Here is a 55,899-nt window from a genome sequence, read left to right on the forward strand (position 1 = left end):
GCCTCTCTTCGCCCTGCTCGGAGTCGGAACCCTTCCCAGGGTCCTCCACATCCTCCAGAGCTGACTCATAGGGCCCCTCGCTGTCGGAGTCTGGTGGCAGCTCCAACGGCTCCTGCTGGGCCACAACACTTCGCCATCTTGCGTTATTTAAGAAATCTAATAAAGATGGGATAATAAACGTTCCTAGTTCTTTTCTTCATTGGAGTGAGCATGCAATTTCCTTACCACACAACGAAATATTCATTATATTATTTTCAGTTCCTCAGCAGCCCTGAATCTTGGAACTATATTTATTTTCCTTTTCCGTGGTCATTCTGCCGGTTGCTGCACCACTACTTCAGCAAAGAATCTGTGGAGATTCTCAGTCAAGTCACGGTCCCTGAAAAAGGGCTGAAGAAGCTTCTTGGATGAGAAGCGAAACATCTTCAAAGAAAAACTAGAGAGTCCAGTCGCCTCTTTTAAAAAAGCACCTTTGGTTCAGCAAAGAATGTGCCTTAAAGGCTTGAATTGCAAAATTCAATAGAGCCACTAGATGGCAGCACAGGTTCTGAAGAAGACACCTACTCTTAGATGCCATCTAGTGGTTTTGCTCAGATCTGGTAGCTGTCAGCAAGTCAGCTGGAGACCTGATTAAATTGTTGTTTTTCCGGTTTGATAATCAAGGGATGCAGCCTTCTTAGAATAGTTATCTCATCAAGAATAACAGAGCCAGTGTTTTTTTGGGTTTGAGCTTTTAAAAATGCTAATAATTTTGCTAAGCCTCTTTAAGTTACGAGGAATAAGCTAAAAATCAATGGAAAATCACCCTTGTTGTGGCATCATGTGGATGCCATTTGCAACCTCCCCAGTGGCTTCGAACACAGTCAATGGGGGAATCCGGATTTACTTAATGACTGCGTGTTCACTTAACAGTGGTGGCAAAACAGGTCCTAAAATCGAGCACGGCTCATATAACAGCCTTGCTTAGTAACAGGAATTCTGGTCTTAATTGTAGTCATAAGCCAAGGACTACCTGTAAGGCCTGTTTGAGACCTTTAACGTCGCCCACTTCTAAAAAAAATTAAAAATTGACTTTGAAGAGGAGTTTATTTTCTTGGAATAAATTTGAGACTGTGCGAAGAGAAATCTATGCCGACTTATAAGAATTCAAAGGGCTTTATAGCTCTCTGGGATAAGCGTTTGTTAATGAACTGATGTTTATCAGCTTGTAGCGTGGCTCACTTGATACGTTTTAATCAGAACTTTAATTCCGTTAAACTTCAGGGTGACATCCTGCTAAATCTTAATGATGCACTGAAATTAGATTGCGTTCCCAGGCATGTGACTGGATGTTTTGCATAGCAGATAAAGTGATGGCTTGGGTAACCAGAGTTTGTGGAATAAGCCACACGGGGCTGATTTTCACCCTGCATTAAGATAGAAACCGTCCTTTGCAAACCAGATGGCCCCCATGTGAGAAGCCAATAAAATGATTGTTTTGTTTTGGCTTCACCAGTTGTGCAAACCAGCTCTGGTGGGGACAAACTCTTAATACAGAGGTCTTCAAACTTGGCAACTTTAAGACTTGTGGACTTCAACCCAGTGGTGAAATGCAATTTTTTTTTAAACTACCGGATCTGTGGGTGTGGCCTGGAGGGCGTGGCAGGGGAAGGAAACTGCAAAATCTCCATTCCCTCCCCACTCTGGGGCCAGCCAGAGGTGGCATTTGCCCTTTCTCCGAACTACTCAAAATTTCTGCTACCGGTTCTCCAGAACCTGTCAGAACCTGCTGGATTTCACCCCTGCTTCAACCTCCCCCCCCACAATTGAAGTTGGGAGTTGAAGTCCACAAGTCTTAAAGTTGCCAAGCTTGGGGACTTCTGCTCTAACGTAACAGGCTCCTAGTCTACTAACCACAATTAAAACAAACTTATCAATTCACCTACAGAGGAGAACCAATTTTCTCTGCCGAGCAAGTGCCTTTTACACCACGGGTGTTGGGAGGGGGGGGGAGGCAGGAGGGCTCCCTGGAGCCGTCTTGTCCTCCTGCAGGCTGTGAATCTAAGGCAGGAGAATAAAATACATTTCTTTTATATTGTTTTCCTTGGGAACAGACTTGTAGTAGCTTCAACTGTCCCGTCTACTCCCAGTCTACGTCCGGCTTCTACTCCAGGCGCGGAGCCTGGGGACCGGGCTGGGGCTGGGGCGGGCGAGGGGGAGGCGCTGGGAGGCGGGGCGGGGAGTCTCGCCCGCCAAGGGACAGAGAGCGAGGGGTTGCCACAGGCTGTTGTGGGCGAAGTGGTTCGCGTGGTCAGCGAGGAGCCGAGATCCTTGGCCAGGCGCACCGGGGTTGCGTCCGAGGCGAGGCGTGGATTAACTGCGGGGAGAGATTCGCCCAAATCGCCCAGAGCTCCGGATCGCCTGGGCGAGGAAGTAAGTGGCGGGGCAGGGGGGACGGGACGGGACGGGACGGAGGGGAGTCAACGGCCAGAGGACTAGGGGTCACCCGAGCGTAAATGCCAGAGCCGGGGAGAAGGGCAGCAGCAACAGCCCCCTCGCCCCTCCCTCTTTCCAAGCGGATAGAGCGCCTGCATGGAAGGAAAAAGGAAGGGGGAGCAATTTAGTAAAAGTTGGGACCCCCTCCCCAAAAGGAGAGCAAATGAAGCGTAGACCCCTAAGTTGTGAAATGCAAGGTGGGGTTGGGGAAGGGGGGAGTTTTTCCCACCCCTGGGGGCCCGCGCCTGCCAGTATCCTTGGGGAAGGGGTGGCTGGGGGTAAGTCCCAGGGAGTTCTCGGTGCCCTCTTAAGGAGGGAAGGAGGGGGGGAAAGGAAGAGAGGAGTAGGGGAGAGGCAAGGGAAGAAGGAAAGGGAAAGGAGGAAGGAAGAAGGAAGGAAGTAGAGAAGGGAGGGAGGGCGAGAAGAAAGGGAAAACAGCACGGGGATAACATAAAATAAGGTCTATGGGATGGTAAGCAAAGCAACCCTGAATTTATACTTTAACCTTTATATGGGGGAAAAAAACAACTATGTAAAAGTGATAAAGATAAATAAGAATCATAACTATGGGAATGTATCCCTGTAACTGTGTGGAAGAGAATACAAATAAAAAGATTCTTTTAAAAATAAAAAGAAGGGAAGGAAGGGAAGCGCCCCGGGAGCCCCTCGGGGAGGCTTTTGGGGCGGAGGGTTTTTGAAGTTCAACCGGGTAAAGGAGGAGGAGGCGTGGAGCCTTTCCTCCCAGCCTGCAACTTCACCGCTTTGGAGGAGCCCAACTCCAAACTTTGCTCTACAAAAGCGGCTGCCTCTTTAACGAGCGTGGGCCGGGTACGAACCGAGAGAGAGAGAGAGAGAGAGCGGCCCCTTGCTAGGAAAGGCTCGCCCGGTCGAACTCCTGCCTTGCCTTGAATCACGCGGCCGGGCGAGGGTGGGAAAGTTTTGGGAGCCGCGTGGAGGTCGGTGGCGGGACGGGGAGGGTCGGTGGGAAGCAGTGGCCGCGCAAACGTCCCGTTGGACTTCCAAAACAAAACAACAAGAGAGGCTTCTTCTGGCGGCTGAGTTGGTCGCATCATTCCCCCGCGGCGATGCATTCCGTGCTTGGCCAGGGGTCATCCGAGGCGAGGCTGGCCTAGGACTTCTATGATGTTGCATTAACACCCCCCCCCCCAAAAAGGCAACAGAACAACTTTATGGAAGTTTGTCTTTCCCAGGGTGCAGATGTTTCCATAGCTTGGCCAGCTTTTCAAGGGAGTTTAGGGGAGGATTTCCTCTTTGAGGCTATAAATCCAAATGCCTGCTCTCTCCCTCTCCCCCCCCCCCCCCCGTCCAGGTTCCACCATATCCTAATTGTTTTGGATAGGGGCCATAGGTACAGGTAGTCCTCAACTTACAACAGTTCATTTAGTGACCGTCCAACGTTACAACAGCACTGAAAGAAGTGACTTAGGACTGTTTTTCACAGTTATTTCACGCTTCTCACTATTCCTATCACCTACCTCCTCCCACTTATGACTGTATGCCTCGAACTTTGTTGCTTGTATCCTTATGATTTATATTGATTGTTCCCTAGTATGATTTGATTGTTTGTTTGTCTCCTGTGACTATCATTAAGGGTTGTGCCTTATGATTCGTGACAAATATATCTTTTTTATGTACCCTGAGAGCTTATAGCAATAGCAATAGCAGTTAGACTTATATACCGCTTCATAGGGCTTTCAGCCCTCTCCAAGCGGTTTACAGAGTCAGCATATTGCCCCCAACAATCCGGGTCCTCATTTTACCCACCTCGGAAGGATGGAAGGCTGAGTCAACCTTGAGCCGGTGAGATTTGAACCGCCGAACTGCAGAACTGCAGTCAGCTGAAGTGGCCTGCAGTACTGCACTCTAACTACTGCACCACCTCGGCTCTTATGCACCAAAGACAAATTCCTTGTGTGTCCAATCACACTTGACTAATAAAGACTTCTGTTCTGTTCTGTCCTGTCCTGTCCTGTTCCAACCTTTACACCGTCCCCATGGTCACATGGTCGAAATTCAGCTGTTTGGCAGCCGGTTCGTATTTACGACGATGTCAGTGTGCCCAGAGGGGGGGGGGGAATCCATCTTCCCCATCAATGGGGAAGATGGATTCACTTAACAACTTAACAACTGTGTTACTAACTTATTGACTGCAGTGATCCACTTAACAACAGAAGCAAAAAAAGGTTGTAAAATGGTCCAAAACCCACTTAACAAATGTCTCACTTAACAAATGTCTCATTTAACAATGGGAGTTTGGAGCTCCCTTGTGGTCGTAAGTCGAGGACTGCCTGTATTTCTCTCTTGCCCTGCTTGGGAAACAGATATGGCTGGTCTGCTGATGGCGAGGGAGAGATAGGCCATCATTGGTGAATCTCTTTGCTTAATGGAGGGGTCTGAAGGAGGAAAGGGGTGAAGTTGGTCAGAGGGGCATAAAGCAGTGGTGGGTTTCAAAAATTGTTCGAACCTACTCTGTGGGTGTGGCCTCCTTTGTGGGAGTGGCTTGCCACCCATGTGACCAGATGGGAGTGGCTTGCCGCCCATGTGACCGGATATGAAGATGCCGACGACACTTGTCAGAACCACCTTAAATTACCTCACACACAGCACTGGCATGCATAAGAATAGGATGTAAACTTCTTTTTTAAAAGGCATCTTTGGTTTGCGTTAAAACAACTTCAACACACGCAATGTTCTGATTGCACCACAAGCGCAGTAGTCATCCTTACCTTTCACAGAGGCACTGAGTTTTATCAATATGAGCATGATAGTGTAGAATAATCATATCCAAGGACCAGTGGTGGGTTTCAAAAAATTTTGGAACCTCTTCTGTAGGTGTGGCCTGCTTTCCGGGTCCGCTGGTGGAACCTCTTCTAACCGGTTCGGTAGATTTGACGAACCGGTTCTACCGAATAGGTGCGAACTGGTAGGAACCCACCTCTGGCATAAAGGGTCCCGTTGGGAAAATGGGTGAGTTCCATAGCAAGTTGCTTCATTATTTCCAACTATCCGCAATAGTCCCTGAAGATCTGGAGCCTGGGACTGTGAAGATTCTCATTGGGGTCCTTCAGCAAAGGAACTGCCACGGGAAATAAATTCTCTGCAGACAGAAGGTGGATTCATACAGTGCATTAAGGTCTCATTCGCTTAAACCAGGATTTGTTGAATAAGCCACCATTGTCTGGATTAACAAAACCCTAGTAGGACCACACCGGGAATACTGCAACCGATTTTGGTCACCATACTACAAAAAAAAAAAGAGATGTGGAGACTTTGGAAAAAGTGCAGAGAAGAGCAACTAAGATGATCAAAGGCCTGGAGGCTAAAACATAGGAAGAACGGCTGCAGGATTTGGGGTTGGCTAGTCTAGTGAAAAGAAGGACTTGGGGGTGACATGATAGCAGTATTCCAGTATTTAAAGGGCTGCCACAAAGAAGATCCTTCCGAGGTGGGTAAAATGAGGACCCGGATTGTTGTTGGGAGCAATATGCTGACTCTGTAAACCGCTTAGAGAGGGCTGAAAGCCCTATGAAGCGGTATATAAGTCTAACTGCTATTGCTATAAGAGGCGGTCAAATTATTCTCCAAAGCACCAGATGGCAGGACAAGAAACAATGGTTGGAAACTAATCAAAGAGAGAAGCAACCTGGAATTAAGGAGAAACTTCCTAATAATGAGGACAATTAACCATCGGAACATTTTGCCTTCAGAAATCGTGGGCGCTCCATCAATGCAGATTTTTAAGATGAGACCAGACAGCCACTTGTCTGAAATGGTATAGGATCTCTTGTTTAAATGGGGCTAGACTAGAAGACCCCAAAGGTCCCTTCCAGCTCTATTCTATTCATTCATATTGAGCTAAACCATAAACCAAGGCTTTCAAACCCCTGTTACAGAAAACTCTGGCTAGCTTGTCTAAATAAAGCTGTTTCTTGAAATCATGCAGAATAAGAGACTGAAAAAAACTGAGTCTCACTGTGCAGCCCAGTGAAGCTTGAATAAAATGGTTTTCCAGTTCCTTTTTCCAAGTGGAGAAATTGAAACAGGGAGAGGAATTTTTGCTGGAAAGCACAAATGGGCTGAATTCACACAAATCTCTTAACCAGGTTCAGTGAAAACAGATGCCTGCAATGCAAATTTTGATCTTGATTGTGGTTGTTTACTACCTGTATAGTGAGAATCTTTTCCACGCTTCTCCTCATTTACCATATTAAAGTACCTTTCTGCTAATTTTCGGAATACCTTCCTGGAGAGGCACTCTTGATGCCAGCTTGATTTGATTCTAATTAATCAAAGAGCTCCTATTGGCTTCAATCTGTTGGCTTCATCAGATGCCAACATTTTAGCTTGCATTTTGATGGGAATAGTAGGGATATACATGTGTGTGTATGTGTATGTAAAGGTAAAGGTTCCCCTCGCACATATGTGCTAGTCGTTCCCAACTCTCGGGGGTGGTGCTCATCTCCATTTCAAAGCCAAAGAGCCAGCGCTGTCCGAAGACATCTCCATGGTCATGTGGTCGGCATGACTAAATGCCAATGGCACACAGAACGCTGTTACCTTCCCACCAAAGGTGGTCCCTATTTTTCTACTTGCATTTTTACATACTTTCAAACTGCTAGGTTGGCAGAAGCTGGGACAAGCAACGGGCGCTCACTCCGTTACGCAGCGCTGGGGATTCGGACCGCCGAACTACCGACCTTTCTGATCGACACACTCAGCAGCTTAGCCACTGAGCCACCACATTTTAAAGAACTTAATTCTCAGTATTTGCCCAGGACTGGAAAAATGAGGAAAGCTCACTCCGTTACGCGGCGCTAGGGATTCGAACCGCCGAACTGCCAACCATTCTGATCGACTGAGTCTTAGCCCCTGAGCCACCGCCTCCATATATTTGCAGAAGAATATATTTATTTATTCTTCTGTAAATAGGCCTTTGGCAAGCCACTCCTGTCAATCTACCAAGGAAGCCACCGTGCCCATGCCTGGCATTAAGGTATTTCAATGAAAAATAAATAAATAAATCCCCAAAATGTGGATCTGGAAATGGCGCGAGCTTCTGCAATGCTGTTGACACTCTGGATCCTGAATGTGGCTGTTTGTCCTAAACTTTCTACGTGCCTGGATTGGCCCCAGCTCCTGCTTCTCTCCTTGCCAAAAAGGTTTTTTCCCCCCTGTTAAAGGACCTCTGGTGAAAGTGTGGATAAGAAAGTGGTTAAAGTGTTGTCCTCTAACTGGGCCGTGTATCGCCTCTGTTGCTATGCGCCTCCTCTAGGAGGGCTTCTCCTGAACCCCAGCGTCGCCTGGGGGCTGCGTGTCACAGGGGCTGAGAAGGGGGAATATTTATAACTCCCAACATCTTGCCAGGTTTGATATATTTAGACCAGCATGCTGGCCAATTAGAAGATCAGATGCAGAGGGGGCTCTAACTAGCAGAGCAGGGTTCCTTCCTAGCTACTGTTTGCTTCCTTCCAAGCGTTTCTTTCCACGACTTTCCGTTCCAATAACCCATGAAGAAATAAACGGAGGACCAAGAAAGAGAGAAAATCCATGCGTTGTCCTCCAAGTTGTTTGCCTCTTTGGGTCAAGCCTTTAAGAAAACGCTCAGCTTGGAAGCTAAGCAGGGGTCGAACTTAGCTAGGGTTGGAATGAGAGGCTTTCAGGCAATTAAAAGAGTGGTTGGCTAGACTGGGACGTTGAAAGGAATCCTGGAAAAAGGCAACACTTTTTTTCAACTCATTGCCAAGGAAACTGCATGGATGCCTCCGTGAAATCGGCCCGGGACAAGCTTGGCTTGAAGGAGACTCTTTTTTTTTTTTTTGGGAGAATTTTTTTTATTGTTTTAATTAAACAAAAAGGAAAAAAAAATCATCTTTCGTTACATCTTGTTGAAAGCGTATCGATTGGTTACAAATATATTCTGTGCGTTTCTTCCACTGTCCTTACATATACTTCATTCAAATCATGTTGTACATTTTAAGTCAAGAAAGAAAAGTTACGTATTTTACCATCCCTGTACCACAATTCTCATTTTGGTTACCATTGTTTAAACATGTTTTTATCTAGAATCATTTATATTAGAAGACACAACCAGCTACTGGCGTTCATTTGCAATTTCAATAGAGTCTCCAATACCATTGCACCTTTATGACATGTTCTAAAATTAATTCGGTTAAGTAAAATATCTAAGCATTGAAGGAGACTCTTAACTAGCATTAGAAGCAATAAGTTAGCAGAGCTTTGGTTTTTGGGGAAGATCTTTGGGGCCCTGAACTGTTCTTGGAAGTTGTTCTGATCGAGAACGTGGAGCAAACTCCTTGTCCCAACAAAAAATCCCTTTTATTTATTTTATTTTATTTATTTTTATTTATTTTTTAAAAAACCAGGAGCCGAGGTGGCGCAGTGGTTAGGGTACAGTACTGCAGGCCACTTTAGCTGATTGTGATCTGCAGTTCAGCGGTTCAAATCTCACCGGCTCAAGGTCGACTCAGCCTTCCATCCTTCTGAGGTGGGTGAAATGAGGACCCGGACTGTGGGGGCAAGTTGCTGACTCAATTTGCTAAAAAATTTGTAAACCGCTTAGAGAGGACTGAAAGCCCTATGAAGCGGTATATAAGTCTAATAAATAAATAAAATAAATAAATATTAATTGACTGTGAATTCTGCTCATTCACATCCAGCAAAAGTCTTTCAAGGGAGGATTTACAGTCACAGACCTTATCTGGCTTGGAGAGCTGCCAGGCCGATCTCTGCAAAACTTGGCAAGGAGTCTCGGAGTGTCACGAACCAATTAAGCGAACAAATTGTCTCCTGCAAACTCCACTTCCCTTTCGTTCCTCTTTTATTTCCTTTGGGAAGGGCCATTTATCATCCACCTGTGGCCTTACTCCCAAGTCAACCTCTGTTCTTTAGCTGTTTCCTTCGTCTGGCAACTCTGTGCATGCGACATGCCTAAAAACATGTCTCTCCATTTCTGATCCAGGGAAATATAATATTCTGCCTTTTTGATATTTCCCAGGATATTTCATTTTTTCTAGCAGAGGGGTGGGTGCTAAGGTCCTACACTCCCAGGTTGCTGCCTTCCAGATGTGCTAGATTTCAGCTCCTGCAATCCCAATTCAAGGGATTGGGGGAAGGTGCTGTATAATATCAGAATAATAAGGCTGGTGATTCACGGTTAATAATGGCTAAATTTAACACCTTGGCTCTGTTCTCCCAGGATACGTAACCAGGTCATTTACAAACCTAGCAACTTGCGTCTCCACGGCGTCATAAACATGGTTAGGGTTGTTGTTTTTTGGTGGCTTAATGTGCGGGGCAGATTCAAGCTGGTGGAAACCTGGGAAACGTGTAACTTAATTAATGGGCCAAGCATGCTGTGTGTGTGCTTATAATCCTTGTGTTAAATTTCCTCACCCTTTTGTGCCATTCTAAGCGGTCAAATTTCTCAGCCACAAAACTTTGGTTTGTTCCTGCAAATATGTGTTTATTAACAAAAAAAGGAGCCTTGGCCAAGCACCAGGAGGGGGGGGGGTTATTTCCCTTCCCTTGGCTTGGACCATGGCTTGGCCACAACTTCCTCTCCTCCAAGCTTTGGTGGCATCACTTCAGAGGGGGCAGCCTTTATGACAACCGTAGGTAATCTTTGGCCCCTGTTATGTAAATGCAAAATGTGCACAAGAGGAATGGTAAATTGCCATTTGGTCCTTAGATCTTTTTGCAGCAAAAGAGAAAGATGGAAAATCCTTCCTTCCTTCTTTCCTTCCTTCCTTCCCACTCCTTCCTTCCTCCCCATTCTCTTTCTCTCCTTCCATCCTTCTCTCCTTCCTTCCTTCTCCTCTCTTTCTCTCTCTCCTTCCTTCCTTCCTTCTCTCTTTCTCTCCTTCCTTCCCACTATCTTTCTCTCCTTCCTTCTCCTCTCTTTCTCTCTCTCCTTCTTTCCTTCCCACTCTCTTTCTCTCCCTTCCTTCCTTCTCTCCTTCCTTCCTTCTCTCTTTCTCTCCTTCCTTCCTTCCTTCCCACTCTCTTTCTCTCCTTCCTTCCTTCTTCCCTTCTTCCCTTCCTTCCCACTCTCTTTCTCTCCTTCCTTCCTTCCTTCCTTCCTGCCTTCCTTCCTTCTCTCTCTCCTTCCCTCCCACTATCTTTCTCTCCTTCCTTCTCCTCTCTTTCTCTCTCTCCTTCTTTCCTTCCCACTCTCTTTCTCTCCCTTCCTTCCTTCTCTCCTTCCTTCCTTCTCTCTTTCTCTCCTTCCTTCCTTCCTTCCTTCCTTCCCACTCTCTTTCTCTCCTTCCTTCCTTCTTCCCTTCTTCCCTTCCTTTCCACTCTCTTTCTCTCCTTCCTTCCTCCCTCCCTCCTTCCCACTCTCCCTCCTTCCTTCCTTCCTACTCTCCTTCTTTCCTTCCTTCCTTCCTTCCTTCCTTCCTTCCTTCCTTCCTTCCTTCCTTCCTTCCCCAATGCTCCCTTGCCTTTCCTTTTCACTCTTATCAAGGGTGACCCCTCTAGATATGATCTCCAACTAGTTACAAACATGCCCTATCTCTCAGGGAGTAATTTCCAAGGCTGCATTATTGAGGTGGGTGGTGGTTGCATACATTAGCCCATCCCAATTCCTCCCCCCCCCCCCGCCCCATTGCTTTCTTCCCCTTATTCCCTGTGTTTGTTTGTTTTGTCCTTCACAGGTTCTGTTAGCAGGCCTTGCTCTGTCCCCCTCCCACATCTGTCCCAAAGCCAAGGCAGACAAATTTAGCTCTTCTGATCTCTCTCTGCCTCTGTCTCTCTCTCTCTCTGTGCCACAAGCTAGTGCCCTTCCTTTCCCCAGAATTCCTACAAGCTGTTGATTCCTTTCCTCCAAAATATCCAAGAGAGTCCTGGTGTGGGGCAGGCATCAAAGGGTAGGTATATAGGGCCCTGCCGGGTGGGGAGACAAATATTTTGGGGACCTGAATTTGGGGGCAAATGACACAATAACACCTTGTGTGTCAAAAAAAAAAAGCCCGATTGCACAGCTGTTGTAGCTGAGTTGGCAGCCTGGGAAAGGAACAAGGACAGAAATGGATTACTTGCTCATATTGTAGATCTCCTAGACATTATAAGAGAACCGAATTAATCTACAGCAGCCGAAAATCAGGAGGAGTCTGGTAGCAACTTTTCAGACGAACCAATTTTATTCACCAGTATAGGCATTGGTGAATCACAGCTGGCTTGATATTGATTTCATGAATAACTTTACTTGCAGTAGATCATTAAGAGATCCTGAAGTGCCTGTTGTTCTAACCTAGGGGTGTCCAAACTTGGGAACTTTAAGACTTGTGGACTTCAATATCCAGAATTCCCCAGCCAGCATGGCATGGCTGGCTGGGGAATTCTGGGTGTTGAAGTCCACATGTCTTAAAGTCCCCAAGTTTGGAAACCTCTGTTCTAACCTATTTAGGGTAGAGAGACAAATAGGTTTGATTCACATCTTGTGCCAAGTTCCCTTGGGTGCCGTTCCCTTGGTTTGGGTTTAGCTACTGTGTCCACCCAGCCAACAGCGATTTAATTAAGAAGCTATGATGAAGTACAATGAGAGAATGTAATCCTCATCCAGGTTGAAATAATGTAGCTTTCACCATTTCTGTAGAACCTGAGGCTGGTAGAACTTCTGTAGAACTTGATGCTTGAATCCAAGTGATGGATATATGGAGAAGAGGCTGGTTTAAGTCCCAATTTGGCCGAGAATTCATTGTCTCCTTGATCTGAGCCAAGAGTATCAAGTCCAGATACCTGTGAGATGTAAATGCTGAGATGTTGAAACTGCTTGTGACTGTACATTTTGTTGCTTTCCATGGGTTTTAAGTTTAGAGTTTGAGATTCATTGCCTTGGCCCTACCTCCTTTGTGGTACACCAAAGATCATTTTAATCGGTGATGTCCAATGGGTTGAGGGCAGACCACTGTTCACCACCCACTGGGACGTTTTGCAACCTCTTCAGCAACAAGGAGAAAAAAATTGAGCTTAAGTGGAGGGGAACCTGAAGACCTGATCAATATTGTCCTACGGTGGACCACCATGACAAGATAGAGAAGGTTTTGGTCTGGCTAATGGGAGAAGTTACCTGGCTGGACAGGATCTCCCTTTCTTTTGCAGCCAAGCAACCCAAGAAATGGGCTTCCTGTAAGGATTGAGGCAGAGGTGGTATTCAGCAGGTTCTGACCAGTTCTGGAGAAACGGTAGTGGAAATTTTGAACAGTTCAAAAAACCGATAAATACCACCTCTGGCTGGCCCTGCCCCCATCTATTCTCTGCCTCCAGAGTCCCAGCTGATAGGGAGGGAATGGGGATTTTGCAGTAAGCTTCCCCTGGAGCAGTGGTTCTCAACCTGTGGGTCGGGACCCCTTTGTGAGGGTCGAACGACTCTTTCACAGGGGTCGCCTAAGACCACTGGAAAACACATATTTTCAAAAAAATATGGAAAACATAAAATAATTTTATGGTTGGGGGTCACCACAACATGAGGAACCGAGGTGGCGCAGTGGTTAGAGTGCAGTACTGCAGGCCACTTCAGCTGACTGCTAGCTGCAGTTCGGCGGTTCAAATCTCATCGGCTCAAGGTTGACTCAGCCTTCCATCCTTCTGAGGTGGGTAAAATGAGGACCCAGACTGTGGGGGCAATATGCTGACTCTGTAAACCACTTAGAGAGGGCTGAAAGCCCTATGAAGTGGTATATAAGTCTAACTGCTATTGCTATTGCTAGGAACTGTATTAAAGGGTCGCGGCATTAGGAAGGTTGAGACCCACTGCCCTGGAGTGTGGGAGGAATGGAGATTTTACAGCACTCCTCCCCTGCCGCGCCCACCAATCCATGCCACGCCCACCAAGCCACACCCAGAGAACCGGTAGTAAAAATCGAATCCCACCACTGATGTTTTATAAAAGAGGACCTGATCTATATTGCAGCACTGGTCAAAAGGGCCCAGTAGAGATTATACAACTGCGACAACAACAACAGAATGAAAAACTGCTGGTGACCTTTTACCTCTGCATCATAGAGAGTATTTTAACTTACTGTACCTGTGTTTGGTTTGCCAATTGCACAGTGGCAGATAGGACAGCACTCCAGAGGGTTAACATCATTGCCCAGAGGATCATTGGTTGCCTTCTCCCCTCTTTGGAAGAGCTTTATAGCTTCCGCTGCCTTAAGAAACTTCAAAACATTCTTAAAGATCCATCTCATCCAGGGCACCCTTTTTTTTTAACTATTACCATCTGGCAGATGGTACAGGGCAATAAAAACAAGGACAAATAGGCTGAAAAACAGCTTCTATCCCAGAGCAGTTAACTATATTGAATTCTACTGTGTAGTGCAATATCAATGCAATATCAGGGGGGTTTCAATTCAATTGTATAGAATATGAATGATTTTTGTTTTATTTTTTTTATGTGTAACGTACACTGAAAATGGCATTTCATTTCCTTGTACGAGGTGCATCGACAATAAAGTAAACTAACTAACCGAAATTACATTTAAAAGGATTCTTAAACTCTTCAGGCGTGTTTTTTGGTCCAGCTGGAAGTTAGCAACTCCTACCGGATTTGTGTCCTGGTAAAACCTTCCCGTTTCTTCCCATTTCACGATGGGGGAAGAGAAGCGAATTCCAAGGAAAAGCAGAACGTTGCATTTCTTTTTCCATCCAGTTATGGAAGGAAAATATTATCTAACTCGTAGCAGGAGGCCCAAAGCTCCAAAGACGTAAAACGCCTGATATTTTTTTCTTTCTGCAGACGGAAATATTAAGCCTGTTTTCTATTTGTGGTGAAAAACCTTTCAGGCTAGAAGTGAGCCAAAGGACGGGAGTGTTTCCTCTCCCTTCCTGTTGATTAGCAATAGAAGCCAGGCCTGTTAGCCAAAAGGATGTTTACTGGGGGAAAAAATTGGCTTGCAGAGTGATACGGACTTGGGATAGGGAAAAAATGCGAAGGGAGGCTTTGCGTACCTGAACTCATCCACCCTCCTTGTTTTCCTCTGAAGTAGATATGTACAGGGGGTCCTCGATGTACAACGGTTCACTTAGTGACCGTTAAAGTTACAATGGCAGTGGAAAAAAAAGCAATGTGTGGCCATTTTATTTACATTGATGTTCCTTGCGGCATCCCCAGAGTCAAAGAATCAAAATTCAGACACGCTGCAGCTGAATGACAGTTGCAATTATTATTATTATTATTTATTTGTCTTGTATGCCGCCCACTCCCGGAGGACTCCGGGCGGCTCACAAAAGACAAGGGAAAGGGGGGAACAAGACAAAGACAACATATTAAAAACAAAACCAACATTCACAATTTCTGTGGAGGTAGATGCTTCTCAGCTCACCCCAGCCTGCTGGAACAGCCAGGACTTGGTGGCTTTGCGGAAGGCCGGGAGGGTAGTAAGGATCTGGATCTCAACAGGGAGCTCGTTTCAGAGGGCCGGAGCTGCAACAGAGAAGGCTCTCCCCTGGGGAGTCACCAGCCGACATTGGCTGGCAGATGGAATCCGGAGGAGACCCAACCTGTGCGATCTAATTGGTCTGAGAGAGGTAATCGGCAATGCCCTGGGATCCGGCGATCTCGGCAATGCCCTGGGATCCGGCGATCTCCTTTTGCGACCTCGCTTATAAAACAAAGTCGACAGGGGAAGCCAGATCCACTTAACAACCGTGGCAAGGGAGGTCATAAAACGGGACAAATCCCCATAACAAATGTTTTGCTTAGCAACGGAAACGTGGGGGCTCATTTATGGTTGTAAGTCAAGGACTACGCGTATATCTTCCAGTAAAATAGATTCCCCATCGCATTTTTAATAATAATTATGTTTTTTTATCCTGTGCCTTTTGATTGGGAACCTGCAGGGACAGCTAATGCTTTATTTTTCCGGTGCTTTTGAACATTGTAATGAAGCCACCTGAACAATTAAAGCAATGGATTTTTACACAGTGCAGATATTTATTTTTTATTTATTTTATTTAGTTTGTCAAACATGTACAAGACAGCAGGTATAAATATAAACATGGAGATGAATGGAAGAAAGAAATGCAAATAAAGGGGGACGGTAGGCACGATGGTGCGCTTATGTACACCCCCTTTATGGATGCCTTAGGAATGGGGTGAGGTCCACGGTAGACAGTTTGAGGTTGAAGCTGTGGGGGGTTTGAGGATGTTAACAACAGAGCCAGGTCAAGCATTCCAGGCGTTCACCGCTCTGTTGCTGAAGTCGTATTTTCTGCAATTGCTTTAAAGCAGTTTTCCTTGAGTTTGTATCGATTGTTTGTTCCAAGTATTATTGAGGTTGAAGCTGAAGTGGTCATTGACAGGTAGGATGTTGTAGCAGACAATTTTGTGTACTATGATTAGGTCTGACCACAGGTGGCGCAGTTCCAAATTGTCCAAGCCCAAAATTTCGATCCTGGTGGCGTAAGGAATTCTATTGTGAGCAGAGGAGTGGAGGACTCTTCTCGTGAAATATCTCTGGTCCCACTCAATCATATTAATGTCCGATATACAGTGTGGATTCTGGGCAGATAATGCTTAAGTTACAACAGAAAATCCTGGAGACTTGGAATAGCTTTCAGAGACTAATGCAGATAAAAAAATTCAGGGATTTTCAATGGCTGCGGTAATTGACAACTTTAATATGTACTCGTTCATTAAGCCTGTTAGAGCATAGAAAATTCACTGACGGGCCAAATAAGGATGTAAAGTTCATTAATCACCATTCAACGTTACGTCATTGAAAAAAAAAGGTGGCTTATGACCATTTTTCATATTTGCAACCGTTTCCGCATCCCTACGGTCACATGATCAAAAATTCAGAGGCTTGGCAATGGACTCAGAGTTATGACGGTTGCGGTGTCCCAGGGTCCATGTGATCCCCTTTTGCGACCTCCGATCAAGGACAGTCAATGGGGAAGCCAGTTTCACTTAACAAGCATTTTCCCAACCTAACAAGGGCAGTGATTCACTTAACAATCGTGGGCAGTAAAGTCATAAAATGGGGCAAAGGTCTCCCTTTGTTGGACTCCATTGAGGTCGTAAGCCGAGGACTACATTGTAACAAGTGAGAAATTCTGAGGTTTCAGTTTACTTTTTCAAGTCTGAGGTCTCAGCTTAAGGTTAAAAAGTGTGGATCTCAAGGGCAGCAGCAGCAGAAATGCTCTGTGGGAAAAGCTTATTCAGTTGCTTTATATTTTTGTTGTTGTTAGTTGTGAAGTCGTGTCCGACCCATCGCGACCCCATGGGCAACGTTCCTCCAGGCCTTCCTGTCCTCTACCATCCCCTAGAGTCCATTTAAGCTCATGCCTATTGCTTTGGTGACTCCATCCAGCCACCTCATTCTTCTTCTTCTTCTTCCTCCTCCTCCTCCTCCTCCTCCTCTTCTTCTTCTTCTTCTTCTTCTTCTTCTTCTTCTTCTTCTTCTTCTTCTCCTCCTCCTCCTCCTCCTCCTCCTCCTCCTCCTCCTCCTCCTCCTCCTCCTCCTTCTTCCAATACAATAATACAATAGCAGAATTGGAAGGGACCTTGGAGGTCTTTTAGTCCAACCTCCTGCCTAGGCAGGAAACCCTATACCGTTTCAGACAGATGGCTATCCAACATCTTCTTAAAGACTTCCAGTGTTGGGGCATTCACAACTTCTGGAGGCAAGCTGTTCCACTGATTAATTGTTCTAACTGTCAGGAAATTTCTTCTCAGTTCTACGTTGTTGTTGTTTCTTCTCAGTTGTTGTTGTTGTTGTTGTTGTTGTTCTTTTTCTTCTTCTTCTTCTTCTTCTTCTTCTTCTTCTTCTTCTTCTTCTTCTTCTTCTTCTTCTTCTTCTTCTTCTTCTTCTTCTTCTTCTTCTTCTTCTTCTCCCCCCCCTCCATCTTTCCCATCATGAGGCTCTTCTCCAGTGAGACCTTCCTTCTCATTAGGTGGCCAAAGAGTCTTTGAGTTTCCTAAGGGACTCGCAGGAGTCTTCTCCAGCACCAGAATTCAAAGGGCATTATATTTTTAGATGAATATAAAAATATACTGTATTTATGGGTACATGAACTTTTTTTTAAACAAAAGCCTGAGAAATAGTTGATTCTTTCCTTTTAAAATTTCTTTCTCTTTTTTCTTCGCCTGGGAACTCAGATTTGTTTAGCTGAAGTTTTAGTCCAGAGCCCAAACACAGTATCCCTGTTGATGAGGTTGTAAGTGGGCTGGATGGCCTCCCGCTGGAAATGCGACCATTGCAACTCCAGTTGTCCCCTGACCACCAGGGTTAGAAAACCATTTTGTGGTGGTTATGGTTCATGGAGAGAATATGTTGCGACATTTGTTTTCCCCCCCGCAAATCCCTTTTGTTTTTCCATAAAAGCACCCTAGACCATGCCTGGGTTACTTGCCAGCTCAGCTTGTGTGTGAAGTTGGGCTGCTTTTGATTTCAACAATGCTGATCACACACAGACACACACAGAAACACACACCCCTCCCCATATGTCCTGACTAAGCATGGCCTGTAGGCATTTGCAATCTGGAAATTGCCTGGTGGGCAACAGATGGCAGAAGGGAAGCTGGTTGCCACATCCTTGAACACCTTGGAGACAGGTTATCGTCCGCAAACATTGCAGAAAGTTTTTCTCCGCACTGCAAACATTTCACTGTCATAGTAACTGGCCTTTGTCCTCCCTTCCAGGGCCAGCTGGGCCATTTCAGACTGTGAAATAGTGGGCCCAGCACCAGCTGTTCCAAAACTTGCTTTGCGCTCTGCTTCCTTTCCACCTGGCTGTTTTTGGTCTCCCCCCGCTTCCTCCTCTGTGCAGAATGCTTCCCTCTCCAGCTGTGCCAGCGGCTGCTGTCTCATCCCCCACCTTCTGCCCTATCTTGTCCACCTTTTCTTCACAAATACATTGCGATCAGGAAGATATGCCTTTATAGCACGAGCAACAGTGCCACTTTATAGCGGTGCTATAAATATCTCTCTTCTTAAACACTTCCAGTGTTGGAGCATTTACAACTTCTGGAATGTGCAGACTTCAATTCTTAGATGTGTAGATTTCAATTCCCAGGATTCCCTGCTAACATGCTTGTTGCTAAGAATTCTGGGAACTGAGAAACACACATTTAGAACCAATGGGAAAGAATATCTGTAGCTCAAGGTTGAGCTGTGAAGCCCTCTGTGCTCTGTAAGTTTTGTTGTATAAATATACTGCTTCCTAGTACTTTACAGCCCTCTCTAAGCAGTTTACAGAGTCAGCCTCTTGCCCCCAACAATCTGGCTCCTCATTTTACCCACCCCGGAAGGATGGAAAGATGAGTCAACCTTGAGCCTGGTGGGATCTGAACTGCCAAATTGCAGGCAGCCCGCAGTCAGCAGAAGTAGCCTGCAATACTACACTCTAACCACTGCGCCACCGTGGCAGTGACTGGATGTAACTCAAGGATTACCTTATTGATTGCAGTGGTTGGGAATGTGCAAGAAAAGAGACACTTTGCATGCCATGGGGCTAGTATGGGAGTCCTCGACTTACAACCACAATTGAGCCCAATATTTCTGTTAGCAAGTGAGACAGTTGTTAAGTGAATTTTACTCCATTTTACGACCTTTCCTGGTGCGGTTGCTAAGTGAATCGCTGCACTGGTTGCATTAGCAACAGGGTTGTTGAGTGAATCTGGCTCCTCCATTGATTTGGCTGGTCAGAAGATCGCAAAAGAGGGTCGCATGACCCCAATACAACCGTCATAAATGTGAGTCAGGGGCAAAGCATCTGAATGTTGATCACGTGACTACGGGGAGGCCGCAAATGGTCATAAGAATGAAAAATGGTCATAAGTCACTTTTGTTATTAAATATTATGGACATTTAACTAGAACAGGACATAAGGATTCAGTGTTATTGGAGGATTTTAGAAATATTAAATGAAATGCCAGTATGTGGTTATGTATTAAATTTCGGTATGTTTTATGATGAAGAATGGTTAAATGATTATAGTCAAATATAAATGGAGGTACAAGGGTACAAGTAACATGTATAAATATTTGAGTTAAAATACTTAAGTTAATTATGTTTGATGACTGTGGAAGAGATGCAAAAAATCTTTTGTAACCAACTGATACACTTTCCACAGTATGTAAGGAAGGAAGATTTTATGTGTTGTGTTTGTTTTGGAAAAAATATATTAAAAAATAAGTCACTTTTTTCAGTGACATAACTTTGAACAGTCACTAAATGAATTGTTGTAATCTGAGGACTACCTGCATAGTCTATTGATTGAGGCGTCAAGCTAGAAATCAGGACAGTTCAAGTCCTAGAAATATTCAACCTGGAAATCAGGAGAAATTTCCTGACAGTGAGAACAATCAACCCATGGAACAGAAGATGCCTTCGGAAGTTGTGGGAGCTTCATCACTGGAGACTTTCAAGAAGAGACTGGACAGAAATGGTATAGGCTTTCCTGCTTGAGCAGAGGGTTGGACTAGATGACCTACAAGGTCCCTTCCAACTCTGTTCATCTGTTATAAGGATCCTGCCTTAGCCATGAAAGCCAGCTGGGTGACCTTGGGCCAGTCCCTCTCTCTTAGTCCAAGCCACCTGACAGGCTTGTTGTGGGGGAAAATAGGACAGAGAAGGTCTGGGATATGTTATTATTTGTAAAAATAATAAAGGAGGGATAACAATAAATAAGAAAAAGGAGGGGGCTAAATGAAGAGTGGAAGTGCTCCTGAAGAAGTCCCATCTCAGCAGGAACATTGGCGGGAGAATTAGGGGTCGAAAGGAAAGATTTTTGACTTGCTTTTTAGAAAGGATGTTTCATGTGTCATATCTTTCATCCCCTTATCGTAGGCGTGGGTGAGATGTGAGGAACAGCTTCCCAGATGTCTTAGCCAAATATGACCAGATGGGAACTGTAGTTCAGCAACATCTGGCTCTCCACCCAGCCATAAGGATGGAACAATTTGCTATTTCCAAAGTGGGAATTTCCATTTCCTAGAAAGCAAAACCAAAAGCACAGAATGTCAGCGTTCCAAGTATCATGCAGAATTAAATCAAGGCAAAATGATCCTTTTTGTTCCAATTTAATAAGACAGACATCTTAGGCACATCTGTGTCAATCCCAATACTGGAAATGACATCAGAATTCCACCCAGTTAAAGGTTCATGATCTTGTCCCCATAGCCACAATCCATCACATGATCCAATCTTCTTCTTCCACACTGTCACCACACCCAGCTTCTTCCGGTCAGGTGTACTGGTGCGGAGACAAAGGATGATCTTGGCTTCTAGTAAAGAATGAAAAACAATACATTCCACAATCCTACTCCTGTCTATTTCCCCTTCCCATCGACTATACTAAAGAAACAGCATAATGAAATAAGAGAAAATGTGGCAGGCCAAAATTCTAAAAGGAATATAGTTGCAGGCCTGACACAGAAAATGGATTCAGTGTTTCACTGTTGGGTTACATGCTCCAACTTGACTGCTTTGTTCCATCCAGGAACCTGATTGTCCTTTTTGTATTTTTTTCTCCTCTCATCTTGCAGACATGTGGCTCCTCCTTCCTCTTTGTGGGATCTTCATAGCAAACTCAGCAGCAGGTAAGTTCAAGTCCGGCCTTCAAGGACCTATGACAGAAAGTAAGGACGCTGCCCTTCAGAAACACAATTTTTTTTTTGTTGTTGTTAGTTGCGAAGTTGTGTCTGACCCATCACGACCCCATGGACAACATTCCTCCAGGCCTTCCTGTCCTCTATCATCCTCTGGAGTCCATTTAAGTTCATGCCAACTGCTTCAGTGACTCCATCCAGCCACCTCATTCTCTGACGTCCCCTTCTTCTTTTGCCCTCCATCGTTCCCACCATGAGGCTCTTCTCCAGGGAGTCCTTCCTTATCATTAGGTGGCCAAAGTCTTTGAGTTTCCTCTTCAGTATCTGGCCTTCTAAAGAGCAGTCAGGGTTGATCTCCTCTAGGACTGACTGGTTTGATCACCTTGCAGTCCAAGGGACTCACAGGAGTCTTCTCCAGCACCAGAGTTCAAAGGCCTTCATTGTTTGGTGCTCGGCCTTTCTTATGGTCCAATTTTCACAGCCATCCATTGCAACTGGGAAAGCCATAGCATCGACTATACGCCCTAGTTTTCCCATTGCTTTCCTCCCCAGGAGCGAGCATCTTTTAATTTTAATTTCTTGGCTGCACATATATACACACAAACAAGCTCAGCCCACTGTATCCTGCACAAAAACATTGAGGTATAAAATTGCCACAATCTAAGTCCTAGATTGGCTGGGTTTTTCTAAAGGAAGGAAGGAAGGAAGGAAAAAAGGAAGATGAGAAGGAAGGAATGGAAATGTGAAGGAAGAAAGGAAGTCGTAGTGGTACAGTGGTTAGAATGCAGTATTGCAGGCTGACTCTGCCGACTGCCAGCAATTCGATCCTGATGGGCCTCAAGGTTTATTCAACCATCCATCCTTCCGAGTTCATTAAAATGAGGACCTGCATTGTTGGGGACAATAGGCTGACTCTGTAAACCGCTTAGAGAGGCTGTAAAGCAATGTGAAGCGGTATATAAGTCTCAGTGCTACTGCTAAGTGCTAGCGCTACTGATAGGGGAAGCTAGTTTTAATGGCCTTGGGTGTCCTGAGTTGACTGGTCTTTCCTTAGGGAGATGAGTATTATCTTGTCTAATGTCAAGACTCATCCCTGGAGGCCTTTCCCCCTTATCTTTTGATTGTCTCTCCAGTGATCCATTGATTGATTTCATGCATAAGGCGTACCGTATTAAAACAATTCCAAAATGCAAATAAAACACGCTGACTTAGTAAACCGCTTAGAGAGGGCTGTAAAGCACAGTGAAGTGGTGTATAAGTCTAAGGGCTGTTGCTATATCTTAGCAATTCCCCGCTCCAAGGAATGCAGGTTATATTTTGAAAGTTAGTTCTAGTCAATACCCCGTTGCCTGTCCTGCCGTGTTATTAAAGAGTTGGGGGTCCACTGCTCCGCCCCGGAACAACTCAAGGTGACACAACAATTGTAATTGTAATTGTAATTGCTTTATTTGTATGCCGCCCTTTTCCCTGGGGGGACTCAGGGTGGCTCACAATTTCAGGGGGAGGGGGAACAAACAAGTTACAAACATAAAACAATACATCATTAAAAACGCAACAGTCATACAATTCGAGTGGGGTTAAGGTCTGTAGCCCCAGGCCTGTTGGGACAGCCAGGTTTTAAGGGCTACGTGGAAGGTCTGGAGGGTGGTGAGGGTACGAATCTCCACGGGGAGTTCGTTCCAGAGGGTCGGAGCAGCCACCGAGAAGGCTCTCCTCCGGGTAGTTGCCAGCCGACATTGGCCAGCCTAATCTATGGGATCTTATCGGCCTAGTGGAGGTAATTGGCAGTAGGCGGTCTCCCAAGTACCCAGATCCCATACCATGAAGGGCTTTATAGGTGACAACTAGCACCTTGAAGCGCACCCAGAGATCAACAGGCAGCCAGTGCAGCTCGCGGAGGATAGGTGTTACGTGGGTGAAACGAGGCGCACTCACAATCGCTTGCGCGGCTGCATTCTGCACCAGCTGAAGTCCAAATTGTGCCTTGTGACATCCTGAGACAAACCCTGACCTTTTGAACTTGAGTCCAGACATTGGAGGCAGATATGGAAGTCCCGTGGTTTGGGTTGCAAAGCAGAGTGATTCCCCAGCCACCCATGGGCCCTTCGACCCTTTAGTCATAGATAACCTGTCAAGCTGGGGTTTTGAGAATTGAAATTCAAAAACTCTTGTAGAATATTGATCTGATATTTAACGGAAGCCAGGATCTCTCTCTCTCTCCCTCTCCCTCTCCCCCCTTCTCTCTCTCTCTCTCTCTCTCTGTCTCCATCTAGTGCTAGTTGTCACCTACAAAGCCCTTCATGGTATTGGATCTGGGTACTTGAGAGACCGCCTACTGCCAATTACCTCCACTCGACCAATTAGATCCCACAGATTAGGCCTCCTCCGAGTTCCATCAGCCAGTCAATGTCGACTGGCAACCACGCGGAGGAGAGCCTTCTCTGTGGCAGCTCCGACCCTATGGAACGAACTCCCCGTGGAGATTCGTACCCTCACCACCCTCCAGGCCTTCCGCATAGCCCTTAAAACCTGGCTGTCTCGACAGGCCTGGGGCTAAAGACCTCACCGTACCCGAATAGTATGAATGTTGTGTTTTTTAATGAAGTACTGTCCTATATGTAACTTGGTTTGTCCCCCCCCCTCCTTCTGAATTGTGAGCCGCCCTGAGTCCCCCCAGGGAAAAGGGCGGCATACAAATATTAATAAATACCAAATACCAAAATACCATCTCCCTCTCCCTTTCCCTCTCCGTCCGTATCAGTCTGTCTGTCTGTCTATTCCTAGGAGTCAATTTAACCTTAGATCCTGAAAAATCTTGCCCACCTTTGAGGTTAGGCTTATTTATTACCTGTATGATATTAATGATGGTGAAAGAGCTGGTGACATTGAAAGTGGGTTTCTGATTCCCCATTGAGGCATGAGGGTTGTGATTTTGAAAGTTCGGTTGCATTTTATTCACTAGAATAAACAAAATACACAGACTGAATGGCTAGGATTACACATCATGCTAATCCATGGTTTTTTTAAGATTATAATTACAATGCATTACAGAGCTGCAACTCATAGCATGTCCTAGTCAGTGTATTCAACTTTGTCAACTTTTAGGAGAATAGAATAGAATGGAATAGAATAGAATAGCAGAGTTGGAAGGGACCTAGGAGGTCTTCTAGTCTACCCCCTGCTTAGGCAGGAAACCCTATGCCATTTCAGAAAAAAAGATTATCCAACATCTTCTTAAAAACTTCCAGCGTTGGAGCATTTACAAGTTCTGGAATGTGTAGACTTCAATTCCCAGATGTGTAGAGCAGTGGTGGGTTTCAAAATTTTTTCGAACCTACTCTGTGGGTGTGGCCTCCTTTGTGGGAGTGGCTTGCCGGCCATGTGACCTGGTGGGAGTGGCTTGCCGGCCATGTGTTTTCTTTCTCTCTCTCTCTCTCTCTCTCTCCTTCCTTTTGTCTCTCTATCCCTTTTCCCTTTTTTTATCTCTCACTTTTACTTTCCTTTTTTTTTCTTTCTTTCTTTCTTTCTTTCTTTCTTTCTTTCTTTCTTTCTTTCTTTCTTTCTTCCTTTCTTCCTTCCTTCCTTCCTTCCTTCCTTCCTTTCTCTTTCTCTCTCTCTCTCTCTCTCTGTGAGTCTGTGTGTGTGTTTGTGTGTCAGTGGTGGGTTTCAAAAAATTTTGGAACCTCTTCTGTAGGTGTGGCCTACTTTCCGGGTCCACTGGTGGAGCCTCTTCTAACCGGTTCGGTAGATTTGATGAACCGGTTCTACCGAACTGGTGCGAACTGGCAGGAACCCACCTCTGGTGTAGCGTTCAATTCGCAGGATTCCCTGCTAACATGCTTGTTGCTAAGAATTCTGGGAACTGAGAAACACACATTTAGAACCAACGGGAAAGAATATCTGTAGCTCAAGGTTGAACTGTGTGGCCCTCTGTGCTCTCTGAGCTTGGGGGTTTGCTTGCAGACGTTTCTTTACCCGCTAAGGTAACATCTTCAGTTTAAATAGAAGATGACAAAGTTGGGAAATCCAGTGGTAATCCAACTGAACTCTTACGAATTGGATGAATGAGTTAAATCCAGTCACTGAGCCAAACCTGTACATTAAAATGATGCTGTGAGTTACAATTAGTTGCATCCCAGCTATCGTAAAAGGGGCTGTGTACAAGGCTACCTATCAACAAAACAAGCAGGAGATCTTGTTTAAAGTATTTATTTATCGACAGCGGCTGACTTCACGACTCCTTTTGACTTCCCTTAGTTAGAACAAAGGGGGAAGAACTCCATGTGTTCACCAGCCTCCTCTATTCTTCAGTGCCGAGACATTTGTTTCTGATGAATAAGTCAGTGGAACATACGAAAAGGTGAAGTGCATAAAAGTGGTACCTGTTCTTCAGCTCTGAAGCAGTTGAAAAGAAAAACCACCTTAAGAACAGCGATCAGTTGTAAAATAATAAAATAAATCAGCCCACAGCGCGAGGGGAGAAAAATAGCACTAGCAATACCACTTAGACTTATATACCGCTTCACGGTGCATTGCAGCCTTCTCTAAGCAGTTTACAGAGTCAGCCTGTTGCCCCCAACAATCTGGGTCCTCATTTTACTGACTTCGGAAGGATGGAAAGCTGCATGACCCATCAAAACCGCGCTCGACTAAACCACGCCCAATTAAACCGCGTCACTGACGACATCAACAGGGCGACAACAGCCAGCGCGGAGAAAGAAGGGCGCTTTAAATAGCGCTTTGAAAGCAAGCCGATTCAACTTAAGTTAAGGGTTAGGTTTAGGGTTAGGTTTAGGGTTAGGGTTAGGGTTAGGGGGGTTAGGTTTAGGTTTAGGTGTTAATTTTAGGTTTAGGGTTTACAGCGTGCTTCTGTCTCCACGTTGTTGTCGCCCTGTTGATGACGTCAGCGACGCGGTTTAGTCGAGGGCGGTTTTGTGGTGGAACCGGGAAGCTGAGTCAATCTTTTTTTCCCCCCAAAGAATTTTTTATTTTTTTTATTCTCTTACATACCATTTTAAGTATACATTCACATAATTGTTCTTCTTTACATTTATCATTCTTATACATTTATTATTCCATTTCATAGGTTATAAGGTACAGTTTGGGTTGATTTATTTACCATCCCTTCCTCGTTTTGTAATACCACCTTCTTTTCTCCCTCCCTCCCTTCTCTACTTCCTCCCTCCCTCCTGTCCTTCTCCTGAGGTGGCGCAGTGGTTAGAGTGCAGTACTGCAGGCCACTTCAGCTGACTGTTATCTGCAGTTCAGCGGTTCTAATCTCACCGGCTCAAGGTTGACTCAGCCTTCCATCCTTCCGAGGTGGGTGAAATGAGGATCCAGACTGTGGGGGCAATATGCTGACTCTGTAAACTGCTTAGAGAGGGCTGAAAGCCCTATGAAGCGGTATATAAGTCTAACTGCTATTGCTACTGCTATTGCTTTCTTCTTCCCTTATCTTTCTTTGACTGCTTCCTCTTCCCGCTCTTACCCTCTCTCCTTCTCTTTCTCTCCCTTCCATCCTCCTCTCCTTACTCTTTCTTCTTTCCCCCATCTTCCTTTCTTTCTCTCCTCCTCTCTCCCTTTATTTTTCTATTATTGTTGGCGTATATTTCAAATCTCAGATTATGTTTCCTTGGGATGGTATTTCCGCCAACCCAAATATAATTTAGTATCATTTCCTATTCCCTTACCTTCACTAGTCTACCCTAGTTATGTTCCCCCCCCCCTTTATATCTCGCTCTTGCATATATACTTATATATTTAATATTTCTTTTCTGTTTTTCCCTTCTCCCCACCCCTTTCCAATTAATAGTGCATTGTCTGGGTACTTTATCATTTCCCTATTTTCATTTCTAGCTTGCTTTCTGTAGCCAATCATAAAATCTTCCCCATGTCAATCTTGAGCCGTTCAGAATCAAACTCCCGAACTGCTGGCAGTTGGTAGTCAGCAGAATTAGCCTGCAGTACTGCATTCCAACCACTGTAGCACCACAGCCCTTATACCCAAATAAATATAGACAGAAATGAAAAGATCTGAAACCTATGGGCAAGATAAAGCTTTTAAAAATAAATAAGAAATGGATACAGATAGTCCTTGATTTATGACCACAATTGCATGAATAGATGTCCCAGTTTACATGCTGACTTCTATACAACAATTAGGGATGCGGTGGCTCAGTGGCTAAGATGCTGAGCTTGTCGATCGGAAAGCTCGGCGGTTCAGTGGTTCGAATCCCTAGTGCCGCATAATGCAGTGAGCTCCTGTTACTTGTCCCAGCTTCTGCCAACCTAGCAGTTCGAAAGCACGTAAAAAGTGCAAGTAGAAAAATAGGGACCACCTTTGGTGGGAAGCTAACAGAGTGTTGTGCGCCTTCGGCGTTGAGTCATGTCGGCCACATGACCACGGAGACGTCTTTGGACAGCACTGGCTCTTTGGCTTTGAAACGGAGATGAGCACTGCCCCCTGGAGTCGGGAATGACTAGTATGCATGTGTGAGGGGAACCTTTACCTTTATAGCTATACAACACTTTAAAACAGTGTTTTCAATCTTGGCATCTTTAAGTTACCAGTAAGTGGACTTCAACTCCCAGAATACCACAGCCACCCGGGATGGCTAGGGAATGCTGGGAGTTATAGCCCACATACCTTAAAGCTGCCAAGGGTTGGGAAACACTGATTTAAGAGATGAGGCATGCAAGGTCAACTCTCCTAGACTGGCAGTAGGAAAAGTTGAAGAACATAATCATTGGGTGGGTTTGTGTAGAAAAAAAAAGTTTTAGTTCTTATAATATTTGCACATGGTGGAAGCCTTAATATGTCCTGCTGGGTTTCAAAGGAGCTAAAACAAATAAACTTCTTACTCTTTTTTCCCCCTCTAATCAAGATTAGAGAAACCGATAAGATTACTGTCAATGTTTTTTTTGCTGGTTATTTTTCTCATCTTGATGACAGCTCCCTCGCCTTAACTGGTTAGGGAGCACAGTTAAGGCTATCTGAGGGGGGGGGGTTCTTTCATAATTCACCTCCTGCTCTCTGTTCATCTTTCAGAGCCCCCCAAGGAGCAGCCCCATGACCCCTTCATTTACGGTAAGTTAATCATTCCTGAAAGCTTGTCTGGGGCCTTGGGAGCCAATGCAAATTGCTACAACCCTCAGAGTTAGGAAACAAAGCACAGGATGAGAAAAAACAACAACTCGGAAGGATTCCTCTGTTTTTATTTAATTTGGAAACAAGCAGATCAGTGGTGGGTTTCAGCCAGTACAGCGTGGTATGGCTGTACCAGTAATAGTCGGGAGCAGCAGCCACCGTACCGATACGGTGGCTCATTTGGCCTATCCGCCCGCTTGCATTCCATACCTGTTTTTGAAGCAACCGGGCCAATCGCGCACACGCGTACAGTGTGCGACACCTGCGCAGCCTCCAATGAGCAGCTGGGTGTCGCAGGGGCGGTGGAGTGCGCATGTGTGCACAGCGCACATCTGGTGCATGCACAGCGCACGTCCGGGGTTTGCATGAACAGACCACGAGCAGCGTACCGATAGCGATGGTAGGAGCAACCCGCCACTGAATCAGATGATTCTTTAGCCCCAATAATGCTTTAGAGAAAGATCCCTTTTCTTCAGGCTTTCTAGCATTCGAAAGTATTTCCAAAGTATTTCTAGTATTAGCCAGTATTAGACCTTTGGATGCAAATGTAAGGAAATGCCTTTGTTGTCCTTTCCTCCCCAACTCACTGCTTTGCGAAGTTAATAGGGCAACAATCTAGAGCAGTGTTTCTCAACCTTGGCAACTTGAAGATGTCTGGACTTCAACTCCGGACATCTTCAAGTTGCCAAGGTTGAGAAACATTGATCTAGAGGAAGATAAGTGGGGAAAGATGTCCAGAATAATTTGCTGATTTGGAACTGAAGAAGAACACCTCTAGCATCCACTTAAAAAAAAAAAATTATCTCACCTTTGTTATTTTATAAATAATTGAAGGCAATGAACACATTCCTTGATACTCCGTCCCCCTCCTCCTATTTTTCACAAGACAACAACCCTGCGAAGTGGGTTGGGTTGAGGGAGAGGGACCGTGCCCAGCTAGCTTTCACACTGAAGATGGGACTAGAATACACTATGAATGCATTGGCGACATCCATTTCCCTCTACGAATTCATGGGGACTGAATCGTAACCCTACGTAGATTCTCACCCCACCCCCAATGGGATTTCCCCAGGGGTGAAATGTTACCGGTTTGGACTGGTTCGCCGGAACCAGTAGTAAAAAAAATGCTACCGGTTCGGGTGAACCAGTAGTTCCAACAATCAGCTGTGCAACAATCAGCTGTGCCATGCAATTAGATTCACTAGAAAGCAAGGTTTCCTGCTTTCAAATATAAATGGCGCGGCACAGCTGATTTCACACAGCTGATTATTGGAACTACCCATTTGCCTGAGCTGATAGCATCTTTTACTACCGGTTTGGGTGAACCTGGAGTTCTGACGATCAGCTGTGCAACAATCAGCTGTGCCAGAAGATTTAGATTTGCTAGAAAGCAGGAAATCCTGCTTTCTAGTGAATCTAAATTACGCGGCACAGCTGTTCTGCCCCTTGCCTTTCTACTTACATTTGCAGACTCAGAAAAGGCTTCTTCATCCCCCTTTTTCAGCGCTGCATGCACGAAGCAAACCGGTAGCAGAGTATTTCACCCCTGGATTTCCCCATGTATTTTACTATGAAATGTACGTAGAGCAGCCTCAAAATGTAATCACTTTCCTAAGCATACCAATGTGCTATGGATCCAATGGCGATGTCCATTTTGCTCTCCGAATTCATGGAAACCTAACCGTAATTCTAAGGCTAAGGGCAGAGGTGGTATTCAGCCGGTTCGGACCGGTTTGCCTGAACTGGTGGTGGAAATTGTGGGTTTGCCCACACGCCCTGGCTCTATACCTTTGCATGCAAGCGAAGTGGGCATGCATACATGCACGTGCTCACATTTGCGAATCGGGAAGGAAAGTAAGTGATTACAACCCCTGGCCAAGGATTTGGGGAAGAGCTCATAAAGCAGGAAGGAGAGGGATCATTGATGGAGATGAAATCATTTTCTTCTGGCCCAGGGATGGGTGGACCGCACTTCTCTCCCTTCCGTGGGTGTTTAGGCCTATAGAAATAGGGCTCTTTGTTCTAATTCCAACCTACTTTCTATTCCTCGCATGACCAAGTCGTTTTTCTCCCCCACACCAGATTACTATTCGCTGAGAGTTGGAGGCTTGGTGTTTGCTGTTGTCCTTTTTCTGATGGGCATCATCATTATCTTTAGTGAGTAGCTACCATCCAGTAGTTGCCCGGGAAGGGGGCTTAGTGGGTTGGGATCAGGACACCCTTGAAGTATTGCCGAGTGTGTTCATACATCGCAGAAAGCACCGGTGTGGTTTGGTTGAGTCCGACTTCTCTCTTGTGTCTGAACCCAACTATCAGACTGTGGGATCCAAGACTTATGCCTGGGAAATAAAATGTGTCATAGATCAAGGGTCTCCAACCTTGGCAACTTTAAGACTTGTGGATTTCAACTCTTGGCATTCCTCAGCCAGCTTGCTGGCTGAGGAATGCCAAGAGTTGAAATCCACAAGTCTTAAAGTTGCCAAGGTTGGAGACCCCTGTCATAGATCATGCTCAACTTAAGATTTAGCTACTGTTCAAAATTACAACGAAGCTCCTTCGGGCTTCTTATGTCCCAGTGTTGAGAGTCCCCCTCCATGGTCACATTAACCACACTTGGCAACCGGGACTCATAGATGGCCATTTGCACCATCCCTCAATCATTCTCACCTCGCTTTATAATAGTTTTGCCAAAAACTAGCACTGACTTCTGTTTTTCAGCAAAACCACAGCCATAGCTCATCACTGTTCATTTAACAAGTACAGCATTCCCTTAACAACCATGGTGGTTACTTTACAGCTGCCTTGTTTACTTAATGACCACCACAAAAAAAAGGTCATACAAATCAGGTCACATTGTTGATCCCGTTTGTGACTCTGATGAGATTACGACTGGGATGGGCAAGTCCATGTAACTTGCGGACCATGACCCATCAAAAGGGTGAACGACAAAACCGCGCCCAACTAAACCGTGTCGCTGATGTCATCAATGCAGCGACAACAGCCAGCGCGGAGAAAGAAGGGCGCTTTAAATAGCGTGTTGAAAGAAAGCCGATTCAACTTAAGGTAAGGGTTAGGTTTAGGGTTAGGTTTAGGGTTAGGTTAAGGGTTAGGGTTAGGTTTAGGTTTAGGGTTAGGTTAAGGGTTAGGGTTAGGTTTAGGTTTAGGGTTAGGTTAAGGGTTAGGGTTAGGTTTAGGGTTAGGTTAAGGGTTAGGGTTAGGTTAAGGGTTAGGTTAAGGGTTAGGTTTAGGGTTAGGTTAAGGGTTAGGTTTAGGGTTAGGGTTAGGTTTAGGATTAGGTTTAGGATTAGGTTTAGGGTTAGGTTTAGGGTTAGGTTTAGGTTTAGGGGTTAAGTTTAGGTTTATCGTTTACAGCATGCTTCTGTCTCCGGGCTGTTGTCGCCCTGTTGATTATGTCAGCAACGCGGTTTAGTCGGGCGCGGTTTTGTCGTTCGCCCTTTTGTCGGTGAACCCTTGCGGACTACCTGTACTCTGAAAAGGTGCTCCAGATTTCTACTATGGGCTAGCACAGGGATCGGCAACCTTAAGCCCCCAAAGAGCCACAAAGGTCCTAACCGGAAGCCGCCTGTTCAATTCTGGAGCCGACTGAAAGTCCAGTTCCCCCACCATAGAGTCTCCTCCTTGCACGGCATCCTTTTTCCTCTACCTGTCCTAACCAAAAGCCCTATCAATTGTGGAACCAACCAGTGACAGAGAGCCGCAGCAGAGGGATGAAAGAGCCACATGCAGCTCCGGAGCCACAAGTGGCCGACCCCTGGAGTAGCAGAACTTTATTCCTTGTGTCAGAGAATGTAAGTTGGAGAGCATTGTATTAGCATTATGATTTAAGATCTTCTCTACTGCAGGCTCTCCTCCATTCTGATTCAAAGTGACCGAAGGCCAGATAAGAAGTAGTGGATGGAAACTAAGGAAGGAGAGAACCCACCTAGAAGTAAAGAGAAATATCCTAACAGAACAATTCATCAGTAGAATAGCTGACCTCCAGAAGTTGCGGGTGCTCCAACACTGGAGGCGTTTAAGAGATTGGACAGCCATTTGTCCAGAATGGTATAGGACAGGCATCCTCAATCTATGGGCCGTGGGATGGATATGGCTTGCTGAAGCTATTAAAATGCCCCAGGAGAGAGAGAGAGAGAGATAGGTGGAAAGAGATATGGAGAGACAGACAGACAGACAGACAGGGGAGAGAGAGAGAGAGACAGAGAGAGAGACAGAGACAGAGACAGACAGAGGCAGAAAGAGAGAGACAGAGAGAGAGTTGTTGATTGTAAGCTCCTTGGGGCTGAGAAGAATTGCTGAAGTGGACCACTAAACAACTTAAAAAATGATCTAGTAAAAAGAAAAGTCAACCAAAAGAGCAACATGGAAACAAAAACAAATAAAACACTCCCAGGAGCAAAACAAACGAAAGTTTAATTTGTGTGTATTGTTTAATGGACTGCTAAATTGGCCACACCCACCCAGTCACATGCCCACCTAACCACACCAACCCAGCTGGTCCAGCACCCCAACAGTCTGAGGGACCATGAATTGGCTCATTTTTTAAAAGTTTGAGGATCCCTGGTATAAGATCTCCTGCTTGAGCAGAGAGTTGGACTAGAAGACCTCCAAGGTCCCTTCCAACTCTGTTATTCTGTGAAATAGTGCTTCTCACAAAAAAACACCCCACTCATCCCTGCTCAGATTCTTTTGGGGTCCTTGCTCAACTCATCTTCCTTTCTTTCTCTCCTAGGCCGGCACTGTCGTTGCAAATTCAACCAGCAGCAAAGGTAAAAATCCTAGCATAAAGTTAATTTGGAGGGGAAGTGGAACGGCGGTTATCCAAGTTGTTTCAAATGGACAAAGGACAGTATGAAAAAAAAGTGGGGGAAGCCAAATAGGATGTTTTGCGATGTGGTTCAAATATCTTAATTATTTGGAGAGTTGAAACACCCTGCTTCTTCTTTATTCTCTTTAATTTCCATTTTCTTTTATTATCTCCCTGCTGGGGAAGATTCTGGCCAGCACAATGATTCATTCTCTGAATTAGTCCATCTGCTGATAATTGCTTTCTTTCTGGAATGCCGAGATTGGGAGAGGGGAGAGACCGGGCATTAAAAGGTTAACTTGTAAGCATGATGTTGATAATTACCCAATAAATGAGCTTTTAATTTTGACCTTTGTAGAAATATTCAGATGATTCACCATAACTTGGAGATTTGGAAGCTGGTGGGGTGCTACCAGCAAATAAGAGTTGTGAAAATTGGGAAGAAAAGAGTATCACAGATTGTTTAAAGAGAAAGACTGGTTAATCAACTCCCTATTAACTTCAGGAAACACGGTGGCACAGTGGCTAAGATGCTGAGCTTGTCGATCAGAAAGGTCGGCAGTTCAGAGGTTTGAATCCTTAGCGCCGCATAACGGCGTGAGCTCCCGTTACTTGTCCCAGCTTCTGCCAACCTAGCAGTTCGAAAGGATGTAAAAATGCAAGTAGAAAAATAGGGACCACCTTTGATGGGAAGGTTAACAGCGTTCTGTGCACCTTTGGTATTGAGTCATGCCGGCCACATGACCACGGAGACTTCTTTGGGCAGCTCTGGCTCTTCGGCTTTGAAACGGAGAGGAGCACTGCCCTCTGCATAGCATGATATAATCTTCTGCATAGCATGAAGAGCAAAATGGGATGGCCAGTTTGCAGTTCTCCAGAGGATGTTTCTCTTGTATGAATGAAGCTCACGAACAACCCGGAGGGAGGGAAGGCAAGAATTCCCACTGCGGCATATTGTTGCACCCATGTGTACATTCATTATCTATCTATCTATCTATCTATCTATCTATCTATCTATCTATCTATCTATCTATCTTTCTTTCTTTCTTTCTATCTTTCTATCTTTCTATCTTTCTATATCTATCTATCTTCCTTCCTTCCTTTCTTTCTTTCTTTCTTTCTTTCTTTCTTTCTTTCTTTCTTTCTATCTTTCTATCTTTCTATCTTTCTATCTTTCTAACTTTCTATCTTTCTATCTTTCTATCTTTCTATCTTTCTATCTTTATCTTTCTATCTTTCTATATCTATCTATCTTTCTATCTTTCTATCTTTCTATCTTTCTATCTTTCTATCTTTCTATCTTTCTATCTTTCTATCTTTCTATCTTTCTATCTTTCTATCTTTCTATCTTTCTATCTTTCTATCTCTATATCTATCTATCTTTCTTTCTTTCTATCTTTATCTATCTATCATCTATCTATCTATCTATCTATCTATCTATCTATCTATCTATCTTTCTTTCTTTCTTTCTATCTTTCTATCTTCCTATCTTCCTATCTTTCTATCTTTCTATCTTTCTATCTTTCTATCTTTCTATCTTTCTATCTCTATATCTATCTATCTATCTTTCTTTATTTCTATCTCTATCTATCTATCTATCTATCTATCTATCTATCTATCTATCATCTATCTCTATCCATTTATCTATTTATCTCTATATCTATCTCTATATCTATCTATCTATCTATCTATCTATCTATCTATCTATCTATCTATCTATCTATCTATCTATCTATCTATCTATCTATCTATCTATCTATCTATCTATCTATGTTTATCATTATCTTTTAGTAGGCTAAATTGGTATTCCTTTTGGATGTCAGCAGGGGGTGCTGTAGCATAGCTTTTATACAAAAAAAATCCCCGCTTTCTTTCCCTGTGCAAGTCCCGCACCCAATGACATCATCCCTGAGCCGCCTGCATTGATAACTCTGCCTCTGTTTTCAGCCAGTACAATTCCCAGCACATTGCATTCCGATGATTTAGCAAGGCAATATTTTCAGCCTTACTCTGAGCCAATCTTGGCAACTTTTAAGACTGGTAGACTTTGACTACCAGTCGCGGTGGCTCAGTGGCTAAGACTCTGAGCTTGTTAATCAGAAAGGTCAGCAGTTCGAACCCCTAGTGCCATGTAACAGAGTGAGCTCCCAATACTTGTTCAGCTTCTGCCAACCTAGCAGTTCGAAAACACATAAAAAATGCAAGTAGAAAAATAGGAACCACCTTTGGTGGGAAGGTAACAGTGTTCCATGTGCCTTTAGTATTTAATCATGCTGGCTACATGACCACGGAGACATCTTCGGACAGTGCTGGCTCTTCGGCTTTGAAATGGAGATGAGCACCCCCCCCCCTTAGACTCGGGAACGACTAGCACATATGTGTGAGGGGAAACGTTACCATTACCTTTTAGACTTCAACACCCAGAATTCCTCTCATGCTGGCTGGGGAATTCTGGGAGTTGAAATCCACAAATCTTACAGTTGCCAAGCTTGGACACCCGCCATTTTGCAATCAGCTGAAACAGTTCCTTAAAAGGGAAAAACAATACTGTAAAATGTAGGAGCTACGGAGCTTATAGGGGTTTGTGGCGTATGGGATATTTAGTGAATGCTCTAAACCTGTTCTGCATGGAAAGAATTTTCACTAGTTGCTATGATGAAGCTCCCGTGTGACGGTTTGGTTTTGTCCCCCAGGACCGGAGAACCGGATGAAGAGGAAGGAACTCTGCGCAACTCAATCCGGCGTAAGAGCCAAGCTGTGGCCGCATCCACCCTCTGTTTCCCTTTTCTCCTCAGGAGAACTTTTTCTAGGCCAGGGAACTTATTAAAAATAATTACTTTTTATATATTTATTTCAAAGGATTATAGCTGCGCAACTCTAACTTAAGCAAAGGGAACAAGAGAAAGAAAACTGAGCTTGCTTTTAGAAAAGAACAGAACAGAACAGGATATGTACGAAATAAGATGTGTAAAATATGGATATAAATATGGATATAGTTATATAAGATAGATATGTAGTGATAAAGGAAACACAATGGAAATGTAAAAGATGTAAGATGTGCTGCAAGGTGATATTATTGTATAAATTGTGTGTGTGTGTGTGTGTGTTTTCGTAGATTTTCACGGGTGTAAGTATGCTGGTCTTGTTGTATTCAGGTCTTTTCCCATGTAAGATTGAGATTGTCTTGGCAACATTTCGGCGAGGTCTCACTCGCCATCTTCAGGCTGGTGTTTTCAGCTTAAAGCTTGGTTGGAGCTGCCGTCTTTCTATAAATTTTGATGGTGTGTGTGTGTGTGTGGAGTGCTGGCTTTGTTTCAGTAAGTGGATTGATTGGCTGTGTGGTTGCTTCATGATTGGTAGATTGGTGCTGGCTGTGGGTCCGTTGTTGTTTTGTGTTGTAACGGCCTGGAGCCCCACCCACCACCCAATCATGATACAACCACACAGCCAATCAATACACTTACTGAAACAAAGCAAACCCTCCACCCCCCCCCAAGATTTATAGAAAGACGGCAGCTCCGACCACACTTTAAGCCGAAAACAGCAGCCTGAAGATGAAGAGTGAGACCTCGCCGAAATGTTGCCAAGACAATATCAATCTTACAAGGGAAAAGACCCGAATACAACAAGACCAGCATAGATAGGTAGGTAGGTAGGTAGGTAGGTAGGTAGGTAGGTAGGTAGGTAGGTAGGTAGATAGATAGATAGATAGATAGATAGATAGATAGATAGATAGATAGATAGATAGATAGATAGATAGATAGATAGATACAGGTAGGTAGGTAGGTGGGTAGGTAGGTAGGTAGATGATAGATAGATAGATAGATAGATAGATAGATAGATAGATAGATAGATAGATAGATAGATAGATAGATAGATAGAGAGAAATAATAGAAAGGAATAGAATAGAATAAGGAATAGAATAAAATAGAATAGAATAACAGAATTGGAAGGGACCTTGGAGGTCTTCTAGTCCAACCCCTTGATAAGCAGGAAACCCTATACCAGTGATGGCGAACCTTTTAGACACCGAGTGCCCAAACTCTGCGTGCGCACATGCCCAAATGGAAAGGTGCACGCACATTCAAATGCACGTGTGCGCTGACATGTGCACACGCATGCACAACAAAGACCTGAAGGCTCTTGCTGGGATGACAACACCGGCAAGATCTTTTGTGAGCTTCTCTTTCGTTGTTGGCAGGGAAACAGAAGCTCACGAAAGAAACGCCACGAAAATCTTGACCTGGGGCAACGGCACGCATGCCAGCAGAGAGGGCCGAGGTGGCGCAGTGGTTAGAGTGCAGTACTGCGGGCCACTTCAGCTGAATGCTATCTGCAGTTCAGCGGTTCAAATCTCACCGGCTCAAGGTCGACTCAGCCTTCCATCCTTCCGAGGTGGGTGAAATGAGGACCCAGACTGTGGGGGCGATATGCTGACTCTGTAAACCGCTTAGAGAGGGCTGAAAGCCCTATGAAGCGGTATATAAGTCTAACTGCTATTGCTATTGCTATAGAGGGCTCTGCCACAGGTTCGCCATCACAACCCTATGCTATTTCAGACAAATGGTTATCCAGTCTCTTCTTAATATCATCATAGACCGGCATTAAGTTTGGTAAGATGTAAGGAAATCTCTTAGATGTCCTTTAAAAGGATGATTAATTTGTGCGGTGCGCAGTTTCCAAACTAGGGGTACTTTGGGGGCAGCACAGAGCGGGGCAGTGAAAATTAGGAATCTTCTCCAGGGGATGAAATGGTCGCCTCTTTACATTTGTTGCACGTGGCATTCTGAACCAAGATGGTTTTTAAAACTCTTTGGGTATATCATGCCACAGACACGGAGGAAACTTAGCTTAAAGTGTGTTTGTTGAAGGAGAGAAAAAATCGCTTCGGGGAAAGGCCTTGTAAAAAAAAATCAGACTTTTTCTTTTTGAATTCTCACTAGGTTTATCTACAAGGATGAGATAGAAGACATGGGAACTGGTGAGTTGCTTGCAGATGAAATGAAAAATGACCCTTCTGATCTAACTTCAGTTTGATTCCCCTCACTCTTGTGGTTTTACCATCAATTGCCGCCTTCGTTGCTCTGTGCAAAATGCAACATTTAGTTCCCCTTTCTCTTCTGTAAGATCTAAATGGTCTCAAGAACGGAGAACTTGTTCATGTAGGTACTATAGCTATCTATCTATATAAAAATGGCTGTGTGTGTGTATGTGTGCGTGTTCCAGCATAACTCTGGAAGGCCTCGAGCAATTTCAACCAAAACCTGGTACACAGATGACTTATTCTCTGGAGACAAATACGGTTGGGGTAAGACACCCGTAACACCCCTCAGGGTGTGTGTTCTGTTACAATACAGCCTGTTGTGCCTTACAGTGACTTCTACTGTACTGCGGTAAAATGATGTCTACTGTACAGTGCAGTGGAGTTGCCGTGGTAATGGCTTCACTACTCCACAAGGGGGCTCCCTCTGGTAAGGGGGAAAATCCAACATTAGAAATTACATTGGTCCGGACATTTTCCCCCCTATAAATAAATATCAGGGCAAAGCCGGGTTATCAGCACTAGTTGATTCTAAAAGGAAAACTAACTTTGTTTGGGTTTAGTTTGTTATAAATAACTCATCTGTTTAAAAAAAGGAGGGGCATCTTGCTTTGTTGATAACATGGCATTTGGAGGTAGGCAAGACAGGTTTTTCTACCCCTGTCTAGACTTCCTATTTTGGGGGTAGAAAAGATTGTCTTGTCTTAATTTTCAAGATTATTTTATTTTGGACCTCTGTGGTAGGTATGCCATTTGATGATCACAGCAATAATCAAGACGAAATTAAGCATGCAATGGGATTGAAAGTCCAAGCCAGTGGTGGGATTCAATTTTTTTTACTACCGCTTCTATGGGTGTATCTTGGTGGGCGTGGCAGGGGAAGAATACTGCAAAATCCCCATTTTCTTCCAATCAACTGGGACTTGGGAGCCAGCGAATAGATGGGGGCGGGGCCAGCCAGAGGTGGTATTTACCGGTTCTCCCAACTACTCATAATTTCCACTACCAGTTCTCCAGAACTGGTCAGAACCTGCTGAATGCCAACTCTGGTTGAAGCCCCTCTGTTGACATTTGTGCCAAGGATTTAAACATGAAACACAATTGTGCCAAGGATTTAAACATGAAAAAACCCAGGATCCCGCTGCAACTGCTTGATTGCAGCAGCGATTCTCATTTTCAAAACTGGATGAGGAATTATACAAAAGGATCTGTGTGAGATTTGGAGAGCCAAGCCATCGTTTACCCGGTGGAGAACTGGCTCGTGTAGGTGACTCCATCTGGGGTCGCCTTTTTCAGCTGCAAACGACCAAACTTTAAATGGTGTGCGTGCACATCAATGGTGGGTTTCAAAAATTGTTCGAAACTACTCTGTGGGTGTGGCGTACATTGTGGGAGTGGCTTGCCACCCATGTGACCGGATGGGAGTGGCTTGCCGCCCATGTGACCAGATATGAAGATGCCGACGACACTTGTCAGAACCACCTTAAATTACCTCACGCACAGCACTGGCATGCATAAGAATATGATGTAAACTTGTTTCTTAAAAGGCATTTTTGGTTTGTGTTTAAACAACTTCAACACACGCAATGTTCTGATTGCACCACAAACGCAGTAGTCATCCTTGCCTTTCACACTGAGTTTTATAAATATGAGCATGATAGTGTATTATAATCATATCCAAGGACCAGTGGTGGGTTTCAAAAATTTTTGGAACCTCTTCTGTAGGTGTAGCCTGCTTTCCGGGTCCACTGGTGGAACCTCTTCTAATCGGTTCGGTAGATTTGACGAACCGGTTCTACGGAATAGGTGCGAACTGGTAGGAACCCACCTCTGGTGCACATGCAAACCTGTGGAAAGTGACATTGTTTTTGTTCCACGTGGGTCGTGCAATGGAGGCCTCTTGTCGAAGAGCCAGCCAGTGGAGAGGGGTAAAAATAAATAAAAGCAGGTTTAAGGATGGATCGCAGCACTAAGCTATGCGTTGTTCTGGGTCTGAATTGTAACAGAGCCAAAGTTGAAGCAATATTCGGATCAGGAGTTTTAAGCTGAAAAAGGACCAGCAGCTGAGCTGTTTGATGTTTTGAATAAATCTGGAAAACAAGTGAGGATAACTCCAACACAAGATGCATTCGTTGTCTGGCTGGAACGGGGGTCTCATCCTATATCACTTTGGGTCCTGAGCTTCTTCCTTTTTTATTTGAATGTCAACTTTCTCTCCACTGTGCCTCATTTCTTTCCTTTTCTCTCCTCCTCCCAGGTAGCTGTATGTCATCCTCCTGGATCTGGAACGCCCCTTCCTTTGTTCTGCCTGGCCTTAGTTCTCCCAGCAAGGCCCCGTTGCTTGCCACCACTCCAGTGAATTCCAGAACTGGTTGCCTCCGGGGTCATCCCAACCCAACTGAGCCCCCTTACCAAGACCTTCCCCTCCTGTTTTGGCTTGCTTGCTTGAAGTCCACTGCTGCTTCTCGGAGAGGGAGGGCAGCCTCCTAACCGTTGGCCTTCAGCCACGTTCGAGTGACCATGAAGGATTCCAACTCCTGAGCTCAGCTCAAGCTGCTTTTTACAGTAGGCCCCTGTCTGAGCTCTTCCCCTTTAAAAAAAAATCTCCCCTTGGGCTTCTGGATAAATAAATAATTCCTTGAGTCAAGTTCTTCTCCTGGTGGCTGCATCTGTGCAGTTCTCTCAGCAGCTTTAGAGCAGGGGTGAAATGCTACCAGTTCAGGCTGGTGTGCCCGAAACGGTAGTAAAAAATGCTACCGGTTCGCCCGAATCAGTAGTAAAAAATTTTTAGAAATTGTGATTGTGACACAGCTGGTCATCAGAACTTTTAAAAAACCTTTTTAAAGCGTTTTTTTTTTACTACCGGTTCGGGGAAATCCTGCTTTCTAGCGAATCCAAACTCTGCGGCACAGCTGTTTCCTCCCCCCTTGCTGTTCTACTTACTTTTGCCAGCTCAGTACCTTTCTTAATCCGGTGTGCATGCGAGCAAAACACGTGTTTGGTGCTCATGAGCGCACATAGCAAACCGTTAGCAGACTTCAGAGCATTTCACCTCTGCTTTAGAGAAACAGTTTACTTGTTGCTCAAGTTTTCAATCCACCATCCTCGGTTTTGCAGATGGTCCCCTCCCCGTTCAGAACTAACCAGAATTGCTACCACGAGATCAATTTGGGGCCCCAACCAAGGCAATCGTTCTAAAAACAACAGAGTTGAGAAATCCTGAATTTTTTCCCCCTTATCGCCAAAGAAAAGCCCGCCTTGAGGTTGATCCGGCATAAGGCGTTATTTCATTGGTGTTCTCTATGGTTCGTAGTGGTGCCACTGAGATCGCACAGCCAATCTGGATTGCAATCCGAGAAGGGGATGAGAAACTTTCCAAAACCATATTTTTTGCCCTCTGTGTCTTTCCATAAAACTGTGTTTGACACCCCTAGGTCGGAGGTTGTATTCTGCCGGTTTGCCCCGGCTCAGGTGAACCAGGAGAGGTGGCAGGAGGCTCCACCCACCCACCCAGATGTCATCAAAGGCACACTGCATGCACAGAAGGTTATGTGCATGCGCAGAAGCACCACTCGTGCACGCTCCCAGTTCCGAACCATTAGCGAACATTATAGCATTTCGTGCCTGCCCTAGGTCAACTTCTAAATGGGTAGTTAGCAATATATATACATGTGTGTGTGTGTGTTGCATTTGTGCTGATAAATAAATAAAGAGAGACTAGTATAGATCTATTTCAAGCTATTTAGCTCTCATCAGCTAGCCATACCCTTACTGGGAATTGAACCTGGGCTGTATTACATATCAGGCAGTTATATTAGCCACTAAGCCACCGGCTCGCCTCCTTTATCAGCTAAGCCAGGGAAATAGGTATGTATTATGTCACAACCCCTGGTATGCCCAAATATGGGAGGGAGCATACTGCTTCCCTTTTCTGTCTATCGGCTCACTCTTTTTTTATGTTATTTGTATTGCAATTGTGCTGATAAATAAATAGAGACTAGTATAGATCTATTTCAAGCTATTTAGCTCTCATCGGCTAGCCATACCCATACTGGGAATTGAACTTGGGCTGTATTACATATCAGACAGTTATATTAGCCACAAAGCCACAGGCTCTCCTCCTTTATATATATATCCATGTATAGAATCTTTTAAAGCCAGGATTGTCTGCAGCTCACCCTCTCAGACAGTTAATTTGCCTTTCCCATTTGCTGCTGCTGGAGAGTGACCCTGCCATCTTCGGCAGATCCTTTCTTGCGGGGATGGTGATCTCATCCACCGATTCACCCAGCTGATGAGCTCTAGGGATGAAGCTTTGCAATGTAAGAGGTTGAAAAGGCTGCTTTTTTTGGGGGGGGGGGTGTTAGAAATCTGCTGAGGAAGGGCAACTTCCCTCTGGGTCTCTCCCCCCTCGCCGCCTCCGGTGGCCAGTTGAGGACAACAGTGTTTCCCACTGAGCGGAGAGGAAAGGGAGGAAAGGTTCAAAGAGAAGATGGGGTAGGGAGACAGAGGGAGGCTGGTCTCTTGGAAGTGATGATAAATAATGCAGTCTTAATAGGCTGACAGTGATTTTCAGAGTTCCCCAGGGGCCTGTGGTTTTTAATAGCTGGGACCAGGGTTGCAGTCAGAAATCTTCGTGTTCTGGTTGGATGCCGGCTTGGAGAGTTTCTAGCATCCTCAAATGTATCCGAGGTATATAATGCAGAGGGATAACGGGGGCTTCTTAGAAGTAAGCAATATTCTTAACTGATGAGGGGGGAAAGAATGTGAGCTTGGATTTGGGAGGTTTTTCTGGCTGCCTTTTTTCAACCATGCATTTGGTTCTGCCGGCTAAGAGGTATTACATTTGGGAGATCTACATGGGGCAGCCCTTGAAGAGCATTCGGAGACTTCAGCTTGTCCAGAATGCAGCTGCACGAGCGATTGTGGGTGCACCCATGTCACACCTATCCTCCGCGAGCTGCACTGGCTGCCTATTGGTCTTCGGATACGCTTCAAGGTGCTAGTCGTCACTTATAAAGCCCTTCATGGTATTGGACCTGGGTACTTGAGAGACCGCCTGCTGCCAATTACCTCCAATAGACCGATTAGATCCCACAGATTAGGCCTCCTCCGAATTCCATCTACTGGCCAATGCCGATTGGCGACTACCTGGAAGAGGGCCTTCTCTGTGGCTGCTCTGGCCCTCTGGAATGAGCTCCCCGTGGAGATTCAGACCCTCACCACCCTTCAGGCTTTCCGCAAAGCCTTTAAAACCTGGCTGTTCCGACAGGCCTGGGGCTGATGGGTTCCCCGCCCCCGCTCGAATTGTGTGGTTGTTGAGTGTTTTTTAAATTGTTTGTAGTTGTTGTCCGTTGTTTTTCCTCCTGTTTGTATTCCCCTCCCCTTACTTTGGTTTGTGAGCCGCCCTGAGTCCCTCTGGGAATAGGGCGGCATAGAAATGCAATAAATCAAATCAAATCAAATCAAGATCAACCAAACTGGAGCCCTCGCCATGGGGGGAAGCTGGTGTACACTGCTGCCCACGTATGCATTTGTGTATTGCACGGATGGGGAACCTGATTTGGCCCATGAAGGCCTCACCTTGATTACGGCACCCAGGCAGGTACTGGCTTCCTGGTTTCCTGAAGCTGTGACACCTCCTCTGACTTCAGTGGGTGGAGCTTCTGAGAAAGGGTGGAGCTTCAAAGGGCCTTTAGCTCTGACATCGTACCAAGGGGTGCCTTTCAACATCCTGATGAGTATCACTGTGCTACAAGCTCCACCCATTTGGAACATGCTGGAGATGTTACGATGCATCGCAAAAGGGGTGGGGCTTAGGTTATGTTGCTTTCTCGCTCCCTTCAGGGGTGGGATTCAAAAATTATAGTGACCAGTTCTTTACCCAGTGGCTGGGTGGGCGTGGCCATGGTGGGCATGGCCTACTTGGGCTCCTGCACCACGGGGGGGGGGGCGTTTTCACCCTCCCCAGGCTCTGGAGGCTTTTCTCAAGACTCTGGGAGGGTGAAAACGGCCTCCCCTAGGGTCTGGAGGCCCTCTGAAGGCTGGAAATGGGCCTATTTTCAGACTTCCTGAACTTCACGCGGGCCCTGCACTTACCTGGCCACGTAGAGATTCTTGAGAGGAGCTGATCAGGGTCCAGACCTTATAAATACCAGTTGGGCGAACCAGATGTAAAATGAGTATTCAGTTCGCCCGAACCGGTCCAAAACGGCTGAATCCTACCCCTTTCCCCCTCCAAAGATGCTACTGTAGCATACAAAGGTTAACCAAGCAAATTTGGCTGACTGAGTCAGGTGAGGAAATTATATCTTGATGGACCCCAGACTGAAAAAAAAACACGGTTTTAATAGAGCTACGTAGAGGAATCTGGCCAGTTTTTTTTTTTAAAAAAAACCCTTCTCAGCTTGCAATCCACTCCAGTCAAGAAGGCAGCTAATCAGTGAGGACAGCTCCAAGAGATTTCTGCCTGTGACGTGGACTCAAAATCGTTTACCTCTGCTTATAGCTCTTCTAAATCTGGCTAGGTTTAATTTAACAGTGATGACAGTGGAGCGAAAGGTTGAATGACTCACTCTGAGGAATCCTTGGTGATATTAAATCTTGGATCAGGGTTTCTCAACCTTGTGGCCGCTTGAAGATGTGCGGACTTGCAACTCCCAGAATTCCCCGGCTGGGGATCTCAGATCATTAAATTGATTTTTTTCCCCCTTGGACAGTTTGTCTTCTCTCCAGTTGAGGGCAGCACCAACTAACATTCACCTGCCAAAATTCAAGGGGTTTAAGACTCTAGAACCATGTCAACCCAAATACATCTATTAACATCCTTCATGCCAAAAAAAGAGAAGCTTTTCTTGAATGAAGCCTCATGGTTTATATGTTTGTACCTTAGATCTTTGGGGCAAGAGTGTTTTGTAAAATGAAAATGCTCTGTCGCAGGCTGATTTTGATCCGGTGTGACTCCCCAATCATAGTGCGCCAACGAGGAATCTGGATGGACATGGACACCTCATTTCAGCCATGTTTCCTCTCTGGGAGTCACCCCTGTTCTCTCTTACTCATTAAAAGATCAGTGAAATTAACTGATGTAAGGGGAAGGGTGTGTTTGTGTGTTGATGTTTCACCTCTGCTTTCATTCATGGTTTTCATCAGGTTCTGCGGAGCCTTTACTGGTAAATGTGAAATTTTGAGTGGTAGAGTGGCCTAGAGGTAGGGCTCCCACCTCAAAATCAGGAGGCTGCGAGTTTGATCCTAGGTAGAGGCAGTTATTTCTTTGCACACTGTGAATAGATCTGCTGAACAAAACTCCGCATTGGCGACAGGAAGGGCATTGGGCCAGTAAATACTCAATGCTCCATTCAGTTGCCCAGACTCCACCCAGCAAGTAATTATGTGGTCGTTAGAAAAAGATGACGACTTACCGTATTTTTCAGAGTATAAGACGCACCTTTCCCCCCCTAAAAGAGGGTGAAAATTTTGATGTGTCTTACACACTGAATGTAGGCCCCCCCTGGCTCCCACTCTTTGGCCTCTGCCTCCCCAGCAATTTACTTCCTTGCAGCAAATGGGGAAAATGGGACTTGCGGAGCCGGCAATGGGCTATGGCAATCCCTGAAACAGCTGATGATTGGGAGGGCCGTGCTGAAATTGAAAGTGAAACTTGCTGTTTGCTGCATGGAGGCAAATTGCTGGGAGGCAGAAGCAGATTTCCCCCCCCCTTGTTCCCCCCCCCAAAAAGCTAGGTGCGTCTTATACTTTTGACCGTCTTATACTCTGAAAAATACGGTAAATGTGAAATTTGGGGTTGTCCTTTGCGTGGAAAAAAGACCATGCTTAGGAGGAATCTTTCTAGATTTCACTGTCCTCCTGACCAATTAAAGATGTTTCGTAATGTCACTTTTTCCCATCCTGCAGTGTTATGACTACCAGTGGTAGTCAACCTGGTCCCTACCGCCCACTAGTGGGCGTTCTAGCTTTCATGGTGGGCGGTAGGGGTTTGCTGCAACTCTGCTTTATAAATTTTACAAAATAAAGTTACTTCTCTACTTTATAAATCACCATTACTGTGGAACCGGTGGGCGGTAAGAAAATTTTACTAATAACAGAGGTACAAAAGTGGGCGGTAGGTATAAAAAGGTTGACTACCCCTGGACTAAACCATTAGCATTGTGGGCAGTTGCTACAATAAGAACAAATGTCTTAGAATTGCAAAGATGAACCAAAATGATTGAATGGGAACTAATAAAACAACATGGAAAATGGATGCAACCCCATAATAAATAAGACTTTTTAATCAGAAAGGGCATTGGGGACTCACTGAAGGAGCAGAAGATATTAGAAAGGGACTTTTTTTTGTTTTTATGCAGTCTGCTGTGTCATGCTTTCTAATTGCCCTTTTCAATCAATGAACTAATTTTCTTTAGCTCTGAATTATCTCTTAAAACAAGCGGGGGACATTAAAATAAGAGAGAACATTTGTGACATTCTTCATTATCTGTGGGCCTTTCCTTATGGGATTGAAATGGGGAATGCAGAGGTATTTTATAGCTTGTGGAGCACAGGGCGTTAGAAATTCTCTGTCTGGGTGATATTTCTCATTTCATTTTTTAAAAAGAGCATATCATGTTTCGTTTGATAACTCCACCCCAAAGCTGCTTTCAGAAAGATAACCTCAAGAACATTAATCACAGAGTAAATACAGTACAGTGGCATCCATGTGAAGCTGCTACGGCAGAATTAAAACGGGTTAAGAGTCTCTGGCAATTTAAATTGCCAAAGGAATTGGGGAAATATTTGATGGATGCTTTTAAGTGAGCATGAAATGCTCCCCAAAGAGAGGTTCACCCAAGGAATCTCTTAGTATACAAAGACCGCCCTCTTTCTCAATATCAGCAACTTTAAGATGCCCAGAATTACCCAGGCACATACTGGCTGGAGAATTCTGGGAATTGGGAGTCCAACCATTGTAACTTTCTCCAAACCTTGGAACGTGGCTGTCACTTCATGGTATTGGATCTGGGTACTTGAGAGACCGCCTGCTGCCAATTACCTCCCAAAGACCCATTAGATCACACAGTCATCCTGCTGTAGGTATACCAAATTCTCTCCTTGGTATCTTTGCAGCTGAGATCACGTGGTGAAGAAGAAGAGCACTCTGCAAAGATCACACTTTGCCAACAAATCCCACACTCCTGCGGTCCCAGATTTGCACACAGCTTAATTATCCCTGCAATTAACACTATTCGTTATAATAATCCTGTGAGTTATTTTAAGCCCATTCCCTCCTGTTCATTGGCTGGTCTTCTTGGAACAGTTCCCAAAAGGGACAAATAAGCTCGGGCAACATATCATAAAGCAGGATATTTTAAAATCCCTCTTGATCGATATGAAAGCTGAAAAGTTGATAGGTATTAAAATCAGGGATAATGAAATGTTTCTGAAGTGCTTTCAAGTTATCTGCTCAGTGCTTATCTTTAGATAGATGTCTCACTTCTGGTTGGCTGTTCCTACCACTGAAGATTCGCTTTAAAAATAACTCTCTGGATTTATGTCATCTGGTGGTTTACTAAAAAGATACTTCAAAGTAATTCAAGGTAAAGGTTCCCCTTGCACATATGTGCTAGTCATTCCTGACTCTAGGGGGCGGTGCTCATCTCCATTACAAAGCCGAAAAGCCAGCGCTGTCCGGAGACGTCTCCGTGATCATGTGGCTGGCATGACTCAATGCTGAAGGCGCATGGAATGCTGCTACCTTCCCACCAAAGATGGTCCTTATTTTTCTATTTGCATTTTTACGTGCTTTCGAACTGCTAGGTTGGCAGAAGCTGGGACAAGTAATGGGAGCTCACTCCATTATGCGGGACTAGGGATTTGAACCGCTGAACTGCCGACCTTTCTGATCGACAAGGTTCAGTGTCTTAGCCACTGAGCCACCGCCTCCTATCAAAGCATTTACAAACCCCTAAAAACTGAATTCTGCTTTGCATCCCTGAGAGAATGTTTCTCTTAAAGGCATGTATACTAATGATGTTTTTTTAAAAAAATATTTTTTATTATGCATTTTCCTTTATTCTATATCATATTTCCAGTTTTGCAACGGCAATGTACTGGCTGTATCAAATCCTTTTAAAATATGCACAGTGTTATACACCCTGATCATACCCATTATTCTCATGGTCATACAGCATAATCTCTTTTAAATACATAATTATTGTATGTCATAGTAATATATCCCATATTGTCATAGTTGTACAATAACACTCTATATATTTCACATTCTATACATTTTAATCAATAGTCATGTACAGTCCAATATTAACACTGCTTACAATACACACACACACACACACACATACATACATACATATGTATATACATACATATACACATACACACACACACACACACACACACACACACATATATATATATATATATATATATATATATATATATATATATAATTTCTGTATTTCTTGTTTGTTGATCTTCTTTCATTATTAAGTTTCTAATCTCTGCATCTGTTATTTAACCATTTATACCATAATTCCCATGTTGAGTAATACTGTTTCCCCTTTATCTTTTAAGTTCCATCATTAACCTGTCCACATTGGCACCTTTGAATAGAATAGAATAGAATAGAGTTAGGGTTAGGGTTAGGGTTAGGGTTAGGGTTAGGGTTAGGGTTAGGGTTAGGGTTAGGGTTAGGGTTAGGGTTAGGGTTAGTCAGAGCTGACTTTTCGTAATATTTCTTATCCTCACAAATGGTTCCTTAACCTCAAGTTCAATCAGACAAACACACAGTCACATTCAGAATAGAATAGAATAAAGAATAGAATAGAATAGAAGAAGAGAAAAGAAGAGAAGAAGAGAAGAGAAAAGAAGAGAAGAATAGAATAGAATATAAAATAAGGAATAGAATGAAATGGAATGGAATGGAATAGAATAGAATAGAATAGAATAGAATAGAATTCTTTATTGGCCAAGTGTGATTGGACACACAAGGAATTTGTCTTTGGTGCTTATGCTCTCAGTGGACATGAGGAGAATAAAATACATTCATCAAGAACAAGAGAATAGAATAGAATAGAATAGAATAGAATAGAATAGAATTCTTTATTGGCCAAGTGTGATTGGAGACACAAGGAATTTGTCTTTGGTGCAGATGCTCTCAGTGTACATAAGGAGAATAAAAATACATTCATCAAGAATAAAAAGATACAACACTTAGTGATAGTCAAGGTTACTAATAAGCTATCAAATTATGTTAGGAAACAAGAAAAACAATATAAGTGAAAGATACAAGTAACATGGCTATAGTAATAAATTGAAAGAGATAAGTAAGAGAAGAATAATAGTAATACAGTCTTAGTAAATTATGTGACAGTGTTGTGGGGATTAGTTGTTTAGCAGAGTGAAGGGATTGGGGAAAAAAACTGTCCTTGTGTCTAGTTGTTCTGGTGTGCAGTACCATTTCATCTGTTTTTTTTATTTTCCTTTTCCTTTTTTAAATATTGCGCTTTGCGTCTTGCACTTGGGCTCAGAGGACTCAGGCATTGCGTAGCTTCCTAAAGTTTTAAATAAATAGTCCCTCTGGGCTTTCTTGTTCAGCCTTCTCAAGCTGCGCCACGCAACTCTGGCTTGGATGGAAACATTGCGAAGACGTCAAAGGGGAAAGGGAAGGCCATTTTGTGCACCTTAAGTCCTGCACACTGGGACCGCCAACCTTGGATGTTGACTTCCCGTTATCTCTTGGCAGCCAAACAACGGGGCTGTGTGGAGTGGAATCAGAGTGTGATGAAATGTGAAAAAAGATGAAAGGAGATTGTACCGTGTAGAGCTGAAGAGATAGCTTGGCAGGAGTCCTCCATTGCCGGGTTTGTCATCAACATTGGTATTGGGGGTCAAGCTATTCTCTCCAAAGCACCTGAGGGCAGGACAAGAAACAGTAGATGGAAATTAATCAAAGGAGAGAAGCAACCTAGAACTAAGGAGGCATTTCCTGACAGTTGGAACAATTCATCAGTGGAACAGAAGTTGCCTCCAGAAGTTGTGAATGCCCCAACACTGCAAGTCTTTAAGAAGATGTTGGATAGCCATCTGTCTGAAACGGTATAGGGTTTCCTGCCTAGGCAGGGGGTTGGACTAGAAGACCTCCAAGGTCCCTTCTAACTCTGTTATTTTGTTTTGTTCTATCAACCAGCCATGAAACAGGACTTTTATTCTGTGGGAGCGTTGGAGGGCTTCACAGCTCTCCAATATCTCTTGACCTACTTAGGTGAAGATAAAGGTTCCCCTCGCACATATGTGCTAGTCGTTCCTGACTCTGGGGGGGGGGATGACGACGCTCATCTCCATTTCAAAGTTGAAAAGCCAGCGCAGTCCAAAGACATCTCTGTGGTCATGTGACTGGCTAATAAGTAGGTGGTCATTAGGGCCGCTTGGCTTAGTCCAACTTTCCCTTGGCTTCCTCAGCATTGCTGAGAAATCTGGGAGTTGAAGTCCATCTCTCTGCAGGTTGCCAAGCAGGAGTGGGTTATTGCCAGTTCACTTGTGTGCGTGATGTGTGCATGCTTAATGCGTGCTGCACATGCTTGCTGCACATGCTTGATGAGTACTGCACATGCTTGATGAGTGCTGCGCATGCTTGATGCGTGTTGCCTCAGCATGCACAATGTTTAAATGATTAAAATTGTTCTGCGAATGCACAGAAGCAAAAAACAAGATGGCAGCACTTACACTGCTGCTGGGAGAACCGGTTCAGGGGTATGGCAAGCCTGGGTCACTGCTGGTTCCAGCAATAGCAATAGCAATAGCAATAGCAATAGCAATAGCAATAGCAATAGCAGCTAGACTTATATACCGCTTCATAGGGATTTCAGCCCTCTCTAAGCGGTTTACAGAGTCAGCATATCACCCCCACAGTCTGGGTCCTCATTTCACCCATCTCGGAAGGATGGAAGGCTGAGTCAACCCTGAGCCGGTGAGATTTGAACAGCCGAACTGCAGGTAACAGTCAGCTGAAGTGGCCTGCAGTACTGCACCCTAACCACTGTGCCACCTCGGCAACCTAGGGCGCCAAACCACTACCAGTTCAGCCAAACTGGTAGGAAATCACCACTGGTGCCAAGGCTTGAGAAGGCCGGGGTAGGCCTCTGAATTCTCTCATGTCCTTGTCTGCATTGTGCACAAATGGGGAGAAGTAAAAATATCAAGAGAATAGCCATGATTAGTGGACAGCCAATTAAATATGAGTCAACAGTTTGCGGCGGCAGCCAAAAAAGCCAACGCAGTACTAAGTTGAATTAACGTAGGGATACAATCAAGATCAAGTACTAATAGCACTCTATAAAGCCCTAGTAAGACCACATCTAGAGTACTGCATTCAGTTTTAGTCACCAGTCTCTAAAAAAGATGTTGAACTCTAGACAGAGTGCAGAGAAGAGCAATCAAGATGATTAGGGGACTGGAGGCTAAAAAATGTGAAGAACAGTTATAGGAACTGGGCATGGCTAGTCTAATGAAGAAAAGGACCAGGGGAGACATGATAGCAGTCTTCCAATAATTTGAGGGGCTGCCACAGAGAGGAGGAAGGGGTCAAGCTATTTTCCAAAGCACCCGAAGGCCAGACAAGGAATAATGGTTAGAAAGGGAGAAATTTTCTGACAGGGAGAACAATCAACCAATGGAACAGAAGTTGTTGTCAGCGTTCCAAGTATCATGTAGAATTAAATCAGAGTCCAAGGCAAAACGATCCTTAAAGTTCCAATTTAATAAAGCAGACATTTTAGCACATCTGGGTTAATCCCAATTCTGGAAATGACAACAGAATTCCACCCAGTTAAAAGTTCATGATCTTGTCCCCACACCCACAATTCATCACATGGTCCAATCTTCTTCTTCCATGCTGGCATCCACACCCAGCTGCTTCCGATCAGGTGTGAAAGTACGGAGACAAAAGATGACCTTGAGCTTCTAGAAAAGAATGATAACAATACATTCCACAATCCTACTCCTGTCTATTCCCCCCTCCCATCAACTATACTAAAAAGAAAGCATAATGAAATAGGAGAAAGTGTGGCAGGCCAAAATTCTAAAAGGAATATAATTGCAGGCCTGACAGTTGTCTTCAGAACTTGTGGGAGCTTCATCACTTCATCACAAGTTTTCAAGAGACCCTACTGCCAACTGTCAAAAATGGTGTAGGTTCTCCTGGGTGGGAGGTTTGGAATAGATGACCTAAAAGGTCCCTTCCAACTCTATTAATCTGTAATGATTGGGGTCCTGAGACGTGCCCATTTTTTTTACCTGCAAAGTTGAGGCCTTGACTGCCCTGTTGTGGCTGCCACCTGGATCCCTCCCTCAATAACCACCTCCAGCCTTGTCTCTTGCTCCAGAGAATGCCAAGAATGGGCAGTTCAGTCTAGTGGTTAAGGCTAGTACAGCCAGAGGACCAGGGGTGGGTTCCTGCCAGTTCTAACCTCTTCTATAGAAGAGGTTCCACAAATCTACAGTGCCATTTAGAACCGGTTTCAGCTCCCTCCCGCTGCCCATCTGCACATCATCAAGATAAGAGGAGGAATTCTGGGAGTTGAAGTCCACAAGTCTTAAAGCTGTCAAGTTTAAACACCCCTGGGTTTTTTCCCCTAAAGGGTTAGGGGTGCAAGGGCTTGTAACTTGACAGCTTTAAGACTTGTGTGCTTCAAATGCCAGAGTTTCTGAGCCAACATTTTGGTTGCTAAGCAAGAGCGTTGTTAAATGAGTTTCACCACATTTTACAAGTTGACCATGCCCACCCAGTCACATGGCTGGCAAGCCACTCCCACTCGGTCACATGGCTGGCAAGCCACTCCCACAAAGAAGGCCACACCTACAGAAGAGGTTCTAAAAAAATTTGAAACCCACCACTGCAGAGGACGTGAGTTCAAGTTTCATGCCTTAGTCATGAAAGTCAGCTGGTGGCCTTGAATCCAGTCATTCCCTCTCCGCTTAATTTACCTTGGATTCTTGTGAGAAAATCAGAGGAGGAAAGTGTGTTGGATAGGTTTGCCACCTTAAGTTATTTGTAAAATAATAATAATAAAGGGATATAAATAAACAAATGCACAAACAAAATATCCATCCCAAGGACAGAGAGGAAGCTTCCCCATTATTGGACAATTCCCCAAAATTGTCTGCTACAACGTCCTACCTGTCAATGACTTCTTCAGCTTCAACCTCAATAATACAATCGATACAAATTCAAGGTAAGCTGCTTCAAACTCGATTGCAGAAAGTACGACTTCAGCAACAGAGGTCAATTCCTGGAATGCTCTACCTGACTCTGTTGTTACATCCTCAAACCCCCCACAGCTTCAACCTTAAACTGTCTACGTGGACCTCACCCCTTTCCTAAGAGGTCCGTAAAGGGGGCGTGCATAAGTGCAGAAAAAGCATCCCTACCATCCCTGTCCTACTGTCCCCATTTATTTGTACCCATTTCCCGTGTTTGTGTCCATGTTTATACTTACACCTGTTATCTCGTACATGTTTGACAAACTAACTAACTAAAAATGAATAAATAAATAAATTCGGAATGTCTGCACAGCCCAGGTACTATCGGTTAGAAGAAATAATTCAGCTAAGGTAACCTCCTGCTGGGTCGTTTCATTGAGTCCATTGTTTGTTTGTTTTCCACCGATAACATGACTACGACTTTACTTGAACGATATAACCTCTGTTCCTGATCCTCTTGATTACCACATGGATTTTGGATAGCGAACAAGTTCTTGGCATGACTTTCAGCCAACCGGCATGAGTTATAACATGAGGGGAGACCGTTTCCCCTTATGTAACATTTGCCTCTGAAAATCAAAGGCAGGCTATACTGCAATAGGGAAGTCCTGAAAATTTGGGGTTAACTTCTGAGATTACTTCAGAGGTGGGTTCCTACCAGTTCGACACCTATTCGGTAGAACCGGTTCGCCAAATCTACCGAACCGGTTAGAAGAGGTTCCACCAGTGGACCCGGAAAGCAGGCCACACCTACAGAAGAGGTTCCAAAATTTTTTGAAACCCACCACTGGATTACTTCATGATGTGTAATGTTCTTCTTAGTTCCCTTCTACTTTTAATTTATGTTGGAAGACAATGCCCATCGCCCAGGGGTGAAATGCTACTGGTTTGGGTCGATCCACCCGAATTGGTAGTAAAAAAATGCTACCGGTTCAGGTGAAGTGGTATTTCCGACGATGAGCTGTGACGTGCAATTTATATTAGGAAATCCTGCTTTCTAGCTAATCTAAATTGCGTGCCACAGTTGATTCCCCCCCCCTCGCGCTATTCTACTTGATCTGACCCAGTCAGATCAAGGCGCGTGGGTAGCAGGCTCCGCCCACCTGCCCAGAAGTCATCACGTCCATTTTTTATGCTCTGCCCACGCGCGGAGGTGGTGCGTGCGCTCACATTTATGAACTGGTAGCGAAGGTAAGTAGATTTCACCCCTCCCTCACCCCTACTTCAGGTGACTAATGAATGATGGAGCCTGGAGAAGGCTGTGATGGAGAATAAAGGCTCCGTAGGACAGTGTTTCTCAACCTTTTAAGCATGGCTGAATGGGGAATTCTGGGAGTTGGAAATCTGCACCTCTTAAAATTGCCACGGTTGGGGAACATGGGATATAGGTTAAAACCTATTAATGGTTAGAAAAACATTCTGAAGGTATACAGGTACTCCTCGACTTACAATCACAAGGCAGCCCAGCGTTTCTGTTGTTAAGTGAGGCATTTGTTAAAAGTGAGCTTCACCGCATTTTACAACCTTTCTTGCCTTAGTTGTTAAGTGAATAACTGCAGGTGATAAGTTAGTAACCCAGTTGTTAAGAGAATCTGGCTTCCCCATTGAGTTTGCTCATCAAAGGGTCACAAAATGGGACCTTGTGATACAGCAACGACGCAACGTCATAGGTATGAACCAGTGGCCAAGCCTCTGAATTCCGATCATGTGATGGCGGGAAATGCTACAAAGGTTGTAACTGTGGAAAAATGGTCCTGTCCCCTTTTTCAGTTGCCGTTGTAACTTGGAATGGTCGCAAAATAAACTGTTGCAACTTGAGGACTACCTGTAAACAGCAGTTTCCCAAATTGGGGAGGGGTTGGAAATGCAACCCTCAGCTGCAGCTGTTTAGGTCGGAAGCGTAAAGATTCCATTGCGGAGCCCTGTGGCTCTAGAGCAGTGTTTCTCAACCTTGGCAACTTGAAGATGTCCGGACTTCAACTCCCAGAATTCCCCAGCCAGCAAATGCTGGCTGGGGAATTCTGGGAGTTGAAGTCCGGACATCTTCAAGTTGCCAAGGTTGAGAAACACTGCTCTAGTGGATTCGGGATCACCTGCATTATTAGCAAGGTGCCCAGGATTAAAGCAAAGGAGCCATTCATTTAGCACAGAGCCCTGTGTGTGTGTGTGTGTGTGAGTGAGAGTGAGTGACACATCCCCACATTCAATTGCGGTTTAGTTCTTCCATCAAGCTGGAACAAAGGCTTTCTAAATCAGCCATTGTCTTTAGGATGAAAGGATGAGTTTAAATTAACTTGACGCTCCAATAAATAGGCCTTTCGTTTCCACAGGAGATGAACGGCTAGGGAGGATTTCACGTTGTCTAGTGACAGGGACGGCTCATCTTTTGGTCATTGCGTGCCAAAAGCACCCACAATGCAATGCACGTACGACCCCCCCCCTTCATGCCCCGTTTTAGGACTGGGAGGCCACTTGTACCAACCTGGAAGTTAAAATGGGGCGTGGGGGGGGGGTGTTTGACATTGCATTTCGGAGACTCACAC

General features: G+C 44.7%; 1 protein-coding gene across 1 annotated transcript; it reads left to right on the top strand.

Moving 5' to 3' along the window:
• Positions 1 to 2,205: 2,205 nt before the first annotated feature.
• Positions 2,206 to 40,730, top strand: FXYD1 (FXYD domain containing ion transport regulator 1). Its single transcript, XM_032227498.1, has 8 exons — positions 2,206 to 2,412; positions 21,008 to 21,061; positions 28,119 to 28,157; positions 30,300 to 30,374; positions 32,968 to 33,004; positions 35,736 to 35,785; positions 37,986 to 38,023; positions 40,341 to 40,730. The coding sequence occupies exons 2-7, from the start codon at positions 21,010 to 21,012 to the stop codon at positions 38,006 to 38,008; spliced, it is 276 nt and encodes a 91-aa protein (XP_032083389.1). The 5' UTR covers positions 2,206 to 2,412; positions 21,008 to 21,009; the 3' UTR covers positions 38,009 to 38,023; positions 40,341 to 40,730.
• The last annotated feature ends 15,169 nt before the right edge of the window (positions 40,731 to 55,899 follow it).

Source organism: Thamnophis elegans, chromosome 12, assembly GCF_009769535.1.
Source record: "Thamnophis elegans isolate rThaEle1 chromosome 12, rThaEle1.pri, whole genome shotgun sequence".
Classification (NCBI taxonomy): Eukaryota; Metazoa; Chordata; class Lepidosauria; order Squamata; family Colubridae; genus Thamnophis; species Thamnophis elegans.

Bases quoted from the DNA above. Each gene is read 5' to 3' on its own strand.
- FXYD1 (XM_032227498.1), top strand. From the start codon at position 21,010: ATGTGGCTCCTCCTTCCTCTTTGTGGGATCTTCATAGCAAACTCAGCA. The intron at 21,062-28,118 runs GTAAGTTCAAGT...TTCATCTTTCAG, and splicing joins CATAGCAAACTCAGCAGCAG to AGCCCCCCAAGGAGCAGCCC. The intron at 28,158-30,299 runs GTAAGTTAATCA...CCCCCACACCAG, and splicing joins CCATGACCCCTTCATTTACG to ATTACTATTCGCTGAGAGTT.